We start from the raw sequence: 72,089 nt of genomic DNA, 5'->3' as shown, positions 1-72,089 counted from the left end.
ATGAAAATCTTGAGATAAATGATAATGACTTGAAAGAACATTGCTTGATGAGGTCATCTATGTTACTTGATTTATATGAATAGTTGGCGACTAACATGTTTGATGAAATGTATGTGATTAGGCCTTTTAGCCAAATGGATGGAAACATAACATTGTATGCCTAAATTTATTAAACAATATTGGTAAGTTTATTTTCTTTTATACGAACTTACTAAGCAAGTAGTGCTTACTCCTTTTATTTTTCCCTTGTTTTATAGTGCTCGGAAGCTCGTGAAGGTTAGAAGATTGCGGGAGGATCGTCACACTATCAACTAGCATTTTGGGTATATTTAGTGAAATCATTTTGATGTAATGGCATGTATAGGGAAACTTGGCCAATAGTGGCTTGAATTGTCATTTTGTAACCTAGCCATTGGAATGGCTAGTGATAGCTCATTTTGGATATAATTTAGTAAGCTATTATGGTATATACATATATTTCCACATGTGTTATGTTGAGTTCATGTGATCAAATGTTATTAATGCCTAAGTTAAGATAAGGTGAGTTGGTATCCATGTATGTATGAAATGGTATGCCTTGTTAAATGATGGAATTGCTTACTTAAATACTTGAATTGGTTGGAATTGGTTGAGTGTTTTATTTGCAAGTTTTTGGGTGAGAAATGAAGCTAGGAAATGGCTTCACTTTGTCTACATAGGCAAACACACGGGTATATGTCTAGACCGTTTGTAACACACGGCCTGGTGACACGAGCATGTGGTTAGGTCGTGTGTTCCCTGCACCTAAATTTTGAGAAATAAAATGCACAGAATTAGGCGCAAGGGCAGAGACACGGGCGTGTGTCTCAACCATGTGAGCCACACGGCCTAGAACATGGGCGTGTGTCTTGGCTGTGTGAAACCTGCACCTAATTCGAATTAAATTAATTAACTACACGGCCTAGCACACGGGCATGTGGCATGGCCGTGTGTGCAAGTCAGAGAGTTACACGGGGTCAAATATGGACTCTAGCACGGGCATGTCCCAGGGTCACACGAGCGTGTCCCTTGGACCACACAGGTGTGTGAGCCCTGCAACTTGGAAAAATTTTGTAATTTTGTGAAAAATTCTTAGAGGTCCTGGTTAAGTCCTGATTCGATTCTAAGGCTCGTATTGGATCTCGAGGGTCCAATTAAAGGATGTTATGAATAATCTTGGTTAATGAATAGTGACTTACATGAATTAATTGAAAAATGTTATGTATGTTTTGGTAATGCTCCGAAACCCTGTTCTGGTGACGGGTACGGGTTAGGGGTTTTACATTGAGAAAAAATTCAAAATTAGTGAAAGTTTCCTAAGTTATCGGTTTAGTCTCGAATAACTCCCAATGTATGTTTAGGGCCTCGTAGGCTCGTATTAGAGACAAATTGTTTGAGTTTGAATGATGATTGTGTGAAATGGTTAAATGTATGATAAAAGTATGTATAATTGTGTTGTAAGTTAGGTAACTCTCCGTAACCCTATTCTGACGTTGAATACGGGTGAAGGGTGCTACAATATGGCATGGTTTTCTCATATATGCATGACTTACTATGAAAATTTTATAATATTCACATTCATTTATTCATAAAAAAACAATAATTTTGATTCTTAACAATTTTATTTTAAGGGAAAAACTGTAGAAGTGAATGTGAATCGTGTACCAGGTAGGATCCCAAGAAAGGGAGGTGAGTCATATTTGACCACTTAAAATCCAAGCCTTTCTTAGCCAGATCCAATCCTAAACATTCACCTTCTCATTACCACAATTCTTATATTAAATCGATCAACCATCGATCGTCTAATACATATATATCACAATCATATCAATAATAATAATTGAACAAATATATAATGAGATGGTAAATAAATAAAGTTGCAAGCTACGGTTTCCATGGTTCTATTTCTAGAAAATAAATGAAAAAAAATAAAAATTACATAGTTTTTAGTTTTTCACCACAAAGCATTCCTTGCGTTTTCAACCACCGCCACTCTATCTTCTCCTCGTCATGGACTCCTTTTTGAAAAAATTACATTTTTATCCTATGTCTGTTTCTATAAAAAATAATCCTAGATAGAGATGATAGTGCATGGTCTATTTCCTATGAACCACAACCCTAGAAAATAATTATATAAAAAATATATAATATCACATACATTCCCCTACACATGCGAATAATTACAAGAATGTCACATCTTATCAAATATTAATCGAACAAGATGAAGAGAGAGGTTTAGTCTCGATTTGCACTATAAAAATAGTACAACATAGTTGTTGATACCAATTGTTGGAAAAAATCTGGTTTGAAAATGGTTTTCTTGTAGAGCAGAAAATTAAAATTTTGAAAACCGACCTGGTTTTTGATATTTTTAGCAATAAACCTTAGTCCAAAATTGTACTTCTATTTTCAAATAAGCAGATCCTTGATGTTTTCTAGCTTTCAACCAAATGATCTTCTCCACTATCTCGTACCACAAACTACTTCGAGTGTGGGCTTGAATCAAAACATAAAACTAGCAAATGTTCTCTTTTCTTTTTGGGGTGAAATTGAAAATGCTCTCTTCTTTAATAGAAATCGATAGACTTGTTATTCTGGAAAAATATATTTAATAGTTGAGAAAAAATTCTCTCTATTTTTTGACAGAGTAACAATCTATTTATAGGGAGTGAAGGTAGAAGCCTTGTTGAATTGTAGCAGTTTTTTCAAATAGAAAAACAACTTCCTAGTCTAACAATGAGAGAGAGATGGGCTAATAAGGTGTGCTTCCCCTCATATGTATTATGATGGGATTCAGACACCTCATTTATTGGGTCCAATTACGAGAAGTTCTTGGACTTTTTGACCTAATACTCTGTAATGTGATCCAAACCGATTCGATTTTTATATTTCCAAAAATAAATTTTAATATTTTATATTGAACAATTTATTCATCCCTATTTTACCCCTAGTAAAATTTTTATGATTTTACTCCCAATAAAAATTTTAACGATTTTAGCCTTTGTAAAATTTTGAGAAAATATGTTCAAAATGTCATAACTAAACATTTTCATTGTGACCAAATGGTTTATTTTCATTTTCTGGCTTGAAAACAGCTTAAAAACATAAACTTATTCTTTTGATCATTTTTAAGTAATCCATATAGAATTGCAATGGATCATTTCCATTTCCATTTCCATTTCCATTCATTTCCAAATGATTCCATTTTTCCATTTCGAAAAAAACCATAATCATTCTTGAATGTTTTCCATTTCTTTTTTCCTATTCATTATGCTCATTTCTATTCAAACTTGTAATTCTTTTTTGGTTTGAACGAGCTAGCAGAGGGAGTGATTGGCCATATGTAATTGAGGCCTGAATGATTTATAATTAAGTTGTGGCTTTTTTCTTATTAATTATAAAATCATTTATTGACTGAGCTCTCCCTAATGACATATCATTACGAAAGCAACTATTCAGTGCTTGTCCAATGACTTTGTCATAAGTGTGTTACCCTTATAGGATATCCTTGATCTCTTTGGGATAATATTCATTCTTCCAATATGATCCTATTTTATATCATGATAACCTATACATCTTCCTTCATGAAAAGTCAATCATTATCAACTAGTGATCAAGTCATCCATCACAAAGACAAATGACCCGTGGCCATGTTTACTTTTTATTAACCATTTAATGCCAATGAGAAGGTATCATTTACCTATGTTTTGGGCTATGAATTCCACTGTTGTGAATGATAGTACTTGACAACTTGGCTCAAGGAAAAGCTAGATTGCTCAGATGACTTTCTGATAGGGAAGGCACAAGAAAGCATAGAATAAGAAGTGCAAGGACATAGCAAATAGGTACATTACCCCTCTATACCTCCCTCGAGGAGGCTTACCATTAGGAACATTGATAAACCGTAATTTATACGTATTTTTACCCCATGCTTAACACATTTTATGAATGATTTTTCCTTAGAATTGGTGAATTCGATGCTCCTAATACCTTATTTCATGTTTTGTACTTAGGAGAGCATAGGAGAGCAAAATGAATGAGAAACGGGCCAAAAACAGAGAAAATGGGCCAAAGTATGAATTCAACACAGCCTGGACCTCCTCACATGGGCAGACCACATGGCCGTGCCTATTTAACAGGCTCGAGCACGGCCTGAAGTAATTGCACACGGGTGTGTCACACGGGCGTGTCCCTGTCAAGCTCAAGTTGAGTCCAATTTGGAAAAGCCTAATTTCGAGGGTTCTTAGGCATTCCAAAGCCTATAAATACACCCTAGAGGAGGAAGAAAAGGGGAGGCATAGAAAAGGAGGAAGGAATTACTCGAACACAAACCGATTGTTCTATCTCAGAAGCCGGATTCATCATCAAGACTGAAGATCTCCCCTCAATTTCCCTTCAGGATTTTTGGGTTTTCTTTATGTTTTGTATCCGTTATTCTTCTGAGATGTTTTCCTTTTTAGTTATGAGCTAAATCCACTAAATACCTAAGGGGAATGAAACCTAAGACAAATCTTATTATTATTTTCTGAATTGTATGATAAATATTTAACTTGTTCTTAATTATGTGTTCTTAATTCTTGTTTTGATATCCCAGGATACTGATTCAAGATAAGCTCTTATTCAGAGGAGGAATAGACCCTATTTAAGAGTACATTTGTCATAATTAAGCGGAGTTGATTGCGCGCCTAGAGATAGGGTGACAAGATTTTGCCGAATTAGGGTGAAACGTAATAAGGGGATCCATAAATCAAGTTAATGCAACCCTAGGGTGTTAATTAGTGAAAAGTCTCAATTATTCAATCTAGGGATTAGACGTTATTAGTCTTGAATAGGGATAATAACATAAGTTGGGGATCTCTAGGGAACAAGTTAGATGAATAAATCGTCTGATTCAGAGCCAGAATAACAAGTAAAGTCTAGGTGGATTTTTCCTTAGGTATTGTCTTAATTCAATCGTTTTCTAAAAGTAATCTCCCAATTCTACTTTCTGTGAATTCTTTGTTTAGATAATTAGTTAGTTAAAATAAAACCCCCTTATTCTTAGGCTAGATAATAAAAAGGCAGTCATTATTAGTACTTTTAGTTCCTTTGGGTTCGACAATCCAGTCTTGCTAAAACTATACTACTGTTCGATAGGTACACTTGCCTACATCGTGATAATAGTTAGTTTCAAGAACGATTCAGTATAAATATTTAAAACCTATCACACGAAAATCACGATCAAGTTTTTGGCACCGTTGCTGGGGAACTAAAATATTAGGAACGCTCAATTTTTATTACTTTAGCCATTATTTTTCTTGCAATTTAATTTAATTTAATTTTTTTATTATTTATTAATTTACTTTTTCTTTCTCTTGGCAGGTTTTTATAGTTTATGACTAGAAGAAACCCGTCAGGACCACTACTTTTTGACAAAGAAATCGATCGCAGAGTTCGCAGAAACCAAAGAGAAATAAGGCGAACCTTAAGATACACAGAGAATGAACAAGAGGATGATACTCAACCCCCACGATACACAGAGAATGAACAAGAGGACGATTCTCAACCCCCACCCGAAGAGATGGCTGAAAACCAAGACAATTAGCTACCTCATGTAATTGTAGTTAATCAAAATCCTGCTCTACACACTATGTATGATTATGCTAAACCTTCTTTAACAGGAACTGAATCAAGTATAGTTAGACCTACTGTAGCTACAAATACTTTTGAACTAAAACCTAACACTATTCAAATGATACAGCAATTTGTTCAGTTTGATGGCTTGCAGGATGAGGATCCCAACGCTCACTTAGCAAACTTTTTGGAACTATGCGATACATTTAAAATTAATGGTGTTTCTGATGATGTCATCGTCTTCAGTTATTCCCTTTTTCATTGAGGAGAAAAGCTAAACGGTGGTTGAACTCGTTACCACGAGGGTCAATCACTACTTGGGAAAAAATGACCAAAAAATTTCTATTAAAATATTTCCCACCGGCTAAAACGGCCAAATTACGTAATGATTTCTCTTCTTTTGTGCAGATGGATTTAGAAACATTCTACAATGCATGGGAGAGATACAAGGACCTTTTGAGAAGGTGCCCTCACCATGGGTTAAAGCTTTGGCTATAGGTTCAAACGTTCCATAATGGCCTGAATCCTTCGACTCGGCAAATGGTTGACGCAGTTGCTGGTGGAACCATCAATAATAAAACACCTGAAGATGCTTATGACTTTATAGAGGAGATGTCACTGAATAACTATCAGTGGCAAGTCATGAGGACAAAACCAACGAAAACTACCAGAGTTTATAATGTCATTCGGTCACCATGCTCTCTAATCAGGTAGAACTCTTGAATAAGAGAATTGATGGTGTTCTTAGTTCTTCACAGGCTCACCCGGTAATGCAGTGCGAAGCAAGTGGAGGTGGATCAAGCAATTCGGAATACCAACCTTATGGCCACAACATGGATAATGAGTAGTTAAATTACATAGGTAATAATCGTTGATCTCAAAACCATCCATATAGTAACACTTATAATGCAGGTTGGAGGAACCACCCAAATTTCTTATGGGGAGGTCAAGGAAATCAGAGAGCACCTCCAGGATACCAACAACCACCCTACCAACATGAGAAGAAGCCGAACCTTGAAGAGATGCTGTCTAAATTTATCTCGGTATCAGAAACCCATTTTCAGAACACCGAGACAGCACTTAAAAATCAACAAGCGTCGATCCAATGGCTCGAAACTCAGATAGGCCAGCTGTCCAAACTAATCTCCAAACGACCACAAGGTTGCTTGCCAAGTAATACTGAACCCAACCCAAGGGAACAGCTCAATGCAATTAATATTAAAGATGACGAAGGAGTCGTTGAGCTTGAGCCAGAACCGAGACAAGAAACTGTGATAGGCAGAGGTTAAGGTGAGGTAGGTCATAATAAAAACAAATTAGTGAATGTCGAATATAAACCTCGTGTGCAATACCCCAACGCAACAAGGAAAGACCGCTCAGATGAACAATTTGGTAAATTCCTTAAACTCTTAAAAAAATTACATATTAACTTGCTGTTTATTGAAGCTCTATCGCAGATGCCAAACGCAATGAAATTTTTAAAGGAGCTTTTAGCAAATAAGCGGAAGTTGGACGAGGCATCGCATGTGGAGCTAAACGCAGTTTGCTTAGCTATTCTACAGAATAAACTACCCAACAAACTAAAAGATCCAAGGATTTTTACGATTCCTTGCTTAATTGATAGTTTAGATGTTAATAATGCATTAGCCAATTTAGGGGCTAGTATTAACGTAATGCCCTACAACATGTTTAAACAATTAGGTCTTGGGAAACCTAAATAGACTAGGATGAGCATTCAATTAGCAGATAAAACTATAAGATTTCCTAGGGGTATTATTAAAGATGTGCTAGTTAAAATCGATAAATTTATATTTCCCATAGACTTCATTGTTCTAGACATAGAGGACGACAGCAACACTCCTTTGATTTTAAGACGGCCATTTTTAGCAACTGCTAAAACTATTATTAATGTTGGCACAGGTGAACTCACACTCCGTGTGGGAGACGAAACAATCACCCTTCAAGCTCACAATTTTGGCAACACATCGGAAATTGAAGGTCATCATCTAAACCATTCTACTAAAACTGATGATATGGTACAACCTACTTTGTAGGAAATGAGTCTGAAGGAAACACATGAGTCATTCTCAAGCAGTAGTAGAGGACCTAATCATGAGGATTGAAGGCTACAAATCGAGGAACTAGATGAATGGCGGACGCATAAACTGAGAACACATGATAAACCAAAACTACGCCAGAACGAGCTCAACACCTTCCCACATCAACTTAAGGTTGGAGATAAAGTCTTATTAGATGCCGCAGATCCTCACATTTTCACTACCACACCGAATGAAGAAATCTCTCTTACAGTACTTAGCATTTTCCTATTCGGTACAGTCGAGGTAAGTCATCCGAAGTTCGGTACTTTTAAGGCAAACAACACCCGTCTGAAACCTTATTTTGATGAGAATGATAGCAGGAATGAGGAGTATAAACTCCTCGAACCAACATGACCATTCAAGGGAGAGGTAAGTCGAGATTAGACTATAAGTAAGCGCTTCTCGTGAGGCAACCCAAGCACTAACAATATTAACTTCTTTAAATTTTAGTTTTTAACACCTAACTCACCAACAGAGATCTTGAATATAAGTTTTTCCACACAGACATGGCCAAGAACACGGGCGTGTTTAGGGCCGTGTGAGAACAGGGCAAAGATTTCCCCAACACGGGCTATGATAAATTGCGACAGCCGTGCGACATGACCATGGGCGAACCTACCAAAACAACACAGGCGTTCGACACGCCCGTGTCTAGAACTCGTGGCCGAAGCTATCAAATCAACATGGGCGTGCGACATGCCCGTGCCAAGCAACCATGGTCGAACCTGTTAAACTAACATGGGTGTGGGCCTACATACACGGGCGGGGGAGAAGGGAATAAAGCCAGGCACAGTCGTGCGACACGGCCGTGTGCACCCACACGCCCAAGGAATACGGGCGTGGACTAACTATTTAGATGCTCCCAAATTCAAAATTCGTGAGTCACACGGGCAAAAATTGGGGAACACAGGCGTGCTCCATGGTCGTGTGCCCAAAATCTATAAATAGGCTGCACTATTCATTGTCTTATTCACCCAAAAACCCTAACCCTGGCAGCTGCAAGTCCACACGCCCTCCCCGCCACGCCCGTGCGCCACTTCTAACTTCATTCCACACGCTTATTCTTCTTTTTTTTAGCGTTTGTTCACTCTTTTCCCTTTAACTCCTCTCATTTTCAATGCTATAATCTTCATGTATATCACACTATGCTATCATTCAAGTTTCATTTCTTTTAGATTAGTTATCATTCATTCCACATGACATATTTTTATGAAACTCTCATGCCTTATTGACTTATTCTAAATCAATATTCATAGTTTTCAATTGCTTCTTGTTATTTACCATTACAACTCATGCCATGTGCTAAATTTATGCTCTTTATATTTCCATTAAATTCTTTGCCATTTTTACTCATATCACCATGCTAGTGCCACAAAAGTATGTCATTGAACTTATTGTTTTAGTTAGTTTTAGTAGTTGTGGTTGAAATTATGATTTTTATTTAAAATTTGTCTTCGTTTTACTTTGACCACTCATCAAGATGACTTTATAATTCTAATTGCAGGTACCATGTCATCTTCACATGGTAAAAAGGCCGTTGTCCCTGCTTCGAAGAAAAGGAAAAGAGCGTCATCTTCTTCGGGTCCTACCACAAAAGTTCGTCACCCTTTCCTAAGGTTCCCCATCAGGCCCCAAGAAGAAATATTCCAAATACTCTGGGCCTAACCTTTAATTGTGGGCCGCTGTATTGACTGGGCTGTAGAACAAGTTCAGTTGGCTGAAGCGATTCAAGCCCTCCTAACCACTGACCCTTGAAATTTGTTCTTTGGGATCATTGAGCCAACATACCTCGAGATCACGATGGAACTATGCTCAACGTTCCATCTTCAGACCTTGATGATGAACTACGATGATTCCAGCATGGTGAAATTTCGCCTTGGCGGATTAGTCTGCCAGCTCAGCGTTTCAGAATTCGATATTGCACTAGGTTTATATAACGAGGAATTCAATGAGGAGAATGACTTACATGCTCTCAACCGCCACATCCATTGTTCTCATTCACGGTGCTGGGATGCACTAGTACCAGGTGGGGCCACCTACAATCCTAGGCGCTCCAAGGCATCGGCTCTCCCTCCATCTCTGAGGTACTTACACGCCATTTTGGCTCACACGATTACAGGATGGCAAGAGAGCACTAGCATCGTCAACACTCACGACGCCTACTTTCTATTGTGTATGTCGCATGGGCATGTCATCGACCTTGCATATTTCATTGCCCTCGCTATTCAACACCAGACGGAGCGGCATAGGAAAGGGGTCATCTCCATTAGCCCCTATGTTACTCGGTTGGCTCGACACTTTGAGATCCTCAGCACTGCTGCCCAAGAATCATCCTTAACCCTCATTGGCCAGATGTTTCCACAAGGCATCTCTAGCATGCTTAGCATAAGGATGATCGAAAAGCACCGAGAAACCTACCCTCCTCAATATCGTCTCGCCCAATCTACAAAGGAGGAGGTCTACGAGGACATTCTTGATAATGTCCCTCCACAGCATAAGGACCCATCGTCTCAGCCACCACCACCCTCTCGTCCAGTTCATGTAGCGGCTTCATATGCTGACATTTTTGAGTGCCTCACTCGATTCGAGTAGCAGTGTTTTCAACAATTTGACAACATTGATGCTACTCTACAGCAGATTTGTTAGCACCTCCACATCTCATCGCCAGTTCCACCTCGCGAACCATCTAGTGATGAAGATGTTTAAAAACATTTATTTATTATTTTATGTTTTTAATTTTTATTAAAACTTATTTTTTTATTTTTCTTAGATTTTAGAATTTTATTTTATATTTATTAATATCGGTTATTTCATTTAGAGTAATTATTCTTATTTATACCCCCTAAAAAGTTCCTGATTCTGTCATAGTTATATAGAGCTCCTAAGCTCATCATCACATAGGAACTAAAAATTCCACCGGAAAAGGTTCTCCACGACTGCCATGTCCTGCTCGCCCACGACCATAGCTACCACTAGATATAATATTCTTTTGGTGCAAGACCTATGGACTAATGAACCTCTACCACCGCCGGAGTATCCTCCTCCGCCCTCACGCTGATTATTCTCCGACATTCCAGTTTAAGGAAATTCATTCAGCATTCAAGAAGTTTCACTTCTCTCTTTATCTTATTTTGACATTCTTTTCTATACATCTATCTTTGTATATTGAGGGCAATGTACATCTTAAGTGTGGGGGGTATTTATTTCACTATCAGAAAAATCCCTGAATGACTGCCTTGTTCTCTTGAAAAGCTCTCATATCATATTTAGGATAAATATTGGTTGATTTATGATTTTGATTGATATATCCTGAATTAAAACATAGGCATTTATGCATTGATTGTTTAAACTTTAAGACATTAGGGAATCAAGCATGATAAGTTGACTTTTAGGAATTTAAAATTTTAGGTTTTTTCCCCAAAGTTTAGGTATTACTTTGAGTTGGAATTCACAAGTTTTAAACATCAAAAAGCCATAATTTTTGTGAGATTTTTGAGCCTTTTGAGCATCTATTAATTCTTTCATGCTAACTTTTATTATTGCTTTGAGTAAGTCAGTATTGAACTGTTATTCTAGAACTTGCTTGATTATGCATGTCAAGACCACACTTTTTGATTTGATATGCCAAAATGAGAAAGGCGCTTAGGATTAACCCACTCATGCCATGAAAAGCCTACCTCCACGATTAACCCTTACTAAACCCTGTTGAGCTAACAAGTCAGTTCTTTTATTACCCTTAATATTAACCCTTAACCCATTATTGTTGAAATCCCATAAATTAATTTGATCCCCATTTTTGTCGAGATTGGAATTGAAATAGTTGCTTAACTATGTTTTATTCTACTTTGTAATTTAACTTGTTCTTAATTTAAAAAAAAGTGTATACATCTTATTAGTAGTAATTTTCTGAGCTAAAGAAATTAAATTCCATATTCTGAGAAAAGCTTTATTGTACGCAATTGATGACTAGCTATTTTTTCTAGTTAGACAATTTTTCAATTCAATCTCAATTCTAACTTTTTCTTTCAGCTTGTGACCACACCCCCTAACCAAAGCCACGTTACAACCCTCTAAAGATCTTTTGATTGATGTATCACATCAATTTATAGTGGTTTAGGGTTTAGGGTTTTAAGGTTTAGGGTTTAGTGATTAGGGTTTAGGGTTTAGGGTTTAGGGTTTAGGGTTTAGGGTTTAGATCTTTTATTGTCCTTAAACACCTCGAGTGATTTGAGTGAATCTTTAGTGAGGATGTGAAACTCTGTGACATTTTGAATAAAAGGTAATTATTTAGACGAGGGGAGACACCTATATTTTCATGATAAAGTGCTCAACTTAGAATGATTGAAACTTTGATATTCTTTCAGTTGAATTTTCAATGTATGATTACCTATGGATTATTTTGAGATATTATCGATAGGAATTATAGGTTGAGAAGGATTTATTTTGATTATGAGTTGAGAATTTTGCTTGAGGACAAGCAAATGCTTAAGTGTGGGGGTATTTGATAAACCGTAATTTATATATATTTTTACCCCATGCTTAACACATTTTATGAATGATTTCTCCTTAGAATTGTTGAATTCGATGCCCCTAATACCTTAATTTCATGTTTTATACTTAGGAGAGCATAGGAGAGCGAAAGGAACGAAAAACGGGCCAAAAACAGAGAAAATGGGCCAAAGTACAAATTCAACACGGCCTGGACCTCCTCACACGGGCAGACCACACGGCCATGTCAATTTGGCAGAATCGAAGCATGACTCACACAGGTGGACCACACGGTCGTGCCTATTTAATAGGATCGAGCACGGCCTGAAGTAATCGCACACGGACGTGTCCCACGGGCGTGTCCTTGCCGAGCTCAAGTTGAGTCCAATTCGGAAAAAGGCTAATTTCGAGGGTTCTTAGGCATTCCAAAGCCTATAAATACACCCTATAGGAGGAAGAAAAGGGGAGGCACAGAAAAGGAGGAAGGAATTACTCGAACACAAACCGATTGTTCCATCTCAGAAGCCGGATTCATCATCAAGACTGAAGATCTCCCCTCAATTTCCCTTCAGGATTTTTGGGTTTTCTTTATGTTTTGTATCCGTTATTCTTCTGAGATGTTTTCCTTTTTAGTTATGAGCTAAATCCACTAAATACCTAAGGGGAATGAAACCTAAGACAAATCTTATTATTATTTTCTGAATTGTATGATAAATAATTAACTTGTTCTTAATTATGTGTTCTTAATTCTTGTTTTGATATCCCAGGATACTGATTCAAGATAAGCTCTTATTCAGAGGAGGAATAGACCCTATTTAAGAGTACATTTGTCATAATTAAGCGGAGTTGATTGCGCGCCTAGAGATAGGGTGACAAGATTTTGCCGAATTAGGGTGAAACCTAATAAGGGGATCCATAAATCAAGTTAATGCAACCCTAGGGTGTTAATTAGTGAAAAGTCTCAATTATTCAATCTAGGGATTAGACGTTATTAGTCTTGAATAGGGATAATAACATAAGTTGGGGATCTCTACGGAACAAGTTAGATGAATAAATCGTCCAATTCGGAGCCAGAATAACAAGTAAAGTCTAGGTGGATTTTTCCTTAGGTATTGTCTTAATTCAATCGTTTTCCAAAAGTAATCTCCCAATTCTATTTTATGTGAATTCTTAGTTTAGATAATTAGTTAGTTAAAACAGAACCCCCTTATTCTTAGGCTAGATAATAAAAAGGCAGTCGTTACTAGTACTTTTAGTTCCTTTAGGTTCGACAATTCGGTCTTGCTAAAACTATACTACTGTTCGATGGGTACACTTGCCTACATCGTGATAATAGTTAGTTTCAAGAACAATCAGTATAAATATTTAAAACCTGTCACACGAAAATCGCGATCAAACATTACCCCTCCACACCTCCCTCGAGGAGGCTTAACGCTACTAACTCAGTTGTTCATTATACAGTTAACTTTACTATAGAACAAGGAATATAAAATAAGAAAATGGGATAAATGGAAAGAATTTAGTGAAAACAGGAGCAATTGGAAGAGCTGTGATGAGTGTGACCAATAGGTAAAGCTAATGGTAAAATTTAAGGATTTTTCGGACAAGTCCGAAAGCACGACATATATTTTAACCATTGCATTTAATTAAGTTTTAAATAATGTATAATGTTTTGTTTTTTATTTGTTAGAATTAGGAATTAGATTTTTCATTTCACTTTAGAATTAGTAGAGAATAGGTTTTTAATGACAAAGCGAGAGTTAGACATTAGTAGAGTGCATGCGGGCCACAAAAAACCTTTTAGAAGTCTCAGAAAAGCCAAATCAAAGTCATTTAGTCACACAACAAGCCCATGGTGCAAATATGGTGCAACATGCATTTGAATTCAATAAAAACATAGGAAATATTGTTGTCGTGTCGTGCCAAGCATCCCTTGTAGAGGGATACACAAGCCATTTTTGGCAAATTTCCATTCTTGATTCAACATGATCTTCATAGCAACAAGTAAGGCCCTAGATGGCTTCTATATATTGTCTTTACCAACTGATATGCCCTTCAAACCATCATGCCCAATCAAATTCCAGTTAACAACTCTTTTCCTTTGGGATTCCACGAATACCTTATTTTTTCTCTGTCTTTTAACCCTAAACCCATGCTTAACAACCTTTTCGAAAATGAATTCATCGTAGGTAACTATGCAACAATTTGAGAAAGAAATCTGGATAATAATATTCAAACGATTAGTGAAGAATCTTAAGCAGATAATGAGATCAGATTTGCAGTAAATACAGTTGCTAATCCTCAATAAGGATGGAGGACAAAGATGAAGTTCAGGAATGGGTACTCAAATTCCCGATATTTTCAAATAGTAGAATTGGGGATGTCATTGGCTACCACAAGTGGGGTAAGTTCTACAGAACCCAGAAAGAGCCAGTGTAAGCTTCTACTATTCATGATTTTCATGAGCCTCTAAAAAAATTAGTTAGTAAGCGACTGTTAAGTTTGCATTAGTCACGGGTCAAAATCAAGGGTTACGACATAATTGTCTCAGCACGAGAAATATGTAACTATTACAAGGTTCCATACTGTACGAATGATTTCTTGCATGGAATAGATTCCAATATATTTCAAAACATTGATATGGACAATGTAATATAGTGTCTAACTGATGGAATAGGGGAATGGAAATGGCAATTAGGTACAAATCTTCAATTATCTTTTAAACAAAATCGTCTGACCCTTGAAGCTAAGGTGTGGTTTCAATTTCTTTGTAAATAGATATATCCATCCAAGAATGTCGCTAATGTTGATACCTTTTGAGCTATTATGCTTTACGCGATTTTGTAGAAAAAAAAACAAATTTGCATTAGCGCATGGATTTACAGAAGCATGATACGTTGTGTTCTTGAAACGAAGGTCAGACTATTTTTTCCACATCTAGTGGCAACTCTGTGAAAAAAGACAAGAATATTGATGGAAAAATCTTGCTTGCAGCTTAGACCATCAAAAAATCTCATTAACAATTCACTAGACAAGGATTTTTTGGAAGTTCAAGACTAATAGATAAAACAGCAAATTGATTAAGGCAAAGCACAGATAGAGAGTCAGAATTTGGAACCAACTAATTTTACACCTTAAATTTTTATCTTAGATTCCTAATTTTAAGACTTATTCAATTTTTTGTTGATTTTTATTTTTTAGTTAGATAGTTACTTGGGATTCTATTACATATAGATTGTGTATTGCTAATTTTTCTTTTTAGGAACCTCATAAATTTTTACGACACTACAATTGCAAGCCAAAACCAAAAGGAGTAGTCCCACCAATTGCGATGCGCTTACCACGCCAATTGGGTAACCTCTTTCCTTTATATTTTTAATTGCACATTAGGGACCATGTACCGAATAAAGTGTAGGGGTGGCTTAGGAAAATTTTTATTTTTTTTCTTTTCATTTATTTTCCTTGTTATTAGTTTTAAACTTTCTTTTTAATTGCATGTTTGTTCTTGAGCTTGTAGAAATATGAGTGATTGGTTAGGAGTGTATACCTAAGTTGTTTGTTTAAATTTTAAATTTAGCTTGAAATTAAATAATTTAGGTTGTTTATATTTAGACTAACCAATTCAGTTTATTACATTGTAAACAGGTAAAAGAGATTAAATATACCAAGTGATAAAGGTAGATATGAATAGGTAATTATATTTGTAGAAATATAGGAGGTTCGAATTAAATAAAAATTATTTGATAAAATCCATAGTTATTGAAACGGTGCGGTATGACTATTACAAGAAGTGCCTGAGAAAAATCGAGAGTATATTGGAATAAAAAAAATCATCATAAGTGTTATCGAGGAAATATTACTACATCAGAGTTCAAAGCATGGGTAAAAATCAACCGAGTAGGAAAAAAATTCGAGCTGACTCTACTCTACAAAAATAAGTACTCTATTCATATATACAATTTGATGGGGAAATATATTTAATTTTCTTTAACTTATTTACTTTGTAATTTATTGAACTAATCCATTTATGATGTGATTCCAGCCGCATCATGTTATGACTCAAATCGACGACAACGAGATTGGCCTAAACACGAGGGCCCCAAGTGCAAAATGAAGCTTAATTTCAGCTCAACGAGCTTAATATTAATTTCCCCATCTTATCTAGCTCGCTCCTAGCTCATTGAGCTCGATTCTATCTCATTTTTACTTTGTACATTTTTTTAATTGTAGGAATAAATAATTAATTTGGCCATGGTTAATTTAGTTTGTTTAGTTTAAGATAATTATTGTGTCATAATTTAGACCATTTTAATATGAGTTTAGTTATGTTTTAATCTGAACATTTTAATTAAGGTTTTAAATATGTCTTAGTTTAGTACATATTAAATAGGCGTTTTAATGTGTCTTAGCTTTAGCCATCTTAATGACATGTTTGAGTTCAGACCAATTAAATATGTTTAAGTTGTGTTTAATTTGTCTTGTAGGAGTATGAATGGATGGCATTAAGATGTTCACATTGGCTGCTGCTAGGAAGCTTCCTTTGGCTATTCGTATGCCACAATTATGAGTTGAACAGCATCTCCCAAGAGCCATTTCGGGATTCAGCAAGGCATCAAGTGTTTCACACTTATTCTTTTAGCTGAATAATCATGCTCACACCTTGAGACTATTCGGTTATAGCAAAGGTCAATTGAGCTTTTTTTTCCTCTTCCCAAGCTGCCTTTTCATGCATATCAGTAGCCCAAGTGTTTTCACACTTGTTCAAATTGACTGAAGGTTCTTTTCACACATATGACTAATCGGTTCTTAGCTTTCACACTCTATTTTCAGCTGATTCATTTACAAGTCTATTGAAGTGCCCAAGCTACCCATTAAAGCTCATCACTATTCGGCAACCCAAGGCAGCTTCTTAAAGGTTATTCACACATTTGTTTGGTTGTATTCAGCTAGGTGCAACTCCATTTCACCTCAATTAAAGCTAATCTGACCTTGGAGACTACATGGGACATTTTAGGAAGATGACAAAAAGTTTCAGCTCATTTAAGCTGATTAGAAGCTGTCCATTTAGTTTCAGTTATGTCCATTCAGCTAGCCAAGGCTTAGAGCCTATAAATAGTTGTTTTTGTAAACATTTAAAGGTTAGACAACTTTGACTCTTTTTATGAACATTATACCAATTGTGAGTTATTCAACTCACTTTGTTCTTTTGTGACTCAATTGACTTATCAAGTTATTTCAAACTTATCACTCTAACAAGTGTGGCATTCACCCTTATACCGATTGGTTCCTATCTCCATATAGATAGTGGGTCGTGGTTTATCTATCTTTCTATCCACCTTAAGTGTTGTTTTAAGTTTCGGGTCAATATTGTCCTATAGTATTGGTTCAATCTTCAACCTTAAGCCTAAACCATTCCATCTAAGTTACCAACTTCAAAATATTCGCATCTTTGTTATTAACCGTACATTAGTTTTTACTATCTTTAAAATACTCGAAATTATTTGTTTAAAACTTATATTTAGCCCATTTCAGCCTTAACTCCAAGTAGAACGATACTTCTCCATTTTAACGATCGGGCATATCAACAACTCGAATCACACACCGAGGCGAGATCGCATCATTTGGTATCAGAGCTAGCAAAAATCAAGGAGTACGGACGTTCATAGCATCCCGGAATAAGTATTTGAAAAAATTTTGAAAAATAATTCGAAAAAATAAAGAAAAAAATTTATCAAAAGTATTCTATTGTATCCAGCATATTGTAATTGAAAAAAAAAAGAAATTTCGAAGTTAAAAAAAAGTGTTTGGAAAGTGATTAATTTTATCTTTAAAAGAATTATTTTCTCCTATCATCAAACACCCAATATGCCACACTTTAGCACCAAATTTTTTTTCTTCTTTTTTTCAGCCTACCTTATACCAAGACGCCATCTACCCTTGTAAAACCTTTTTAAGTTGACCCACAAGTTTTTGATAAGACTAAGAGAGTCATTTACGAACTTAGAGAGGAGAATCGAGTGGAAAAAGGCACGATAAAGTGAGAGCATTACAGTGAAGAAAAAGCCAAATAAAGAATGCAAACACGAGTGAAGTGCCGTTTACTTTTTTTTTCTTTGTGAGTGAAAGTGAGGTTTGTGTTGGAAAGGTATTTATTTATTTTTAATTCTTTTCTTCTCCATCCATTAATCATGTTTCAAGAAGAGCCTACAGAATCGGAATTTCAATATGTGATGCAAGAGATGCGGAGAATCGTGAACTCTAAATTTGACAAATTGTACAAACGATTGGACTGATTGGAGGAAAGAGACCAACAGGAACGACTTTCTCCAAGTCAAAAGACGGAGTCAAGATCATCACGGAGGCAAACATCTAATGATTATTCGAGAAGAGATCCATACCGTGATTCCTACTCATCAAGGAATTCGAGTAGAAAGAAAGAAAGCTTCGAGAATAAGGTCTTTCAAGACGACACAGGAGAAGGAAGATATATCTCTTCAAGTGCATCAAGGCATTACATCCACGGAGGATCATTCACAAAGAGTTGATCATAACCCCTATGTAGATGCTTTCCCATCCTTTGAACAAAAAGTTTGTCATTCTTATTCATTTGTATCATCTTCATATTGTAATGAAAGAACGAGGCAAAAAGACAAAGAAAAGAGAAGAAAAGAGAGACAAGAAATGTTGATGCGAGAAAATGAGCGAATATGGAATGAAATCGAGAGACAAAAAAAATAAATGAAAGAAAAAGAAATCAAAAAAGAAAAAGAGAGTGAGAAACAATAAAAAGAGATTGAGACTGAAAAAGAATGTTATTAAGAAAAGAAAATTGAAAAAGAGAGTGAGTATGAAAAAAGAAGAGACAGTGAGCGAGAAACGAGTGTTATTGAAAAAGAAAACAGAATAATGAGTGAAAATAAGTGCATAACAACAAAAGATACTTTTGAAAAAGAAAATGTGTTAGAAAAAGAAACAAGTGAAAAACACAAGAGAGAACAAGAAAAAGTGAGGAATGTTTTAATTAACAAACGAGCGAGTTGTCCTCGTATTATTTCTTCTTTTTAGGTTTCTAAAGATTCATTTGACAAGCTTCAACTTCATTATCTTCATGACGAGATGCGGTTTAAGTTGTTCAGCAAAGATAAGATCGTAGATGACCTTAGTCCACCAGCGCTTAAAGGTAAGCGAGGTAAGGGTTCCATGTTAATCGAGTCTCGACCAATTTCACTTGCATGATAGTGGTGAATTCGCCAAAGAATTAGTTAATAAAAAAACTCCCTACCTTGATGTGTCTAAGTACTCATTTCTGGTTGATAATGACCTTGTTTGGGACAATGGTTTAAAGAGTTTCTCTATTAAAGAATGTTGCATTGACAAGTTTGTTGACGAAGTAAGATTAAACCAGTATATACAAAACTTGGTCACGTGTGACAAAGCATTTTTATGTGAAAATATCAATTTGTCTGATTGTGATGATTATGTGAATCATTTACTGCCTTATACGAAATCCTTGAGTTTGTGCAAATCTGATTGGATGAATGTTGAGAGGTTTGATTGTTTGAATCTTTGTATGCACAAATTCTTTTGGTTTGGCATGTTTGATTTAATGGCAAAAATGAAACCCTTGCTGCACTTTAGAACAAGTAGTCAAACTAGTGTGTTCAAACCTGGAGTTTATTCTTTTGAAATGTCATTGAGAGAAGGCAAGCATTCGCAATTTTGTGTGAATAAATACGTGAACCATTTTTACTTACCTGATGCTTTGACTTTAAATTTGAAAACAATACATGAGAATCTTATTAGCTTGCAAAGTCACAATCCACTTTTTGAATCCGGATGTTGTTCTATACATGTGTTGCATGATAATGACTTTAAATTGCCTTATGATCTTTCTATGATGTCGGTCAAGAAGTTTTCAAGTCAACTTGAATTGGTAAGAGAAAATTTTGTTTTTGATCCAGGAAAATATCATTCTCTATTATTGTTCAAAGGATTTGAGTCATGGACTTTTGTTGTCCAAAAGTATAACTTTCGATGCTCTATGATTCCAGTTTGTTTCTATCAAGGAACAAGGTAAAATCAACTTTTGTTTTTTATCCCGGTATTAATTCATATGTACAATTTGTGAATAAGACATCAGTAAGTTCTATTGAGCCTATATACCATAGTGTCACTAATCCATTTAAATTTCGTGTACGTGGCACTTTGGAAAGGTTCCCTCCAAAAGAGGGAGGGTGTGCAAACAATCTGTTTTGTGTTCAAGTTGCGTGTGAATTTCAGGTTATCGGGAGAAACTTTTCCAATTTCATCAACCAAGGGGGATATGACCTTGAAATATTTTTCGCGAGTAAATGGCCCGATTTAAGGACAAACCATCTTCAAGAGGGAGGGAATAATACGATCTCAGCCGTATCATGTTATGACTCAAATCAACGACACCAGGATTGGCCTAACACGAGGGCCACAAGTGCAAAATGAAGCTTAGTTTCAGCTCAACGAGCTTAATCTTAGTTTTCCCCAGCTTATCTAGCTCGCTCTTAGCTCATTGAGCTCGATTCTATCTCATTTTTACTTTGTGCATTTTTTTAATTGCTAGAATAAATAATTAATTTATCCATGGTTAATTTAGTTTGTTTAGTTTGAGATAATTATTGTGTCATAATTTAGACCACTTTAATATGAGTTTAATTATGTTTTAATCTAAACATTTTAATTAAGGTTTTAAATATGTCTTAGTTTAGTACATATTAAATAGGTGTTTTAATGTGTCTTAGCTTTAGACATCTTAATGACATGTTTGAGTTCAAACCAATTAAATATGTTTAACTTGTGTTTAATTTGTCTTGTAGGAGTATGAATGGACAGCATTAAGATGTTCACATTGGCTGCTGCTAGGAAGCTTCCTTTGGCTGTTCGTATGGCACAATTATGAGCTGAACAGCATCTCCTAAGAGCCATTTCAGGATTCAGGAAGGCATCAAGCGTTTCACACTTATTCTTTAGTTGAATAATCATGTTCACACCTTGAGACTATTCAGTTATAACAAAGGTCACTTGAGTTGTTGTTTTCTCTTCCCAAGCTGCCTTTTCGTGCATATCAACAGCCCAAGTGTTTTCACACTTGTTTAAATTGGCTAGAGGTTCTTTTCACACACATGACTAATTGGTTCTTAGCTTTCACACTCCATGGCTACTTATATTCAGCTGATTCATTTGCAAGTCCATTGAAGTGCCCAAGCTACCCATCAAAGCTCATGACTATTCGGCAACCCAAGGTAGCTTCTTAAAGGTTGTTCACTCCTTTGGCTAGTTGTATTCAATTGGTGCAGCTCCATTTCACCTCAGTTAAATCTAATCTAACCTTGGAGACTTCATGGGACATTTTAGGAAGATGCCAAAAAGTTTCAGCTCATTTAAGCTGATTAGAAGCTGTCCATTTAGTTCTACTTATGTCCATTCAGCTAGCCAAGGCTTAGAGCCTATAAATAGTTGTTTTTGTAAACATTTTAAGGTTAGACAACTTTGACTCTTTTTATGAACATTATACCAATTGTGATTTATTTAACTCCCTTTGTTCTTTTGTGACTCAATTGACTTATTAAGTTATTCTTGTGGCGTCAATCTAATTCATTCGAACTTATCACTCTAACGAGTGTGGCGTTCACCCTTATACCAATTGGTTTCTATCTCCATATAGATAGTGGGTCACGATTTATCTATCTTTCTATCCATCTTAAATGTTATTTTAAGTTTTGGGTCAATATTATCCTATAGTATTGGTTCAATCTTCAACCTTAAGCCTAAACCATTCCATCCTAGTTACCAACATCAAAATATTCCCATCTTTGTTATTAACCGTACATTAGCTTTTACTATCTTTAAAATACTCAAAATTATTTGTTTAAAACTTATATTTAGCCCATTTTAGCCTTAACTCCAAGTAGAACGATACTTCTCCATTTTAACGATTAGGCATATCTACGACTCGAATCACATCACCGAGGCGAGATCGCGTCAATTTGGTGTAAATAACTTTGAATTATTAAATTTCTAGCTAGAGTTATATATTTAGGCAAATCTTCCTAGAGTCGATGCTCCGATCCAGTCTCGTGTATTAAGCTGAATCAAGTAAATTTTCCTTTTTGTATGTTTATTTCTTGTTTTTCATTTATTTTTGGGGTTTCTATTTTGTTTTTAGGTAGTTTGCTTGAGGGCAATAAAAGACTTAAGTGTGGGGTTATTTGACCTGTAGTCAAATGCATTAGTCGATTCGAGTTAATTCCACACTTAAGGAGCTTGGTTTCTAAGAAATTTAGGATTTTATATTTTGGGTTTGGTAATTAGGCCTTAGAATAGTAAATAAAATAAGTAATTTTTAACACATTTTGTAGGTGTTGTGACCCAATAGACCAACACGGGCCTTTGGTTGCTAATGTGTGTAATTGAGTGTATAGGATGAAGATATAAAGGCCTAGTTGACGTGGAAGCAAGAGACAAGTGATGCATAGGCTTCTCGAATGTAATGAAGTCGTCCTAGACACCCTCAAAAACCCTCGTATTTTAGAATTAGTTTTAAATTATTTTCTTTTCGACTTTTACATACTTTCTTGTTTTTCTTCTTGAATCAGTTTTGATTCACAGACTTGTTTACTTAATTAAAGTATTTAGTTTATATTCTTCTTTAAAATTGTTTTATTTCGTTATTTCAATTGAGATATTTGTTACTCTGTCCCCTATTCGATACTCAATCATGAATTATTCAAATCTCATTTCTTCTCTGAATCAAACATGGTTCTTACATGGTTTATTCAATTGAAATGGATATTATGAATAACATGAGTGGATAAATTCCTTAGGGGAAACTAACAAGTGGATGGGAATGTGATTAATGGAGAACTTGAGATTTCTTGAGATAGAATTGGTTGGTATAAACTACGTGTTCTTAAACTATTAGGCTCGAAAACCTTAAAAAGCTACAAGAAGATAGACAAAATCAAAAGATGAAGTTAAACCGAGCAAATCATAATTAATCTTGGTTGAGAAAGTGATGTCGGGAGATAAGCAAGTATCAATTAATCGACTCAGTTAATTAGAGTCGTGAGGTACTAATAGTCTAAAATAATAACAAATCTACTCTAGACCCCAATTCGAAGTTAGTTGCAAACCCTGAAGCGAGTTAAGCTTCCTGATTGGTTTATCAATTTAATTCATTTGTTTATCTTTATATATTTATTTATTTTTTGGTAGTTATTTATTTTTAATATCTTAATCTAGTTTATGATCCATTGTGATATAGGAACTAACTATTACTACTTAGACTTAATATTGTAAAAATATTTTCATTATTTGTTTCATCCTCCCTTGGGTACGACCCTCAGAATACTTCTGGTATTTCATTGTACAACTATATTACAATTTGAACCATCCATTTTCGAAGGCCGCTATTCTCAATTCTTATATTTTTTGGTGTTATATTTATTCTATAAATGATAACTCGTTTATAGGCAGTAAAATGGAACACTAAAGTATCCCAATGATCAAACCTAAGAGAATCATGTATTAAACAATTTTCAAACAACGTGCGTGTGAAATAAAGAATGTAACCAACTATTGCAAAAACTTATATTATAGCAAATCATACAATCAAGAGAAATTAATCTACTTTACTATATAGCTACTAAGGACTAAATTCTAAAACATGCAAAGTTACGAAATTAACAATTAAATAAAAAATGATGGTTGGTTGACATTGATGTGGTTCACTAATCCTCGAATTAGGGATCCAAATCGCTTTAACTCTCAAAATGGCTCAATTTTACCTCTCAGTCTCCATTTTACTAGGATAAACAAATTAATCTGGACTATCTCTCGATCTCACCGATTAACTTGGATCTAATGAATTAGTGCCCAAAAATATCTTCTTTCAATCTCACATGCCTAGATGTTCCTTTAGGGTTGTCAATACTAAGTTTTTAAGTTCATTCAAATTAGTCCAATTTATTGCAATTTGGTTTTTTATCTAAAAATTAGCTCACCACATCTCCATCAATGAACCCCTTAAAGGTTTAGCTACTCATGCTGAAAATAAACATAACAAACATAAAAATAAAAAGTAAAGAAGCCATTAAAGTAAAGTTTAACAAAAAAGTTGAAATTTGGGATTTTTATGTAAGAAAACTTAAAAAGCATGAAAAGGAAAGCATTCAACAAGAAAATCTAAAGCAATAAACATAAAAGCAACAAATTTTAACAAATGAAAAGTAAAATAAACCGGAATACATTAAACTAAAGCTAAAAATGTCTTACAACCAATGTACATTGACTAAAAGTGGAAATAAACCTAAGAAACAGTGATAAATAACTTAACTAACACTAAGAATAACTAAAACAAGAAGAAAAGTTACTGGGAAATGTAAAATCTACAGCTAAGAAAATGAAAATAAGAAATCCTAGAAAAGGAAAAAGAAAAAGCTAAGAGAAAACCTAAAGAAAACTAAACCTAAACAAAGGTAATGTGACTTTTTTTTCTATAACATCTCGAAATATGGTCTAGTTGGAATAATGTTTCGAGACCATAAATCTGATGTTAAAATATTTAGATTTCAATCATTATGATATTTAAAATATAAGATTATGCATGTGGTAAAGTTTCATGAGAAAATTTTAAGAATAAAGTGTCCAATTACAAAATAAGGACTAAATTGAATAAGATGCAAAACTTGGGTTTTACGTGCAATTTGTGAGAAATTGTTTTGAAATATGAATTAGAAGGTCCTAAAGAGCAATTTGCCCAATTTCTAAATTTTTGGACAAATATGGACATCTATGGAAATTTTTGTAAGTTTAGTGAGTAAGGGCATTTTGGTCATTTGGATATTAAATGAATTAAAAAGGGAAAAAGATCTAAAAATCAGCTCATATTTCTCATGTTGCTACCGAAAATTCAAAGGTACCATAGCTAGGGTTTCTTCAACTTTCAAGCTTGATAGTAAGTCAATCCTAGCCCCGTTTTTAATGTTCTTTGTATTTTTGACATCCTTGCAACTTGCTCTCTTCATTTCTACCCATATTTCATGCTAGGGTTTATTTTTAGAAAATTACCCATGCATGAGTTAGATGTATTTTGGTGGCTTATGGAAGAATATGATAGTTTAAGGTATGGAGAACAACTTTTGTTAAGAGATTTTGCATGGAAACCCTAAAAAGGACTTATTTGTAAAAGTTATGAAAATGGGTAGAAAAGTGTGAAATGAAGAAAAGTATGGGCTGCTTTAAGTACAAGAGGTATTCGGCTAGCTTGGGTAACCGAAAAATCACTTGCATTTCTCTATACGAGCCTAAGGACTAATTTGTAAATAAGTGAAAGTTTAGGGGTAAAAAGGGTAATTTTATCAAAGCATGAATTTAGGGTAGATTTGAGTAATGTATGAAGTTAATGAGCTAAATTTGCTATGATAGACCAAGAAAGATGAGAACCGAGTCTTGATAAAGGCAAGAACAAAGTGTTCGAGGCATAGGCACTATTTCGAATATTTTGTACCGAGGTAAGTACATGTACAAATAAATACCTTAATTAATGTTATAAATGTTTAAATAACATATGGATAATTAATATATTATTTGGTTACCTTGTTGCTATAATATGTTTTGATGTTTTATTCTTATGTTACAAGTGTTGCCATGTTAGCATTTGTATACGATAAGGTCATATGTTATAAGGCCAACATTCCGAGAATGTTCGACAAAGAGACGTAAGTCCGAAAATCCCGTTTGACCTTAGGAATAGGTAAGGATACAAGTGACATGTCACTAGGATAGCTATGTATGTATGAGCTCGTTTGATGACATGATACATGCTAAGTCCGGGAGCTTGTGTAGCCCCATTGAGAGGCATGTAATTATGTGGTACACGCTAGGTCTGAGAGCTTATGTAGCCTACTGAGAGGCATGGTAATGTGATGCATGCTAGGTCTGGGTGCTCATATATAGCCCTGTTGAAAGGCGTGCTATGTCATGATTATGGCATTTCGGGGCGTTTATATCTGAGTATCCTATCCGTTATTCCAAATGTTTAGCGAGTAATGTATATGAGGTTCGAACGTAAACTAAGTAAAATGCATATGTGTACAAGGGAGCAAAGGTATGTATTTAATCTGTGTACTTCTAAGACTATGATCATCCATGGCAATATATGTTTTTATGTATTATGCTTATAAAGAAAATTTAGATCACATGTTTAATGAAAGGTATGAAAAAGTGACAAAGGTGTAAATAATATTCTATGGTTTAATTAAGATTTACTTTATTTGTATGTGTACTTACTAAGCTTCATAGCTTACTCCTCCCTTTTCTATTTCTTTTAGATTCGTCAAGCTACCTCAAAGGATTGAGAACGTCAGAGCTCGGGTCACACTATCAACTAAACTTTGGGTATAATACATTTGATTATTTTGAGTCATGGCATGTATAGGTGATTGTTATTTTGTATATGTGTCATGTCATGTGGCTAGCCCAAAGTAATGGTTCCCTAATTGGTATGATTATTTTGTATATGGCCAAGTGAATTGGTCCATATAGTTAATTGGAGTGTTTTCTTATAATTATCTCTTGATTGCATGCCAAATTATGTATGTGATTATGGTCTATGCTAGATAGTAGGATGTTAAGCATGTTGGAGTACATGAGGGTTCTTGGGTGACCAATGGCTTAGAAGATAGCCTCCAAATGTCTACATGAATAGACACATGAATAGGTGTCTAAATCGTGTGTGACACACGGACAACCTACACGGGCATGTCGTTTAGCCGTGTGTCCCCTGCACCCCAAAAATTCCATGTTGCATGCTTTGTAGTAACTACACGAGTTGGAGACACGGCCGTGTGTCTCATCCGTGTGTGACACACAGGCAGACCACACGGGTGTGTGCTTTGGCCGTGTATCCCTAAATGAATGATGACGTTATAAACAGAATGTCCAGGTTTTTGAGCACAGGCGACAACACGGGCGTGTCTAGGCCGTGTGAGGGACATGGGCCAAGGACACGGGTGTGTGTCTAGGCCGTGTGAAAACCACTTCACCTTGAACTGAATTAAATAAATTTCAGGATCCCACACGGGCTAGGGGCATGGGCGTGTGGTGTGCCTCTACACGGGCATGTGAGGCTAGAGCACAAAAATTTTCTTAAGTTTTTCATACGTTCTCGATTCAGTCTCGGACCACTTCAAATATATGTTTCGGGCCTCGCAAGCCCATATAAGGGACAAAATGATGGAATTGAAATTTTATAACCCGCATTTTAGTTGGATGTTTGTATGTTCATCCGGTAATGCCTCGTACCTTATCCCGGTCTCGGGTACGGGTAAGGGGTGTTACATTTTCTCTCTCAACTAAATTTTGGTTGATATATCAGCTATTTTGACCCAATTCTTGTGCCCAAAATACCCTTGAATTTCAATGATTGGTGCTATGGGTGGACAAAAACTATCCTTTTTGTCCGTTTTAGTCCCTTACGAAAAACAAAAAATATTTTTGGTATTTTTGAATTTTTTTTTGAAAAAAGGAAAAATATTGAAAATAAACACACAAAATAACATAAAAGTAAGAAAAACTAAAACACATAAAACTATCTGCATCCCAAAAAAGATAGGAGGTTACCAGACCTCACTAGAATGAAGCATCAGACTCGATCGGGGGTCCACCTCTTCATTAAGTCTCATGTAGACTATCAAGGTAATTCACTCCACAAAGAACAAACACACAAAAAACTAAAATAAAAATTCTAAAAACAGAAAATATGTTCCAAAAGTAGTATAATTTAAGAGTTTGCATGCCGCACAAAGAAATAAAAATAAAATATGAAAACATGTAACTTTAGCAAATCTCCTCATGGACCCTCGCTCGATCCGGCTACTCCTTTGTCTTTCCCCTTAATGACCGACTTCTTGTATGACATTGCAGGTTGGTCGCTCAGGTCACGGATGACGAGGCCCCCAGTAAATGATTGCTTGGAAGCAAACAAATCCTCGAAGTCGTCATGGTACGATGTCATGTCATCATCTTCTGTCACCTCGTCGTTGTCAATTTCTTCCTCCTTGCTCCCCTTCTCGTTAGAGTCCTTACAAGGTCAAGTTAAAAGAGCCGAAAATTTAAATGGATGACGAAAATGATTTTTTTTTAAGTTGGAGGGGAAAAAAATCATTATGCCAATAAGTATATTATTTTTATACTTCTTGGCCATAACTTTTCATAAATAAATATATTATAACACTTTTATAAAAATATATTTTTTTCATAATTTTAGACCTTTTTTAGGATTTAAATAATATTTTTTTGTTATAACTTTAAAAATACACATTATTTTTATAATATAAGAAAATTTTGGTCATTATCATCCCAAACTCTCATACATGTTCATGTTTTTTTATAACTTGTATAAAAATAATTTTTAAAAATTAGATTATGGTGTAATTATCTGTGTAATTATTTCCATTCTCACCCTCCCTAAAAATCAAAAAGTGTAATCGCGGTGCTTTAGTTACACTTAATTTAGTAAGATTCATTTTGACGATTGCTAGTTTTTTTTTTCTTTTAAGAAATGAAGTAATTTTAATTGTATATAGAATATTTACCATCACAATTATAATTTATAATGCAATATAGAATATTTCATATTATACTCTTAACTTCTCATAAAATGTAATTAAATAAATTAATCTTCCCATATAACAAATTTCTATTATTGTTAATATACCAAGACAATTTTTAGATTAAAAATGCATTGGGAAGAATTAATGGCAAGTCAATCTTGGCATATAACATAATATTCCCAACTATTTTATTTTATCATTACAAACCATTTTTTATGTATTTTATTATTTTTAAATATAAATAATATATTTATAAGTTACTTTGTAGTAAGTTGTAATGGCAATTTTTATATGTTTAATATTTACTTTATATTTTAATATCTATTAAAATTATGATAAAAAATTTAAAAGTGTTATGAATATCTTATTAAATGGATGTCTATCATGATCAAGATAAAGTTTCAATGTACTTTAAATTATAATAGTTATTAGAATTAGATCTCTAGTTCTTTTATACTTCTTATGCTTATAAATAGGAAGTCTGATGAAGCATTGTAATCATTCATTTTGATCAATAAAGTACATTCTCTATTGCTTTCATATTTTTTTGTTCTTTATTCTCTCCATCTCTCTTTATTTTATAACATGTTATCAGCACGATGATTCTCTATTTTTCCAAAATCTTTCGAAGTCGTCCCACAGATCATATTCTTTTTCACCGTAAACTTTCATCCTTACAACTTCATCTTTGGGAGGTTGACAGATCCAATCTCAAAATGGATTATGGTTTTTATTCCCGATCTTTGATTTATAATTGTACAAGAATGGGTAAAGAATAGATTTGTGCTCGTGATAATAGTCAAGGTGATGGTGATTATGTTAAAGATCTTCAGGTATAATTTACTATGTTTTATTTATTATATCATATTTATTATAATTGGAGAATAATCATAACAACATGAATGAATGATTTTGATTTAAAATCCACATATGTTTACGATAGTGATTATGAAATAAAAAATAACAGAGGTGTTTAGAAGTCCGCTTTACCAGATTTGTTACATTCCCTGAAGTGAATGCAAATATAAAGAAAATAAAATATATAATCATAGATAAATAAAAGTGGGAACATAGTAATAAATAAGAGAACAATGAGAGTCCTCAAGTTAGCTCTTTAAAGGGTAAATATAACTTGTGTTATCAATGTGATATGAAATATTATTGGCAACATGTGGCATATGCCCAAATATTTTGTTTCTGCTAATATTTTTTGAGAAATGATATGTTAATGTAGTAATAAATTCTATCATTATAGATAGAAAATATTTATCTTATTTGATACTAAAACAAATAAATATTATTCCAATATTTGATAGTACAAAATTAGTTGAAAGCTCTAGAAGAGCTAATATATTAATATCTTATGATGGTTAATCCATTGGTTTTTAAAGATATTTATAATGGACAATATATTGAGATTGTGAATGAGGAAAATATTATATTTATATGAATCACTATTGTTATAAATATCTATTTTGAAAGAATGAAAAAGAAATGATTGGGTTATTAATTTATATTTATTTTATAATCTTTATGATCTTTTTTTGTCATCATCCCCATTAAGGGGTTGGAAGCAAAATATTTAACTGTGAAAGATCTATTTATGAAAAATAAAATTTGATAATTCTATCTAAAGCTCGTTACGGTTGGATGCACTTAAAGTTGCAATTTTTTTTTTTAGATATTTGAAGATTTTGGCATATTCCTTGAAGCGAATATTGCATATAATTGTTTGGAAATTATATTTATTTTGTTGACTTAGTAACATTATAATCTTCACATTGATTTAGACATTTCTAATAGTAAAAGTCACAATAGCACTTATATGTGGATATAAAGTAAAAGGAATGATAGTAAAATTATTAATTTATTACAATTTAGTAAAAATTGAAATACATGTTAAAGTAAACCAAAATTTTACTAATACAAATACATTTACTATTTTGTGTGACTAATTAGACCATCCTGGATCATATATGATGTAAAAATTAATTGAGAATTTATATGGACATTTATTAAAGAACCAGAAGATTCTTTCATTTAAAAATATTCTCATTTATTGTTTCTCAATGAAAATTGATTCTTAGAAACTCACTAGCTAAAGTTGAGATTTAATGTCTTGATTTCTGAAATGAATATGTGCTCATTCATCCATAATGTGGATGATTTTAATATTATATAATTTTAGTAGATGCATCTACAAAATAATCACATATGTGTTATCAATTTGACCTGTCATTTGAAAGATTACTTGTTTAAATAATTAATTTTAGATCATGCAATTAAGACAATTTATCTTGCTAATACTGATGAGTTTATATCTCAATCTTTTATTGATTGAATTTGAAAAATTTTTGTAAAAGTTTGCGCATAATTGTTTAGAGAAATTATTGATTGAATACCTCTAAATAATGTCTAAACCATTACTTATGAGAACTAAACTTCCTATTTCAACATGAGATTATTTTGATTTACGTGTTGTACGCATGAAGCCAATAAGTTATAAATATTTCCCATTACAAAATTCAAATTTTTTCTTATATAAAGGGGTCACACACCTGTGTAAGTAGGCTGTGTGGGTACCACGGCCATGTATGAATTCAATGTGAGGCACACGACCGTGTCCTAGCTCGTGTCCTTACCCGTGTAACTCTCTAACTTGGGTCACCAGCCAGCCACACACGCTAGGCAATGTGGTCAATTTAATTTTTTAAAATTAGGTGCAGGATTCACACGGATGAGACACACGCTCGTGTCTCTGCCCGTGTGTCTAATTCTAAGTATTATGTTTCTCAATTTTAAGATGCAGGGACACGGACACACGACCAAACCACATGCCCATGTATCTGGCCGTGTGTCACGCACGGTCTAGACACACGCCCATGTGTCTACTCGTGTGGACAAAATAAAGTCGTTTCCTAGCTTTATTTCTTACCCAAATTTGCCATTAACCTACAACAACACTTATACATATATAGCAACCAATTTAATACATATTATCCAAGCCAATTGCGAGAATTATGTGGGATATATTATCATATACATTCATGTATTTCCAAACTTACCTTATTATCAAAACTTTTATATTTACTTTAATTTACTCAGCCATATTAAGCTTTTATATATTGTTTATGATATAACATTATGATGTATATATATACCAAAACATATCATCACTAACCATTTTAATGTCTAGATTACAAACATCCATTTACATGCCAACATTGGAAAAATTAGCTTATACATGCCATTATACCAAAAAAAGTTTACTATTTATACCAAAATGAGCTAGTGGATAGTGTGAGATGCACCGACCGATCTCCAACCTTTGCGAGCTTCCGAACACTATAAAACAGAGAAAAGAAAACCTAGTAAGCATTTAATGCTTAGTAAGGTCATATAACAGGAATTAAATTTACCAATCATATTCATTTAAGTAAGCATAAAAATAACATGCTTCCCAACAAATTGGCAAGTTTGCCTAATCACATACACTCAATTAAGCAAGTTAGTCACATATTTCACATATACATCAAATAAACATGGATGAGCTCATCATATTACAAACTTTTGAGTATTTCAGAAGTATTCGAGACATAATTCTTTTAATCTCATAATTTCTCATGTCAGGAGTTTTATCCATTGAATTATTGAAATATCAATGGATACTCAAGTAGTATACACAAGGTATACAAATCAGTGATCCGTCAATTCATATTCAAGGGTACTCGTTAGGGCACATAATTAAGGAGCACATTCTCAACCCACATATCAGGATGCTCAAATGAGCTATGTAACAGGACGCTTATCCAGGCTAAACATGAAACTCCTAAGAGTTTAGAACAGGAAGCTCATTGAGCTTAATAGGTAACTTCGAAGAGTTATTAATAAGGAGCTCAGATAGCATAACAGGGAGTTCAAGTGAGTCATATCAGGAAGCTCATAAGAGCCTAAATCAGACGCTCGCGTAGAGATGCGTTTGTGCCCGCAATAAATGCTGGACCCCAACCGATCGAATCATGTAACAGGACGCTCACAAAGAGCTGCGGTAGTGCGCAACACATGCAGAATCACTACCGATCAAGATGCTCACAGGAACTATATAACAGGATGCTCAAGAAGGCTTTTAACAGGTTGCTTTTCTGATCTATAATGTCCGCAACATATTCAGGACTATAATCAGTACGGGAAAATACTGTATCCATCGCATTTCATTATTCAAACGAAATTTATTATTTATCGAAAAATTTTGGGCATGTGACTATTTTCATACATTAATCATTTATACAATTCTCATAAGTACAACATGCAATTCAAACATATAAATATACATAATTAAGTTACACGAACTTACCTCGACACTTGTTCGTATTTAAAAGTCTACTAATCTGTCACCTTTTATTTTCCTCGATCTAGCTTCAAATTTGAGTTATCCGGATCTATATAAATAAATTTAACATCAATTTAATCCATTTCATACTCATTTACATTCAATTCATATCCTAGGAAAAATTATCATTTTACCTCTATACTTTTTATTAATTCTAATTTCGTCCTTAGACTCGGAAAATAAAATTCAGGCAATTTAATCCTTATTCCAAGCCTAACCGAAAATTTCATATAACATTTACAGCACATATATTTCACAAAATTTAGAATTTTTCCATAACTTTTACATCTTTACAATTTAGTCCATAAATCATAATTTCATCAAAATTCTCTTTGTAAAAGTTGTTTATCTATCAACAACCTTTCATTTTCTACCATAAATTTCAAATTTTCAGCATATTCATCCATGGAAAAACTTTGATACTTTGATAACTTTACAAATTAATCCCCAAAATAGATAGTAGACTTTTAACGCTTGTTACTAAAAACTATTTCGATCACAAGAATATAAAAATTACTAAAAAGGAGACAAGAATTCATACCTAATTAAGCTTGATTAGTTTCCTTTTTCTCTCCTAGGGTTTCCATATAAATTTTGGGGAAGAAGATGATATAAAATGATGTTATTTGATATTTATTTTATTTATCCTCTTTAATTTTTCAAACTTTCCAATTTCATCATTTTCTTTTTCTAATTTTTCATGGATGAATCACCAAAAATATCTACTAACTTTTATTTAATGGTCTAATTGCCATATAAGGACCTCTTATTTTGAAATCCATAGCTATTTGATCCTTTTAGCTACTATATCTCAACTTTTACATTTTATGCAATTCGGTCCTTTCCCTAATTAAACACATAATCTATAAAAAAATTTATCAGAATTTTCATATAGCATTCCTATCATAATGCGGACCATGCAATAATATTAAAATAAATTTTCTTTTTAACTCAGATTTGTGGTCCCGAAACCACTAATTTGATTTCACTAAAAACGGGTTGTTATAGTTTTCATGAGGGGAGTAAATACGTGTTGCACTATTTTTCCCTTAACCGAGATTTTGTCCTATTGGGTTTTCCTGGTAAAGTTTTTAATGAGGCAACAGATTATACGTATTATAGATTGTGTACTATTTTTCCTTCATTGGGTTTTTATTCCACAGGGTTTTTTCCTAATAAGGTTTTAATGAGGCATATTATCTTCTATCAATGGACATCTAAGGGGGAGTGTTATGAATATCTTATTAAATGGATGTCCATCATGATGAAGATAAAGTTTCAAGGTACTTTAAATTATAATAGTTAGAATTAGATCTCTAATTCTTTTATACTTCTTATACATATAAATAAAGACTCTAAATAAACATTGTAATCATCCATTTTGATTAATAAAATACATTCTCTATTGCTTTCATATTTTATTTGTTATTTATTCTCTCTATCTCTCTTTATTTTATAACAAAAAATTGATTATTAAGCTAACTTTTTACAAAAATATATTTTACAAACGCGGTTGAATTTGTTGATCTTAAAAACAAATGACTGATGAAACTAAAAAAAATTATTTGAAATAGGATTTGTATGATTTATATAATATTATTTATTTATGAAATTTGCGTCCTTATATTTAGAAAATAAATCCTATATTTTATTTCATATTTGAGAATCTATTTTAATTTTCCCTCAATATTATTCTTAAAAATATTAAAAATAGAAATAATTTAATAAAGTTTAATTTATTTAATATTATAAATCCAATGCATCACATTAAGCATAGTTTTTTTTATGAAATATGTTTATGTTATACTCATATATTATATTAGGCAGAATGATATTATTGTTTTATTAGTTATATATTGATAAATTTTTTAATTTAAATTAATACTATATATAGAAATTTTATATAAAATCAGCATTATGTTCTTTGTTGTGGTGAACTATAATGGTCAAATTCATGATATAGATATCAATGTAATATTTGAGTCTGATTAATATGATGTTCTTAAAAGATATCATATTAGTGAAGATGAAGTGTAAAATCAATTAAAAATCGAAGCTTCGATTAAATTGTAGAGATATGAATTTATTATATATGACAATTCAATAATACATTCTACTATTCATATAATGTATGATGATGATGTACAGATAATGATTGTGGAAGGGTCGAGCTCGACAGCATTGAAGAAGAATATGGATCGGCGATATTCTAAAACCGAAAAATCTATATTGTGATGCTGTGCAAAACAGTAGGGGTGAGCAAAATTCGATTCGATTAAAAAAAATCAAATTTTAAGCTAATTGAATCGAGTCATTCAAATTATTCAAGTAAACTCGAATAAGTAATTCGAGTTTTGAGTTCGAATCGAGTTAAATTTTACAATTCAAATAACTCGAATAATTCGAATAACATATTGGTATAAATACTTTTTTGGTCTCTGCCAAGTTTGAAAATGAGCAACTTGACCTCTCTCTCAATAAAAAATATAAAATAATTCAAAATAAATTTAAAATTTCAAAATATTTATAAAATTCCAAATTTATATTTTTAAAAATTATAAAAATTTCAAAAAAATTCTAAAAAAGATATAAAGAAATTTAAAAAATTAAAAATTTTCTAAAATAATAATGTTGGGACCTAAATAAGTTAATTAATGATTCAAGTTTATCATACTAAAGTAAATTTTTTTTATTTTTGCTTTGAAATTTTTTTCAAATATATATGGTTTCAAAATTATGTGCTATAATATGGATTTAATTATAGTATAACAAGATTTTAATTTAACTCAACTAATTTCATTCGAATCGACTAGAATTTCATTTTACTCAATTCAATTTGAAAAAAATTCAAATCGAATTAGAATGATAAAATAAGACTCGTTAACTCGATTAACTCAATTTTTTTATTCGATTCAATTAAATACTCTCTCAATAATATACCGAGAGAGGCCAAAGGGTGTAGGTGAAATAATTACACAACTATTTTGCAAAACTTCTTTTAAAACTCTAATATATAGATGATAAAAAAAAACACAAAAAAGGGCCTCAGCCACTTTACAATTTTTAACGAAAAGAGAAAAGGTTAGGGTGTTTAAGTATAATACACGTCACGTTATTCCAGACAAGTTTTGCTTGCAGAGATACAGTTTCTTGCCGGTGAGTCGATGACCCATCTCAAAATATCACCGGTAACAGCTTTACCCAGTTACGTGGCCGCCTCCTATTGGTTTGTCTCTTTGCCCAGCAATACCCCACTATCCCCTACCTCCAGCTGTCTCACTACTTCATTCAATTAGTTATTGTAGGTTTAATTTTTTTCAACCCCTGTACTCTTTCAGCTTTTAAATTTTAATCTATCACCTTTTAATTCCATATCTCTCCTGCTTAATTTAAAAATTAAAATTTAATTAATAACATTTCCATTCAATTTAAATATATATTATTATTTTTAGATCAATTCTTCGAATATTAAAATGATCTATATTCAAATTTAACCAAGTTTTCATGAATTGGAATTTAACTTTTAAATAAAAACAAAGAGAAACTAAAATTTTAAAATCAAAAGTAGGAAGGCTAAATTTCAAAACCCCAAAGAGTATAGGGGTTGGGGATAGAATTAAACATTTATTATAATATTAAGTAGGATAAACTACACCTAAGGTGACTTAACTTTGAAAAGTTACAACATGGTCACTGAATTATTCGAAAGTATTTATTTAAGTCATTGGATTGTTAAGTATTTTTTTCTAAAGTTCGGTTAGCGAGCTCCAAGTGATGATTCGACGATTGGTACAATAGATTAGTACCTATAGGCGAGTAGAAGAACATACCTCAGATCTAGGTCAATGTAAGAGATCGGAGAAGAAAACTATTTGGATTTTGATTCGTAAATTCATAATATTCAAAGTTATTTCATGAAAATAATTAAATTGTTGAAGAGAAGGAGAATGAGATCCTTTGATTGGTGCAGACCGTGTGAATAAAAAAAAGTCATACAACAGCGATTTAATAGTCCAATGAATTAAATAAAAACTTCTGAATGATTTAATAATTATTTTGTAACTTTTTAAAGTTAAATGACTGAAATGTAAATTTATTAATAGTTCAATGACCTTTGGTGTAGTTTACCCTAATCAGGTAATTTAACAGCAAATTACATGGTCCACGTGTGTGGGCCCCCAATCCAGACTGTGTCGAGTCTTGATCGCCACATTACAATGTGTCTTTGTTTGATAGTTTGATGCCGGTGGGCCCCGCAATAGCTTCTCATCCAACGGCTATTTCTGATCCAAACACGTTCCTAACTTTTTCTTCTTTTCTTTTTATAATCATCATTTTTTCTGATTTTCTCTCCCTCATTTATTTATATATTTATTGAGAGTCTGTTGTCTCCTTGTCATTAGTTTCTGTTACTACTTCACTCTCCCTCTGTCTTCAAGAAATGGATCGTAGAAGTGCATTTGCAGTTGTTTTGATTTGTTTTGTGGTGACCGCTGTCGGTGGTCAATCTCCGGCAGCCTCACCTACTAAAGCTCCGCCGGCCGCGACTACTCCTGCTACTGCTACTGCTCCCGCTACTGCCCCTGTTAGCAAACCTAAATCACCGGCTCCAACTGCTGCCCCTACCACTTCCCCACCAACTTCTTCACCACCGGTTGCGGCTCCGGAGAAGTCTGCGGCGGTTCCAGCCCCATCTAAATCTGCTCCGTCTTCTCCTCCGGCTGCTGCGCCGGTGAGTTCTCCACCGGCTCCAGTACCTGTGAGCTCTCCTCCAGCCAGATCGCCTCCCGTTGCTGCACCGACGACTCCACCAGAGAGCTCGGCCTCTCCTCCGGCTCCTGTTGCGGCACCAACTACTGCTGAGGTTCCGGCCCCAGCTCCAAGCAAGAGCAAGAGCAAAAGCAAGAAATCCAAGAAACACCATGCTCCGGCTCCTTCACCTGATATGCTTGGACCTCCCGCTCCACCAACTGGAGCTCCTGGACCGAGCCTCGATGCTTCCTCTCCCGGTCCATCTGTCGCTGCCGACGAGGTACATTCTCTTCTCTTTACTAACGTTTCAGTAGCTTACATCATATAACAATGCGCTTTCAGATCTGAACTTTTACACTGCATAAATGTAGAGAGATCTTGTTTTTCGTTTAATCGCGTCTAAAGGATGCACCGTTGAGCTAGTTCATTTAATTTTCTGAAAAAGGACAGACCAACGGATCTTTTTTTTCATCTTAAAACTATATTTATCTGTAAAATTTAAAGAGTTATTGTAAACAAATGCAGAGTGGAGCAGAGGCAATGAAGAACATGAAGAAGATAATTGGAGGGTTGGCGTTGGGATGGGCAGCCATTGCTTTGAGCTTCTAGATTGGTTTTGATCACATTCCACATTTTGCGTTGTAATTCTTTGGCTGGTGTACTGAGAGGCGGAAACTCTAGTTTTTTTTTTTTTCCTCTGTAATTTCCACTATTCTTGTTTTTTCCCCTTCATTTACCCATTTTCTGTCTTTAATTTTTCGATTATATAATAAAATCACAATTTATTTTACTAATACCAATGCTAATGAATCTCAAGATCGTTTGTGCAGGTTAAACATTGTCAAAGTAACAAAACTGAAACGAGTTGTTTGGTTAGACAATGTTCCAATGAAAGTACAGAAAAGCTTAAAATGGCAGCAAATGCATATCTTACAAATCAATCTGATTATTTAGTTTAATCTGAAAGAACAGTTTCGAGCGAAAAATAATTAGGCACATGGGATAAACCAGGACAGACGTTATTCATTGGTTCCTATCGTCTTCTCCCCCGGCTGCAAACACCAGACGGACTCACATGTAGGAAACTTCTTACATTTCACAATTGCCACGTATCAGAAGCACTTCACAAGAGGACTCTACAAATAAAATTTCTCTTTTTCTCTACAACAAAACCCTGTATAAAATGTAAGCCCAAGCAGCAAACCTTCAAAATGCATTATTTGAAGCATCAAATGTATACAAACTGTATTTAGACCCAATGCCTACTTTCAGCCTCTTCCAGCACTACCATGTCGTTGGTTCCTGAAGTAGCTCAGAAGTGCCTGTGCCTGCGATCAACTCATGCTTAAATAACGGTAAAGAAGAAAGGTTTAGTGAGAAATAAAAGAAAAAGAACAGCATAACTATTACCTTCTCTTTACCTCTTGGGGTGCCGGTCTGGGACAATGCCACTAGTGGTGGAACAGCTCCTTCTTGGAGAACCATATTGCAAAATCTACCACTGGTTGTGCAGAGTTGTAAAAGGGCAGCAGCAGCATTTTCCTTTCCTCTCGCTGAGCCCAACTCAACAACCTCGACCAGCACAGGAATCCCACCCTCCTGCCCAATAGCATTCCTCCCTTCAGGAATTGTAGCAAGATTAGCCAAAACAGCAACTGCCTTATCAACCATTCCAGCTGCTGGGTCCATCAAGTCCACAAGGTGTCTTACAGCACCGGCTTGCACAATTCGAGCCTTGTTTTCATGAAATATTGACAGATTAAACAAAGCGGTAGCTGCATCTTTCTTTCCCCTAGGAGTACCATTCCCCAGTAAATCAACAAGAGGCTTGATTGCCCCAGACCTTCCAATCTTGACTTTGTTATCCTCAATGACTGAAAGGCTGAAGAGAGTGGCAGCTGAGTTTTCTTTAGCTTCAGGGCTTCCTGTCTCAAGGACATGAATCAGAGGCTCAATTGCATCGGCATCAGCGATTGCTGTTTTGTTGTTATCATTAATTGACAAGTTAAGAAGTGCTGTAACAGCATTTTCCTGAGTCTTCGTATCCGGTGAATGAAGCAAATCAACTAACAAGACAATGGCCCCACTGTTTGCTATTATAATCCGATTATCCATATTGTGCTTAGCAAGTAACCTGAGTTGAGCTGTGGCCTCTCTTTGAGTATCAACTGAAGTGCACTTCAAGTCCTCCACTAACTTCTTCACCTGGGCTTCAATGCCAGAAAGGTCAGCCCTGTTCTCAACACCAGGAGAAGAAACTATTCTTGGAATGAATCTTTCCGATGGCCGGCGCCAGATTGTTTGGCTTCGTGATCGTGTATCCATCAACCGAGGAGGAAACTGAGGTTCTCTTTGTGGAATGGCTGAGCTAACTGTAGGCTGTGCATCAGATTTCACCTCTCCAGAAGCATCACTATTGTAGGCTGCGAGATGAGTTGAACCATCAGAAGTCTCATTGGCATCTCCAACAGCTCCTAGAGGAGAATCTGGATTAGGAAGTGCACTAGAGGCTGAGACAGATCTTGTGCGGTTCTGAGATGACTGACCAATATTGTTAGAAGGTGACACAGGGGGTTCACCAACAGAATCGCTATACCTTCGTTCCAACTTTGACCTGTCTTCCACACTCTTTAGTGATATTCTTGCAACATCCAAACCCCCTCCATTTCCAGCTATAGCTGGCAAGGAACTTTCTGAGGTAGAACGAGGATGTAGTGGGGAGGTTCCCTTGTGATGAAGTCCACTGGATGTGACTAGGTTCTTACCAGCTTGACCTCTAGACCGTGACTCAGGTGACAATGGTTGGCTGATTCTAGGGGGAGGAAAACTATTTGAATCCCTTGGCAAGCCAGACTCTGCGTGCACAAGAAGGGGGTGGGATTGGTCTAAATTGATGGACTTCGTGGGATTAGGCAACTTCACATTGTTTGACTCGCACCAATTTGCAATTAGTGCCTTTACTGTGTAATTAGGTATAAGAGTGGTATGAGCCAAAGTTTGCCGTGTCTTGGGGCACACAGTGAACCCAAGACTAATCCAGTTCTTGATGAAAGCCCGCTCATAGGTTTGGCCAGATGCCACAATCACTGGATCAGTCATTAGCTCTAGGGAAAGGGGGCAGCAGAAATCAGCAGGTATTGGAACTGGGCTACAGGTCTCAGATTGTTTCATTAATACAAGACGATCATGCATGCGATTTACAAGAGCAATAATTTGATCAATAAACTCAGCTTCTGCAGTTTTTTCAGCTTGTTCAGCATTCTCCTTCAACTTTTCAAGGGCCACGGCCTCTATCAGAATCTCCTGGTTTGACCTCAAACTCAAGTTCTCTGCAATTTTCACTATTATGTCCAAGGATGGTCCAACACTATCCACTTGATCCCGTATGGCTTCCCTGATGACAGATGATGCTTGCTCATATGCTACAAGCTTAATTTTCTGCAAGCAGTGCTGCAATCAATTGCCAATAGTTAAACATCCTGAAATGTGGAATCCCCTTTAGCATTCTTTGAACTCAGAAATTAAATCAAAATGAAAGCTGCATATTTTTTCACATCTCACAACTGTATACTTAGATGCCATTCACGCTCCAATACATGACAGTTTTTTGGTAATCATTGTGAGAATACAATAATTATGCTGTATTTATAAAACTTAAATACAAGATGAAGAGTACAATCTTCAAATAAAAGTAAAAGCTTCAATTAACTTGGGTTTTAAATTACCTCAAGAGATGCTGAATTCAATTCATCAGGCAGATGCTGATGGGAAGACTTCAAGAACTGGAATACATCAAGGCTAAAATTCCGAATCTTCGAAATTAATGACTCAACTTGCAGAACCTAAAGGTCAAGTGAAAGAGAAGATAGTTATCCAAGTGCATTTAACTAAAGGACAACACTAATTGACTGATAGTACCTTAAAAGAAAATTATATTCTTCTATAACATTATTTCCTAAAAGGGCACCCATATATAGCAACTTTCTACCTAAATATGAGCGAACATTCAAGAATCAGCACTTAGGGGCTAAACTTATTCCAAAAGCCATATATTCCAACAATCTCTTAGGACAAACATGATGATGTTCTAATAACCATAAGAAATTAGAAGAAAATGTGTTCATAGACCATAGTGGCAGAAAACATCCACAAGAATTAACTGTAAAATGACAGCAATAATCTACAACATGCATCTCATGTGAAAATATTAATGTTCAGACGGGTAATTGATCAAAGCTTCACAATATCAGGTGAATGCCAATGCCTAGATGTTTAACTTAGGTACTTCTTTTCCAGTCATAAGTGGACTAAAATTGCTAAGTGAAGATGTGAACTCAAGTAACTAGTAACTTACAAAGTAAACTTTACTCAAAAGGGGTTGCCAGCTCTCGAATTGCTCTCTCAATTCTTCTATAGAGAGACTCAATCCTTCAAATGCCTTACTAAGCACTTCATCAGAAGTAATTTCTGAATCAATGATTGCGCTAAGAATTGGCTTCAACAACTGTAGTATCTCTTCTGCTCTCTGGTAAAACTTCTGAACTGGTTCTGAGTTAATGTTCTCAAAAGATGACAAATTTAAAAATGAGGAAATGTTACCCAGAAGTGCTTTTAACAAAGAAATCTCCATATGATCTGGGTAACAAAAAAAGTCAGAAAGATCGCGCGTAAGAAAGAGTAGAAGGAGAAAAACTTTAAGAATAATAATAAGCAAACAAAAGATGCAAGTATCTTTGTCGTGAAACAACAGGGAGAAAACTTTGGGCCTAATTACTTTAGTTTAACAACATAATTCCTTTCTCGGAATTCAATTTAACCTAAAGCAAAATATCAATGAACTAGAGCTTATGCTGCCAACATAACAGTTTTTTCATAACCGAACTGATACAGGACAAAATGCATGAACTCATTTGCAGAAGTTTGGAGGGCAAAAAAAGTGAAGCCTGAAAGACACATACAACAAGGACATAGTACATACCGTGTTTCATAAATTCTAACAGCAAAATCCTTTCTCAATAATGGATGACGAATACTTTGGAAACCATATTATTCCATAAAACTCAAGAAAACCCTTTTGAACATCAGCACCATAGCCCATGTAGCACACTATCTTGATAACAAGAACCAGACAGGTTCTTGAAATCTCACTTTTGCCAACTAGTAATCCCACTGTAGAATCAAAATTTTAGATCAAGCTTGATTGAAACTTAAAATATTAAGAGCACGAACAAAATAAAAAAAAATATTTAAACCATCAAATATAATATTTACCTCCAAAACACTCACAGCAATTACAGCAAAGTTTCCTTAAAAAGTTCATTATGCTGATAATTTTCCTAGCATCCATGAAATGTAACAAACGCAAACCTAAAAGAAATAATCAAGAGCAGCGACCTCTCCACATTAAACATAACACAATCCCCACTCACCCACTACCAAAGAGAGTTACTTGACTAAAAACAAGCCAAACCCTTCTCTAAAGATTAGATAAAATGAATTTGCCTTAACTCCAATACTTTGTAAGCTTCTGTACTACCTGCAGTCCCTCTTCACTACTGCCCTAATTTCTAGGAAATCAACAATTAGTTATTTGGATATATTTCGCCTACTGCACATCAGACACACCTTTTAGAATAGAAAAAAGACACTATTAGAACAAAATAACCGGATAAGACTACTGGGATAAAGAGCCATCCTATACAAATCAATCAGTTGATGCTTCAAATCAAGGACATAAAGGTCTCAACAAGAATTACAAAAACAAACATAAAATGTCGTGGGAACCATGGTCAAGTTCCACATGCTACTAGATGAAAACAAGCGCGCTGTAATGAAGCTACAAATTTACCTAAACCATTACTTCCAAAACCTATCAGAAATGGTTTCTAATATCATTTATATTTCTTAGTTTATAATTTACTTGCTTTCCAACTTCCCAATAACAGAATAGTAAAGTCACAACCTAATCAAATCGTTTTAGAACTTACTGATTTTGGCACTCCTGCATATCAGTGTCATACTCATTAAAAAATTAATTTGTTCATTGAACAAACATAAGCTGTTTTTCGCACTTCCCCAGCAGCAAGGCACATAAATAAATGAATAAAAATTAACCCTAAAACCCCATCAGTGGTCCTTCAAATATAATTTATCCAAAACACCCACTTAGCCTTTCAAAATCATACCATGAAACAATATGATCATAAAGGAAGTAATTAGATCAAATGGGTTTACCTATTATTTCAAAAAAATACCCAACTCCAAATAAGTAAACAACAACACAAATGCATATACAAAAACCAAAAAGATAATTGAACTCAACAATATAAAGAGAGATTTCCAAAGCCAAAGAAAAAATACCTTAATGCAGCTTTGAATTTTGGGTTTTTTTTTCCTTCTTGTTTATTGATATCACTAATCTTTCCAAAAAGAAAAAATAATTAAGTCCCAGATTTCGCTATCCTGTTGCTGGGTCTTTAGGCCATTCTTTTTCCTTTTTCAAGCTCTTTTTTTTTTAATTTTTGGGAATTAGTTACTTTTTTTAATTTATTTAATCGTTTTGCTGGCGTTGCTTAGTTGGAGATTGGCAGATTCTCGTCGTTTTGGAATTTCTTTATGGGTATTTTGACTGGAATTTTAGAATTTATTTTCTTTTATACTTTTATGATTGGCCAAAAGTAGTAATCCTACTTCATGTAATAAATAACTAAATATCCTTACATCATTTTTATCGGATAAAATAAAAAAATTTCATTAAAAATACCCGTATATATAAATTTTACGCATTTTATTCATCACTAATTTTAATCTAATTGCTATAATTATTAATCTTATCATCGCGGCTGATTTTAGTTTTATTGGAATCAATCTGATCATCCATCTAAATGAAATCTATTAAAATATAGGCATAATGACTTGACTCTCTAATTTTATAAAAAAATTTATTTTAACAATTTATTTAATTTTTTGTCTTTTTTATTAAATTTCCTCAAAATAGAAGAAAAAGCTAAATGTTTTTTAACTTTATTTACGTGACATACATATAGATTACCATGTGAATGACACGTCGCAATGTTAACTTTTTATTTATTTTGGATAATTTGACAAGAAATATAAATTTAAAAGTTAAAAGAGGCGAAAAATTATATGGGGTTAAATATTTATTTTTTAAAAATTGAAGGGTCAAAAAAATCATTATACTTAAAATATTTTAACTTATTTAATACTTTAAATATTAAAAAATTTTAAAAATATTTAAATTTTAATTAAATCAATTTTACCGTATTCAATATACAAGATGTAATCAATACAAAACATCATTATACAAAATAATAATTAACATAGAAATTATTTTAATAATTCAAATAAAATGCTAATGAAAAAATTTTAATCATTATTAAACCATTTGTAAAAACTATGAAAAAATTCAAAATTTTAACATTTTACTTTCTGAGTAATATATATTTTATTTAGAATAGATTATTCAAGTACAAGCAATACGAAATGTTGGTGTTTCAATCTTTTGAAAGCGGTCACAATATAAATAGATATTTTAGAATAAAAGAATATGAAGAAAAAAAAAAGCAATTTGTTAAAAGCAATCCTAATATTAGTAGAAATTTCTATAATAATAATAAAATAAAATAAAATAAAACCAAATGCATCAGTAAATTGAAATACATGTTTTGTTGAAAAGCTGGTTCACGTATTATCCAGCTTGGACAAAGTTTAAGGTAGATTTTCAAAACTACAGTGTTTGGTTCCTTGAAATGTTTGAAAAGAATGTTTTTGTTTAGAGTCTCACTCACTCCAATCCTCTATATCCAGCAAGATATGATAAATATATTGTTTACAACACTGTTGTTTCAAACAGTAATCCCACTAGGAGGCTTTCATCAATATTGGCATTTGGTAGTAGGTGTAAGGTGTTTCGAGCTTTCTGATATCATGCCTTGACAAGGGTGTCTAAGATCGACTTCTTTGATTCGATATGCCGGTTTAGGGAGTATCAAACGTCGAAAAGCCTCGAGAAACAAGGTAAACTAAAAATGCAAGATATGCGCCTGTAAAGGCAGACACTATGCTTGTGAACATTAGGCCACTCACTTCGGAGGAGAAGAAATTGAGTAAAAGAAACCCGGTGATCACGATCACCAGCGCTGCCACAATCCATGCCACTGTCTGCAGAAGAGAGGGGAAAACGTAAACAAGGCGAATTCTTCTTTGACAGGATCTACATGCAGTAACCACATTATTTTAGTGTTGATAAGGCAATCATCACTCACTGACATTTCCTTTCCTATGCTTAATAGGGAAAATATTGATGAACTGAAGCATGTATGAAGATGTTGATCACCAAATAAGTGGAACTTATAAAATAGCATGAGTCGATAGTTTGCGTGATGGAACGGTACAAGCATTTAGTTCATGACTGGGTGTAGAAAAAGAGCTAGGTTATATCAATGGCGTCAAGGAATTCCAGTATAACAGTGTCTATGAATGGAAAATGTACTGAAACTCGAACTCTCAAGAGGTAGCTTTTAGACAACAAAAGTTGTACATTGTCCCCTGCTAAAAGATGGAATGTAAGAAGTTCTAACTGCTATCAGGGTCGCTACATCGTTTTCAATGAACCAATTTCGCATTTTATATAGCTCATGCCAGTCAGTGGCAGGAGAGACGGGTTAATGTATTAACAAGTCGCAACACAAGGCGATTAGCAGCATACCTTGAGTACATGGCCAATTCTGAAGGCACCATGATTTGTTCCTTGGATACTAGACAAAGAAGTGGGATAAGAGCAAAAGGGATCTGAATTGACTGAAGCACATTAAGCCATTTGTTCAATGTATCGAGGGCTGCTTCAGACGAATCGAAAACAAGAGCAACTATAATAGTAGGAATAATTGCACAACTCCTTGTGATCAAAGCTCTTACCCATTTTTTCAACTTCAGCTTCAAGAAGCCTCCCATGATAAACTGCCCTGCATAAGTGCCTGTAATAGTGCTACTTTGTCCAGCTGCTAACAACCCAATAGCCCAAAAATACAAAATGGGGAGTAACCCGCCTCCATATTTTTCTTCAAGATACTGGCCTGCAAAATGCTTTAGCAAAGACAGTGGTAACAAACAGGTTGATTATAAATTAAATTATAAGTGCAGCAGTCGACTCGATCGAGTAATAATTGAGAGCTTCTTGCACCTGGCCTTTCTTGTTACGATCGATTTCGCGTGATTGCACTAAAGCAGAGTGCAAGAATACATTGTGAGGCATAATAATACAGCCCACAACTCCCACAGCCTGCTTGATGGTTTTGGAGCTGAGTTTTGGAACCAAAACACATGTGAAAATATGAAACCATTTGAGCATCAATGAACTGCAATACTAAATGAAATTTATTGAGATATATGAAGCATGGAATTTGCTACAATGGAGCCGAGTTTGTCACCGTGAAGAAGCTCGGTGCCACTTGGTTTTGTTTCACCGAACATCCAAGCAAATGAGACGGCCATTGTTGCAATAAGGACAGCAAAAAATGCTTCCAGCTTCCTCACTCCATAGTTTTCAAGAAACAAGAAGATAAAACTGTACCAAGGCAAAGAAAACGAAGAACCAGGTGAGCATACAAAATAAACCGAAAACCTTGAAAATTCAGACATCATATATCATAAAGAAGCAACCTTTAATGCACACAAATACTTCTAACTACAATAATAATAACTCAAAATATCAACAAGAACACTAACCAATCACTAGCTGTAATAAGAACTCCAGCCCACAAAGGCAAAGCACCATTACTCAAAATCTTAATAGCAATAGCACTTTCAATGACTTCCTGTATATCAGCTCCGCCATCACCCACAAAACCCTCCTAGCCCAAGTCGGGTACTCTTCGCTACAAAGCTCAGCCAAGTGTTTCCCTGTCGCCACACCAAGCCTTGCAGCCAACAACTGAACCAACAACCCCATAGCCGTAGCCCACATCAACAGCCACAGTAAAGAGTAACAGGCTATAGCTCCGGTTTGGAGATCGCCTTCTAAATTCCCAGGGTCCAAAAACGCTATTGAGATTAAAAAACCGGCTCCGGCGAAAAGCCAAAGCTTTTTCCAGGAAAAAGGTGGGACGACACCCAGTGAAGCTTCATCGTCCGGTTCGTTGATTCCAACGATGTGGACCTTTTAACCGGAGTCGTAGGCTACATCCTCGTCCGAGTCTTGATCGGATAGTAACGGAACCTTATTTTCTTCCGGTTGCATGTTGGGGTGTAGGCAGCGTCTAGTGGATGGTGCTTTTGGCTTTTGGACTTGGCTTGAACAAAACTAAAAGGAAAAGGACAACTAACGTTCCTTCCCACCATTGTTCGTGGCCTTTTCTTTTTCGGCTTTAGTGCCTTGGCTTTTTTTTTTTTTTTACCATATACCATATAGAGAATGGAAGAGGGTATAAAACTACGATTCCATATATTTTTTATATTTTTTAATAGGAGAATAATAAATTAGAATTTTACTTTTAATTTTTAATATTTTAATTAAATTTAAATTTTTTCAAAAAAAGTTAAAAATTTAGAAAAAAATTGATTTATTATTCTAAAATAACGTGAAAGTTTTATGTTATTTTTGACAATTTGCCACCTACATAGATGCAATGGCTAGCAAATCAAGCATTTGCTCGCAATTTACTTTAGTTTAGTTTGAAAAGTTAAATTTAACTTCATTATTATTATCGAGTTAAATTATTTATAGAATTGAATTTAATATGCTGACCAATCATTTATAAATTTAATCAATTATTTTTTATTTTACTTTGTTGTTATTCAATATTATAAAATTAATTCCAACTTGATTTTAACCTCAAACAAAAATGATTGAATTTAAACTTCAGCATAAAAATTATCAAATTTCTTTAAAGTAGAAAGGTTCAATTTTAAATCCAATCTTACATTTGAGTTTTAATCTATTTATCATGAAATACGTCAAAATTATTCTATTAAATTCATTAATGTAATATCTTGAAATAAAAAATTTACTCACTTGTAATCATTTAAAAAATTTGTAATGAATTTAAATTTAACATAAGAATTAATAATATTAATAATTGAACCTATAATTTTAAATCTTAAAAATAGAGAAACTAAAATTTTAAAAATAAAAATATGAGGACTAAATCATAAATATACGAAGAATATAACAACTTTGAGCATATTTTAACAAATTTCTTTTATGTTAAATTCAACTCGATTTCATGTCATGACTGTGCTTACTCTATGAGCTTTTTCGATTTAAATATAATTTTTTTAAATCCACTAAATTTACAACCAATTGAGCTTTAGTTTTTATATTTGACTATGTTACCATTAAAATTAATTGACAGGCCAATAAAATAGTTACACGTGTTAATTTATAATTTAATCTTATATTTGTTCATAAAAAATATTAAAAATCATAAAAATTATAAAAAAAATTAGAGTAAACTATCAAAATAGTCACTTTTGTTTGCCTAAGGTTACATTTTAGTCACTTACGTTATCATGTTATAACATTTTAGTTACTAAGCCATTAACAGAGTAACAGTAAGCTAAGGTAGCAGGTTAAATCATCATTTTAAATGAAAATTTTAGGTGAAATTCTACAATTGATTCTTATATTTTCTCATTTTGAGCAATTTAGTTTTTTTTCTTTTATGTTCTTTTAACTTTTCTTTTTTTCTTTTTAATTTCTCATTCTCTTCTGCTTCTCCTTCTGTTTCCCTCATTTTTTTCATTTATTTTAACGTAGTTTTTCTATATTTTTCATTTGTTAAAACTAGTCCACAAGCTTACCTTACTCGAAAAAATTAAATTGTTAAAAAAAATAAAAATATAAGGACTAGTTTTAATAAATAGAAAATATAGAAAAACTACGTTAAAAGAAATGGAAAAGGGAGAAAAACAAAGGAAGAAGCAGAAGAGAATGGAAAAAAAAAGAAAGTTAAAAAAATAAAAGAAAAAAATTAAATTGCTCAAAACGAAAAAATATGGGGACCGATTGCATAAGTTAACCTAAAATTTTTATTTGAAATGATAATTTAACATGCCACGTCAGCTTACTGTTACATCGTTAACGAAAATTAACGGCTCAGTGACTAAAATGTTACAACGCAATAACATAAGTGACTAAAACATAACATTTCAAACATAAGTGACTAAATATAACCTAAAGTAAACAAAAGTGACTAAATATAACATGAGGTAAACAAAAGTGACTATTTTGATAGTTTACCTAAAAATTTATAAAAATTATAAAAAATTATAAAATTAATAAAGCATATTTAAAATATTGAAATATTATAAAAACTTATAAATAATAAAAAAGCTAATAAATTATAATATTATTAAAAATTAGAAAAATTAGAGATTATAAAAAAAAGTTATTTAAATCCTTAAAAGCATAATGAACACATGACATTAGACCAATATTTAGATAATGAGAATAGTCATCAAATTATTAGGATCATTTTCATGTTGAATAAAATATTCTCAATCCTATGCAAATAAAACAATAATTGCGGGACCCTTTCATTTTTTTCAATAAATTATTTTTGTAAATTTTTTATCTCTAATTTTCTAAGTATAGTCCAGTAGTTTGGATTTATTAAGTTGAAAATTGTATGCTAAGAATGATATAAGGTAGTTTGGATTTATTAAGTTGAAAATTGTATGCTAACTATTGTATTGTAACACCCCGAACCCGAGACCGTCACCGGAGTCGAATACGAGGTGCTGACAGACTTTTTTTTTTTTTTTTAAAAAAAATTTTCCTGACACTGCCCAGTCTGAGTACTAGTCGCTTCAAAATCATATCTTGAGTTTCACAACTCGAAAATTAGTTTTGTGATTTTTCCCTGAAACTAGACTCATGTCCCCACCTATGTATTTTTTTCTAGAATTTTTGGTCGGGCCAATTAGTACAGTTTATTAGTCAAAGTCTCCCATGTTACAGGGGTCGACTACACTGACCTTTTCCCATTACGACTGGGATATCTCTCTGCACAGAGCTTCAATACTAATGCCGTTTGTTTCTATGGAAACTAGACTCAGAGAGGAATCCATACATATATGGTATGACCCCTAATTATCTCTGGTCAATTTATAGTGAATTTCCAAAGGCGGAACAGTGAATCCAGAAACTGTTCTGGCCCTGTTCCACAAGAACCCGAATATCTCTTTCTGTACTGTTCCTATAATTGTTTCGTTACTTCCATATGAAAGTAGATTCATCAAGGTTCGATTACATAATTTATTCACTATTTAATTCCACTCCTACGAATTTATGTGATTTTTCAATTCTACACCACTGTTGCTGTCAAAATCTGTTTTCAAGATAAACTTTACCTATTTTGTGGTTACCATGGACCAACTAGGGTTTTGCCATACATAGGTCCACATGTGATCATATTTAGCCATTCCAATGGCTGATCATTAGCCCAACACTTCCATTTCAAACCATAGTCACATCGTGAAACCATATATATACATACATAAACACAAATGGTCTAATGCCATACTCCACTTTTACAAGCCATTTTCGCATGGCTTTACACACATACATCACAAAAGAACTTAAACAACAGGGGGTAGTCCTATACATGCCATATCCAGAGTTCAACTAAAAGAGTACCAAAAGAGCTTGATAGTGTAGATGACTTCGACTTCGCTGATCCCGAATCCGATAGCTAACGAACAAAATCTATAAAACAGAGAGCCAAAGCAACCGGGTAAGCATTTTAAGCTTAGTAAGTCTCAAGTAATGAAATCGGCTTTGACTACAGTATTACATTCACATAGCTAACTAAATCACTTTATTAACACACATTCTCATAATCATACTTACTTCACACTTCATCAACATAGATACACAAGGTATCAACCTTTCTAAAAGCCGAAAATTCGTTAGCCGATCGCACGAATACTATTTAAAACGAACCGACTTTTCCAATGCACATGCAAACATACCTTATCATTCGGGTTGGTCAAACATAATTATTAAATTAGTTACAGCACAAAACGCTCACATTCAAACCCAAGTTTCTTCGGTATTTAACCGAATACAGCCGCAAACACATTTGCCTTCGGGTCTTAACCCGGACATATCAACTCGCATAATTGCCTTCGGGTCTTAGCCCGGATATATCATCTCGCATAATTGCCTTCGGGTCACAGCCCGGTTATATCAACTCGCATAATTGCCTTCGGGTCTTAGCCCGGATATATCAACTCGCATAATTGCCTTCGGGTCTTAGCCCGGATATATCATCTCGCATAATTGCCTTCGGGTCTTAGCCCGGATATAATCCAATGCTCATGCACACATATATCAATAATCATAACACATCCATATCATTTCTTCGTTACTAAGGCTCAAACACAAAACATTTATTAAACCTTTCAATTTTCGGCTCAGTAGCCACACACAAAGAGCATGATTTCAATTGGCTTTATAAGATAGTCTCTAAGCACATTCGACAATCCGTCATAGTATGACTATTCATTTCAATATAATTCAAGTAGGGTCATTACTCGAAGACTTACCTCAAATGTCGTCGAACGACTTCAACGGCTATTCAATTACTTTTTCCTTCCCTTTATCGGATCTAGTTCCCCTTTGCTCTTGAGCTTAAGTTCAACAAAATTTAAAATAGTCATTAATCGACTATTCAAGTATTACTTTCAGAATAATATATATATATTGATCCGACTTTCACACACATATATTTTATTAAATAACTTATCAATTTAGCTATTCGATTTAATACATGTATACCATACAATTAAGTACAAATGATGTTATTAACTAGATATTAAACATCATACATATGCTCTACTCATGTTCCAACGAACATAATTCTAGCTTAATACCATGCATAATCGAATTTATTTAACATCATTTAGTTTCATATAAATACACATATCGTCCCAAATCGACACAAGAGTCAAATTCATCACTCAAACATTCACACCAATTTATTTTAATATTTTGGCCGAAACCCTCAATTGGCTATCATAGCCTTAATAATTCAATATAAATATGTATACATATATATACAATCTAAATCCCTCACTTAACACATAATCTACTAACTTGGAAATTTTTTTCTAACAAATTTTAACTTACACTAAAGCCGAGTGTTACTCAAGCTTTAAGCTTATGTTCTTTCATTATTAAGCAAGTGTTATAACACAAGGATTCATGGCCGAAACCTATGCATAACATTATTCAAGATTTAAACTCTTAAATTCATTTACAAAGCCGAACCTTTTGATTTATATATATAAAATAATCTCTAATTATTTTATTCAAGCACCCAATGGCATTTTCTTTAATTTAACCCTAAGATAAACAAAAGATTTATTCATGCAACTTAATAAGTTCAAGTTCATCTCTTTCACATATAAATACCAACAATTAAGTATTTACTAGTTCAAACTCCATTAAACCGTTAGAACATCAATCTATCCCTTACCATATCTCCCAAAAAAACGAATGCACAAATATATATAAATGAAAAATAATGTTAAATGTCATTAACAAATAAAGCCATACACACACAACTTATAAGTAAATTCCATCCTTGCAAAGCCTATAGTTCACTCGGCCACTCAACCCACAACCTATCGAAACTTCAATTCAAACTCATTAGCCGAATATACATATACTTATAATAAGCACATATGACATCTTCTTCAAGACACATTCGGCTATGGCATAATTTCCTTATAAAACCCAATTAATCAATCCACCATCACATGTATCATTACAAAGCTTCACACTTAGCATGCTAATGACATCAAAACAATCCACCTTAACCGAAACTTAACTCATACAAAACCTATCTTCAAACCATAAAATAGGTAGAAGTTAAACTAATCATCCAAATGGTGCATAAGTTTTCCAAGAATGACATTGAACTTACCTTACTTTAGGTATCCACCTTAGCCGAATTTTCTTCCCCAAAGACTTTTCTTCCTCTTCTTTCTCTAGTTACGGCAATGGAGGAGAAAACATAGGCTAACTTTGGTTTCTCCTCCCACTAACTTGTATTTTATTAACCTCATTCATTATTTCATTTTGTAACATAAACTATTAGCATAAAATAGTTATAATATTCTTTAATCCATAACATGGCCGGCCACTATCTAAAATTTGGCTAATTTGACATGCAAGTACATTTTTTTTGACATCATGCACTATTAGATCACTTTTACCTTTGTCTAGCACATTTCTAAATTTTCTCATATAAGTCCTATTTAATAAAATTCACTTACAATTAACAAAATTCAAACATGAAATTTTCACACATGCATATATACATATAATAAGCATCAAATATGACGGTTAATTATTTTTACGACTCGGTTTTTGTGGTCCCGAAACCACTTTCCGACTAGGGTCAACTTTGGGCCGTCACATGTATGATATAAGGTATTTTTGGTACAGTTAGAAACTATCAACTAAAATTTCGTTATCCAATAATTGCAAATATTAGTATATTAATATAAAATATTCTGACCAAGATTTTTAGAATTAGATCGATAATCGAACCAATCAGGCTATTAATTCTACTAGTTCAATTGATCCATATAGTTTAATTAAATAAATCATTAAAAAATTTTAAAAATAAAAAAGTATTTAAAAAAGCCCAGTTACTTAAAAATTTGGTAAAAATGTTTTTGACAATTTTTGAAAATAAGTATGATTTTAAATGCTTAGTTGTTTTCATAGTCCAATTAGTAAGATATGATACTTTGTATCCGGATTCTTCGATCGGGTGAGGTATAAGGTGTTATAATAATAGTAATTTATTTACTTAGAATAAATTTTAATTTTTGGAAATTACGATATTTATTGATTTTTTATTGAGAGAATTACTTTCATATTGAAAGTAAGTTTCATATTCTGTGTTTGATTTTTTCATATTCTATGTTTGGTTCGTATTACTTGAGCCCACACTCGACGGATTTTGTAGTACAAGAATAGTAGAGAATGTCATCAGTTGAAAGTCAGGATCGACTTGAATCCATCTTGCACAAAACACAATTATTTTTTAATAAAAGTTTATTACTATAAAAATCACAAATCAAGTCGATTTTGAAAATTTTTAAACTTTCACTATAAATATAAATTGTTTTTTTAACCAGATTTTTTCAACAATTCTTGAATTTCCAAATAGCTTGTAGACATCTGAGACTCCTACGATGCGAAGGACTCATGGCTAATGTTTCCTGTGAGATATTGGTGCAATTGAAGGCTTTTCCCATAATTTGCTAGCAATTATAAGGGCTTACGAACTCTTCGGATTGCTTTCTTGAACTTGCAAGAAGGGAATTGTAAAACTTTCATCTCACACCTTGATGCTCAAGTTAAACATATTGAAGAAAGAAAAGAGATAAACCATATGATTTGGGGACTTACGAGATGGTTATAAATGGTGAAGGTGCTTGCCATTTATAAGTTGATTGGTGACAACTAGAGAGCCAAATGTTACGCTCTTATTAAGGGCTTAATAGGTGGTAGGTGTCAATTTCGTGTTGGAAGCTTAGGGTGCACGAGATTCTTTGTTGAGCATTGAAATAGGGGATTTCTCTCCAACATTCCAGCGTGGGCCTTCTTAACTTTGTGGTCTTCTTCTTTGGGCCACCTTATGTGATGTTGATAATGTAGTCTCAAATATGGGGACTCAAAGATCTGGAGTCTGAGTTGTACAACTACCAATTATTTGGTATGGATTATGATTTGGTCATATATTCTTAAATTGTGTTTATAAAATTAAAAAATTTAAAAAAAAAATAGGATCCAAATAATTATCTTTTGCTTGTTATCCGTTCAGTCTTCAAATAATCAAATGTTATGTATTCGATAATTTGAAATCGTAAGATTAAAATTTCAAATTAAAATATAAAATTAGATGCAAACATAATCTGAACTTGTTAGGTACTTCTGTTCCACTCGACTCAAGTTTGTTTAAAATCTATGTTGGATAAGGTAAAAGTACAAAGCAAGCAAATCTATGAGTATACTCTGTAAATCAAAATGCTTATCAAAAGCTTGTGAGTGCCTGAATTGTTGAGACTTTGCTTCATTCAAGCATGTCCTCAGCCCTGCTTTTCACTTCTCCTCCACCGCCAGCACTCTCCATAAACCGTAGCACTCTCTCATTCGCCGCCGTCACCAACTTTCCACCATCACCAGACAAGCTAGCTCTTCTTTTAGATAAATCCAGCTCCATCCATCACTTGCTCCAAATCCACGCAGCTCTTCTCCGCCACGGCCTTCATCAACACCCCATCCTAAATTTCAAGCTTCAACGCTCTTACTCTTCTCGAGGCCGTCTCGACTATTCACTTGCTCTCTTCAATCGAACTCTCAACCCCAACATCTTTTTCTACACTTCTATCATTAACGCCCACGCCCTCCATGGTCTCTCCCAAGAAGCTTTATTTATCTATACGCAAATGTTATTTGAAGGTGTGCAGCCTAACGAGTTCACTTTCTCTTCCATATTGAAATCTTGTTCTCTTGAACATGGAAAAGTGCTTCATTCTCAAGTTATCAAACTTGGGTTTGATTCAGATTTGTATGTAAAGACAGGTCTAGTCGATGTTTACGCGAGAGGGGGTGACGTTGGGTCCGCCCGTCTCGTGTTCGAGAGAATGCCCGAGAAGAGTTTAGTTTCTTTGACCACGATGCTAACTTGTTACGCGAAACACGGGGAGCTTAAGGAGGCAAGGTTGCTGTTTGATGGAATGGTGAAGAAGGATGTGGTATGTTGGAATGTGATGATCGATGGGTATACTCAACATGGAATGCCTAAGGAAGCTTTGGTGCTTTTCAGGCAAATGTTGGCAGCGAAATCTAGGCCTAATGAAATCACTATACTGACTGTTTTATCAGCTTGTGGTCAGCTTGGAGCTTTAGAGTCAGGCAGATGGCTTCATTCCTATATGCAAAATAATGATATTCAAGTGAGTGTTCGTGTTGCTACTGCTTTGATTGACATGTATAGCAAATGTGGGAGCCTGGAGGATGCGAGATTAGTGTTCGATAGGATTCATTATAAGGATGTTGTTGCATGGAATTCGATGATTATAGGGTATGCCTTGCACGGGTTCAGCCAAGATGCATTGGAGTTGTTTCATGAAATGTGCAGGATTGGTTTGCGCCCTACTGATATTACTTTCATTGGTGTTTTGGGTGCATGTAGTCACGCTGGTTTGGTCAAAGAGGGATGGAGTTTTTTCAATGCAATGAGAGAGGAGTATGAGATCGAACCCAAGATCGAACATTATGGATGCATGGTAAACCTTCTTGGTCGTGCTGGTCGATTAGAAGAGGCATATGAGCTTGTGAAGAACATGAAGGTAGAGCCCGATCCCATCTTGTGGGGAGCTTTGCTTGGGGCATGTAGGTTACATGGTAATCTTGAATTGGGAGAGAAAATAGCAGAGTATCTTGTCAGCCACAATCTTGCTAATTCAGGGACTTATATTCTTCTTTCCAACATGTATGCTGCGAAAGGCGATTGGGAAGAGGTGGCGAGGATAAGGACCTTGATGAAAGACAGTGGGGTGCAGAAGGAGCCTGGTTGTAGCTCAATTGAAGTCCGCAATAGGGTTCATGAGTTCCTTGCTGGGGATTTGAAACATCCAAAAACCAAAGAAATATATGAGATGTTAGAGGAAATAAATGGTTGGCTCAAAGCTCATGGTTACACCCCACAAACAGAGATTGTACTACATGACATAGGGGATGAACAAAAAGAGCAGTCACTTGAAGTTCACAGTGAGAAGCTGGCGCTTGCATATGGTCTTATCAGCACTCAACCGGGGACCCCTATCAAGATTGTAAAAAACCTCCGGGTGTGTTCGGATTGCCATGCTGTGACCAAGTTGATTTCTAAGATCACCGGCCGTAAAATTGTAATGAGGGATCGGAATAGGTTCCACCATTTTGTGAATGGTTCATGTTCTTGCGGGGACTACTGGTGATCAATAAAAAAGTTAGACCAACATTCTAGTTTTGTTGAAATACAGAAGCTAGAATTGAATTAGACGCTAAGACGAACTTGCCGTAGAATGGGATTAGACCACCTTATTTTATGCTTCTTCTTGAGGTCATTGATTCAGTGTTTTAAATGCGAAAGGGTGGGCGAGAAGGAAATTTACATGACTGAACCATCGAGGATGAATCCAACGAGTATATTAATTTTTATTTTTAAAGATTTTAATATGTGTATAACCATTTTTAATATTGTAATAGCTCAATTTTGTCCAGCTCAATAAAGATAAATAAACCCAAACAAAGACAAAACAAAAATAAAATAAATACAGCCCAATTTACCTTAACCCAAATTACAAACTGAAACTCAATGTTACACAAGCCCAAACCCACAACCTAAATTTTTTTTCAAAAAAAAAAAAAAATCTAGATCCCCTATGCGCCGCTGCTCTTGGCCACGTCAGTTGATGCGTTGCCTGAGGACTGCCTCCCCTGCCATCGTTTCACCGAAATGGCAAGGGTGTGATTCCCATTTGTTGGAATGCTGGTGCCCCCAAGGCGCAGCTGAAAAATAAAATTCCGGCAATCCTAACCATGGATCCATGTGTGAAGAACAAATCAAGAAAAAAAATTATAATAATGGTTTCGAAATTATCAAAACTTCAATCTGAGTAGATAGCGACGCCTCGGCAACAAGAATTCAGAACTACTATCGAACCAAGTCGCAACTTTTTCATATGCCGACCTCTATGTAATCTACCCAATTGACAATGAACGGAAGAAGTCCCCAAAACTGTTTTGGAGATTTCTTTGCTTGATGGCCGCTAGACCACTCAAGCTAGGTTTTCGGGTTTTATTTATATATAACTCCCCTTTTTAATTGGTATATTTATAACGAATCCTAAGTCAAAAAAATTTAAAATAAATAAATATAATAATGTTTTAACCAAAAATTATAATTACATTAATTATAACAAAGATTTCGGTAAACTATATTTATTTAAATTTATATACGAACCAAATTCATATATTAATAGAATTATGTTCTCATTATGTATACAACATCCTTGTACATATAATATGTTCGATATTTGATTGCCCAATTAAATTAATTCTATAATTAATTTAATTCATGTGACAACCAAACACAATACCAACTATGTTTTATTCCGATCATCTCAATCATATGGTGTGACCCAGTAGGCCCTTATAACGTTAGCAGTAATACTAGAACAATTCTAATGTTACATACAATGAGTGGCATCTAGTAATGCATCATTGCTACCTAAGTTACAGGAAGTCATGATTCGACATAACCTTTTGTGATTTACCTTTCATGCATTAATCCTTAAGTCCTTTATCTTTGGAATGAACACAAGTCATGGAATAATCACACTTGCATAGTCCATCTCATGTTTCTTGATATCTTGAGTAGACTATGATATACAAATAAGTATGACATCTCATATAAACTTATTTGAGCATGGCCATGCATTTCTAGTTTCACTCAATCAAGTGGCCTAAGATATTACTCCCATTATGTAGGAGGGACTTATTCTATATTGATCAACCATATCCCTCTACATAGATTGTGGTATATCCAACATCAGCCTTTATAGAACAATCAGTTACGGTGTACATTTGACTGTATCAAAATATACAACTCACGATGTTGGGATAATGATGATCTCAAGTCTGAGGATCAGATACATATTAATCACTATGAGTAATGTTGTGACAATTACATAATAATCCAAGAAACATACTCATAGTGGGTCAGTCCAATATGTTGTTCTCTAACACACATATTCATGCATTGATTTTGACACTCCATATCAATGACAACTCTTTATCATCAATCAACTACATGTTAGACTTAATGCATTATTGTTGTCCTAGTCAACAATAATACTTGACTAAGGATCTTTTAAGAACAATCATATTATTCTCAGGACATTATTATAAAACAATTTATTTATACACACAGAAAAGAAACTGAAATAATAATGGAAACGCATTATATTAATAAACATGGTAAATCAAGTATGTTATTACAACCATCTCATGATTAATCTTTGGGCATACTCTTACACCATCATCGTTGACTAACATCTCGACCTGCAAAGAAGAAAGAAAAAAAAAATAGAAGCAGAAGCAGAAAAGCAAAAGAAAATACAAATATTTGTAATCAATCGGCTATAAAAGCCGAATAAACAGATTGTAATAAGAGAAGGAGAAGAGCAAAAAGATATAAAAACTTCCTGTTCTTAAAAAAGGTTTTTTTATATCGTATACATATAAAAAATAATAAATAAAATACGAAACATTTTTTCACCTTTGTCACCGTTGTCGATGTCCCCTCTGGCTTGAAAAGCTGTCGAATCCTTGGGGATTCACCGAAAGACTGCGTCGGAGGAGGACCGCGAACCAAAAGGTCCCTTTTGCGTTTTTGGATTTTGACCGGATTTTAAGGATTTCGGCCTTAGATTTGGGTTCCCCGTAAAATGGAGATAAAAAAGCCTTTCTTTTTACAACTTCAGCCACCGGAGGTGACAACTGCCGTCGCTGATGACCGATGGCCACAGCGGAGCACCGACGGCCCTGTGGCCGGACACAGGAAGAGCTTCAAAGAAAAAAGAGAAAGGAAATTTTTGTCTTGAAAACTGTTTAAAAATAATTTTTTTAATATTTTTTACGTAAATAGGGTTGCCTAAACAACGTCGTTTCATCGTGGCCCTAAACGCCCCAAAACGATGTCATTTTGAGGCCGACCTGAATTTCCTTAGGATCTGCGTGTTTTTAAAGGGAAGGGTATAATTGCTGCTTTGCCCCTTCCGCTTCATTGCTATTTTTCAATTTCGTCCCACAGCTTATTATTTTTACTTCTATTTTGGCCCTTTTATTTTACTCTTTTGCTATTTGGTCCTCTTAACCCATTGATGATCCTTCTGGGAATGACACATGTAAATAGCGTTGGGATAATTCCCCCTGAATCCCTGTATTTTCCATTTTCTTTTAATTTAATCCTTTATGTTCTATTTTCTTGTAATTTAGACTTTAAATTTTATTATGTTCTCAATTTAATCCATCGCTTCCCTTTTCTTTGTTTATTTCACAATTCATGTTTTAAGTTTTGTTTAAGTTTCAATTTGATCCCTCATTTATTTAATTTTGCCTCTTCATTTACTATATCTTTTATTTTAACATTTAAAATTTATGTTATTTATATTCCCTTTTTTATGTACTTTTTTATTTTATCATTATTATTATTATTATGATAATGGTCGTGACATGATTATCGCTATTATTACTATAAATTGATGTATTATTATTATAGTTGCATTATTATTATTCACTAGCATGGCATTTTTATTTTACCTTTTTATTTGTTTTTCTCTTTATTTACTTATTTATTATTCTAATATCATTTTATTTTACCTTCACTATTTTGCTTTATTTTGTTAATTACCATGCCATCATGTTAAAATATATTTATTCATTTTTTTACACTATGCCTAAATAAATTAATTGTCTATCATTTTAAAAGTTACCTTCGTCTTATCTAACGTATAGAAAATACTTAAAACCGATGCTATGTTCATTATTTTTGGAATTCGAGGAGTTATGCTCCTAACTTACAGAGCATCACATCTTCCTAAAATCGAAGTAATCGAATATCCTATTTAAAATAACGAAAAGCAAGATTTAGGAACCGATCAAATGGCGATTATTCTGGTTTTTGAGAATTCGAGGCATCGTTTCCTAACTCACGGGGCATGGTCTTTCTTCTCGATTAACTCACGATAAGGCCTTTTCCATTAAATTTAATTTAGTTAAGTAATATCTTAATCAAATAACATTATGCAAAGAGGGATCGTGTTTTAAATTCTTTTCAAATTTTCAGTTTTCGACATTAAGATATCAAGTAATCTATTAGGTACTAATTTTGGGCGTTATGAGGGTACTAATCCTTCCTCATATGTAACCAACTCCCGAACCTATATCCTGGATTTTGTAAGACCGAAAATAATTTTATTAAATCTAACATTTTATTAAAATAATAAAGTTTTGAGCTAATCCAATCACACCTAATTAAAAAGGATTGGTGGCGACTCTATTTTCATTTTTAAAATAAAAGTCAATTTAAAAAAAAAAGGTTTCGATAGCTTGGCGACTCTATTGGGGATAAATAAGTGAGTCAAGCCACGAGTTAATTTTTGGTCTTTTTGTCAAAAATTGATAAGTCGGTTTAAATTGACGATCCTCTCATTGTATTTCATTCTTTATATTTTATTTTGGTGGTAAATAATGTCTTTATTATCTTGGGTTACATAATGATTTAATATGTTTGCTTTATTGGTTCGAGTTTCTCTTAGTATATTTTCGCACATTACATGGCATAATTGTTCCATTTTGCCCTTCTTAGGTGGGAGTGAGAAGCTATTCATTCTTGAGGTCTTCACCTCCATATAAGATAGTGGATCGCTTTCGGGATACATCCGTACCTATGTCTTTGTGAGGTCTTCACCTCCGTATAGCCATAGGAAAATGTATTCCTCTGAACTGAACTTGGTCCGTATGAGCCTATAATAGGTGAAGATTGAGAAATTTGCTCGTTCAGGTACTTTAGAACCGAACCGCATGTAATGAGTCCTAAAGAACCCACTTTGGGTAGGACCATATCAAACCTTCAGTGGTCACCCGAATATATGTTCTATTTACTATTTCTTGTTTTGTATTCTAGCTTTGTATGAAATGTACTGACTTCTTTCGTTTTGGCTATGATTGCATTGCATTTTCATCATAGAAAAGGGTGTTGATTTGCGTTCAGTTGCTAAATAGAAGGCTTGTCATGGAAAAAAGTTTTCTTGATAAAGTGGAAGACAATGCGGCCATATGAATATGGTCCAAGAAAATACAACAAGAGAAGGGTGACAGTCTGACGGATAGGTACATGCCGGAATTATGGGATTTCACCCGCATTAGTGTGACTCAGAATAATCTTCAAAAGTTGAAAGAAATATGGGACCAATAGGATGACGAAATCAAGCAGTTATTCTACCGTGGATATAGTGATTTACCTTATTTACTCGATGTCAAAGTGGATAAGCACTTATTCTGAGCTCTTGCCCAGTATTGAAATCCCGCCTATAGCTACTTCACTTTTGGGAAGGTAGACTTGGTGCCCACCGTAGAAGAGTACACAACTCTGTTACGTTGTAACATCCCGAATTAGAGCCAAGTCAGAACAGTGGTTTCGGGACCACAAATTTAACACAGTAAAATTTGTTTTTATTATATTTTTATGGTCTAAAATTTCACGGGATGATTTCATTAAAATTTCGTTCGAAAATTTTTACGTTTGGGCATTCAATTTGGTCAAAAGGACTAAATTGTAAAAAGTGAAAAAGTTGAGTTTTACATGTTAGAGGTGTCTAATTATTATGAAATTTTAAATTGGAGGCCCTTAAATGGTAATTAGACCATTTTATAATTTTTTGGACAAAAATGGACATGAAATGGGTGAAATAGAATATTTTTAAGTTAGGGGCATTTTGGTAATCTAGTAATTAAAATGAATTTAAAACAAAATTAAAAGCCAATTTTTGTCCATCTTCTACCCCATGGCTGAAACTTGCATGGAGAAGACATATCTAGGTTTTTTCAAGTTTCCAAGCTTGATTATAAGTCCGTTCTAGACCAGTTTTTTATGATTTTTACGTTTTTGAAATCCTTGTAACAAGATCTACTCATTTCTACCCATATTTTGAGCTAGGGTTTGTGTTTAAAAATTTAAACATAGATGACATGCATGTGTTTTGATGTCTAATGGTATAAAATGAATGCTCGGTGTGTAATAAACGACTTTTACTAAGTGATTTTTGGTGAAATTGTCAAAAAGTACTGTTTTGCAAAAGTTGTAAAATTTGTCATAAAAGTGTGATTTAGTGGAAATTCGGGGCTGCTATAGTTATGAAAAATGATTCGAATAGGCTTAAAATGCAAGGAAATTGGATAAAAATCATATTACGAGCCTTGGGTTAAAAGTGAAAATATGTGAAAGTTTAGGGGTCAAAATATAAATTTGTAAAAATATAATTTTTGGACCCATATGAATAATGTGACTAATTATTAAGCTAAATGTGATATTATAGATCAAGGAAAATGAGATTCGGGCATAGATTGGGAATGAATGAGATTGTGGACTAAATCGGAATAAATAGCCGTGCTCACATTCGAGGTAAGTTTGTATGTAAATAATAAATCGATTCTTTTTATGTTATTATATTTTGTTATTATATGAGATGTGGCTGCCTATAGAATGATCATTTGATGTAAATTACGAATTGAAATAGACTATGAATGAGTTTGTTAAATGTTGAAAAGTGAGGAATTTCCTAGTTGAACCTTCGGAATAGAAATGATACAAATGATCTATTGTGAGAACACATGTGTAGTACTATGTGCAGGCTACTATGTGTTTAAGATGGTTTTAGGCCACGTGTGTAGTACTAAGTGCAGACTACTACGTGTACTAGATAATTAGGTCGAATGTGTAGTACTAAGTGCAGGCTACTATGCGTACCCGACAACTTCAATCACGTGTGTAGTACTAAGTGCAGGCTACAACGTGGACCAGATTTTTGGTCGCATGTGTAGTACTAAGTGCAAGCTACTATGAGTACTAGATAGCTTCGGTTACAAGGGTGGTAATATGTGCAGGCAACCATGTATCAGTTATTATTCCGATGAGTTCAACGGGAAATCGACTAAGTGAAAATACATGTGAACATGACCATGTGATGAATAAATAAAGGTATATGTTTGTGGAAATTTATGAGCAATTTGCTCGATTTTTGAGCTAACTTTCGGTAAGATGGAATGAAGTAAGTGAAATTATGTAAGAGTGAAATTTGTAATAAAATAGTTTTGGACAGCAGCAGTTGTGTAACTTTGAAAAATCACAAAAAATCATGGAAATCAAATTTAGGTTGAATAAGATATGAAATTAAATCTTTTTGAGTCTATTTTCATATAAAGGAAACGATGTAAGCAAAAGAATTTCATATTATGAGATATTTGAATTTTTATGAGACAGGGTCAGAATGATTTTGGAATCCCCTGTTTTGACTTGGAAATATCATTAAAAATTTTACAAAAATAATTATGAGTTATAATTTATATGATTAAAATCCTTAATAAGTCTATTTTCAAGATAAATAGACAAGAACATTAATAGAAACCCGTACTATGAGATAATAGATTTTTAGTAAAGAAAGGTTGAAGTTGTCAAGTAGCAGAATAGGTTTAACTTTAAAGAATAAACTGTACTTATTGGCTAAACTAAAAATTCTGGAAATTTTTTGGTGAAAATATATATGAGTCTAGTTTCAAGTAAAATTTACGAATCTTAAGTTTGAGTTTCGTAGCTCTAGATATAAATAATTTAGTAACTATGACTTGAGAAAACAACATGACTAGAAAATAAGTAAAAGTGTAATTATGATTATATTTCCATGGAATCATGTTGATAATTTGCTTATTATTTTCATATGGACTTACTAAGCTTTAAGCTTACTCCCTCCTTTCCATTTCTTTTAGTGTTGTCAGGTCAGCTCGGGGTTGGAGATCATTGGAGGCAGCATCACACTATCAAGCCAATACCTTTGGAATATTGTTACATATGTTAGAATTATCAAGTGAGTGACATGTATAGGGGCCTAGTTCTATGACATGTGTTATTATGATTTGGCCAAATGTATTGGCCTATTTTGTGCTACTATATATGGTCATGAGATGTGGCTCATATTGATTATGGCTTGTAAGTATAGTTAATCAATTTATGATTTATTGTTTATGATGTGAAGATATGATTATGTTTGTTTGTCATGCATGGTTGGCAATATGTCATGTGTGTTGAATGCATGTTTTATGACCATGAATTAAATGTGTAATATGGAGATAAATAATAATGCTTTGAACATGGAAGTTTGATGATAAGTTGAAATAAATTGGCACAAAGATAACTATGGTATGGCTAGTCTTAGCTTAATGTGGGAATGTGTAACACATACATGTTGATAGGTAAATGATATATTTGTATCATAATTGAGGATTTTGAATGCCACTGGATCCATGTAAATGTGTGTGCATGTAAGGGTAACAAAAAGGCTTGGAAAATAGCCTAAGATTTAACTACACAGGATGAGACACAGTCGTGTGTCTCAACCATGTGAGGGACACGGCCTGGTGACACGGGCGTGCGGCCTGACCGTGTGGTTCAATTTATTTACTGACGTCATAAATAGAGAGTTACACGGCTTGAAGACATGGGCGTGTTGATGGCACACAGGTGTATGACCTTGTTTCATAAGAAAAATTTCTAACTTTTTCCTAGAGCTTTCCAAAGTTCTCGGTTTAGTCCCAAACCCTTTTAAAGTATGTTTTGGGCTTTGTAACTCAAATAAGGGACCATGTGTATGTGATTGAATTTTTTAAAATATGAATGAAATTTTATGGCCTGCTTTGCATGATTGTTTGTGTTTAAGTCCGTTAATGCCTCATATCCTGTCCCGACGTTAGACATTGGTAAGGGGTGTTACATCTGTTGCCCGAGGATCCAAGTTGACAAAGCTTATTCTAGAGCTGCCAACGTCCTAACTTTCTTAAAGAAACTAATGAACATAACTGGGATGAGCGAGCAATGGGTCACGGCCTAGATCAAACAAAAAGAGGATAATAAATGCATCTCTTGGAAAAGTCTGCGAGATTTGATCTTGGTACATCTAGATGCGAGGAAAAGAGTCGTTGTTTTTGCCTTGAGTGTTTATGGGTTAGTTATCTTCCCCAAAACACTAAGGCACGTTGATGATGCAGTTTCAGATCTATTTGACCGGCTTGACAAAAAGGTCATATCCGTCCCGACAATTTTGGCTGAAACTTTCAAATCTTTAAGTGCATACCGAAAAACTGGTGAAGGAAGATTTATCGGGTGTGCATAAATCTTGTTAGCTTGATTCCATAACTACTTTTGGAAGGTAGAAAAAGTCTCTTATCGAGTGTTTTTTGAGGACTACTCTCTATTGAAAGAATTCGTAGCTATCCCAAGACGAGACAACATTTTTGAAAAAAAGTGGATGACAATTCTCCAGAGTCTTCATGATGAAGACATTGAATGGAGGGTCTCTTGGATGATCCCTGATGAAATTTTGTACAGATGTGGAGACTTTGACTGGGTCCTTTTACTCGGGATATGAGGAGTTGACAGATATACCCTTCTACTTTTATTGTGATAGTATAGGTTGAGGCAGTTTATACTAGCAACGCAAGGGTTGGGTCAATGTGAGTTTGCATACAAAGCTGACAAGTACACAAAGAAGGTTCATGAAATTTCGAACATGAGGAACCAAACTCACAAAATGAATAGATTTTTCGCAAATCTCATCACGACCCCAGAATATGATTGGTGGTAGGGTAAAAGAATCAATGACAATGTCCCTTCACAAGCCAAGAAAGTACCTAGCCGATAGAAGAACACTTGCAAGTGATCCCGTCTAAATTAGAGATTGTAAAGCAAGACTTCAAAAAGAAGAGTTCGGAGCTAAGGAAAAGGATAGAAAAGTTGGAAGAGGAAAAGGTTTAGCTATGATTAGACGTCGACGTCTAGAAGTTAGAAGATGAAAAAATGAGAAAAAGGAAAGAACAAGGCTGAGGAAGACTTAGGCAGTCTAAAAATAGATTATAAGAAGCTGCATTTGTCGATAAGGACTGTTGGGTTGGGTAAAACATCAGAATAGTGGTAGTAAGAAATCTAAGAAGAAAATATTCAAGTTGATCAGTGGGAAAAGAAATTTCAAGAGGCTCAAGCTCGAGAAGATGCTCTAAAAAGGGATTTGTTAGAAAGCCAAAATGAAAACGTTGGATTGAGAGCCCAGGTAGCGGAATTAGAAAGGTCACTGCATCAACATCATAGTCGCAACTCTGTGATCGAGTTGAAAGCAAGCCTGACTAAATTGAAGAGTTGAAGGGAAAAATAGAAGAATAGATTGAAGGGTTGAAGGGAAAAATAGAAGGGCTCGAGACCACACTGCAAAATTGTGAACTTCGAATTGAGCTTCTTGAAACGAACAATGAACATTGGAAAGAGCAATTTTAACACTCTCAAGGTTAGATCGGGGATAAAGATCAGATCATAGGCGAAGCTTTAACTCAAGTACGAGAAGTAGCTGACCATTTGCAAACCCTAGCAGTTCAAGCTGACATGTTATGCTTGAGATATGAATCAAAAACAAGTCAAGGCCGAGAATTAGCTTGGCTTCTTAGGAAAGTCAAGGCTTTAAGTATTAGGGAAAGACTGTATATGTAAAATATATCCGTTTTATGTAAAGAAATTTGTTTTCTAATAAAGTTGTTCTAATAGAATTAAATCAGAATCAATGCCTCTTTTTGCATTCATTTTTCATTCATTAGCATTACATTTCATCGTATACATTAAATTTCATAAATAAACCCTAATTAATCAAAATTATGACAGTTACCCTGGAAACCAACAAGAATCTGCCAACCGAATATCGTTATAGTTCCCGTGGTAAAACCAAAGCCATGGATCAAAGGTTAGAGACACTAGAACAAATTCAAAAAGACATGCAAGATCAATTGCAAGCGCAGCTGCATGACCAATTAGCTAAAGTATATGTAACGCCCCAAAATTTTAAGAGTTTAATTGTGAGATTTTGTAGTAATTAATTTTTGTATCTCTAGTTCTGTGTTCTGCTTCTATGTTTAAGGTCTGGAGTTCAAGTGCCATCATTAAAAGTTTTATTTTTTTAGATTAATCTGTATCCATGTGGTATATGGGTAAAGGTAGTTCTATAAGAACTTATGACAAGAATAAGCCTACTGGTTCACTAGTTAAGCATCTATCTGGTCCCGAATTCGAACCCTATCATATGCGTTAAGAGAAATTCTTTTTCTAGTTGTTAAAGGTACGCTGGTGGTTAAGACAAAATTTATTAGAATTTAGTTAACATCTATATTTTTTTTCTTCTTTTTATTTTTTATATATGTTTATTGTCCTTTTCTTTCTTTGGTTTACTTCTTTGAATTCTTCTCGTCGAGTGTGTTCTACACGTGATCATCGGGAATTAGTGAATTCTTTACATTACTGAAAGACTTCTGTGTAAGTTCTGTTGAAATCTTTTGACTTCTACGAGTTTTTGGATAGATTTTGTTACGATGTTAAATTGAGAATTGTTGAATTGCTTTACTTAAACTCTCTGTTAACTAGTCATTTTTTCCCTTAGGCGTGAGTGTAACAATCTGGTTTTGACCTTAGTCAGAAAAGTGGTTTTGGGACCACAAATCCAGGTTAGAAAAATATTTTTAATATTAATTTCTGTGTCTATGATATGTAAATTGATTTGTGTAAAAGTTTCGTGCGAAAATTTAACTGTTTGTGTACTTAATTTGCAAAAAGGACCTAATCGCATAAAATGTAAAAGCTGTGTGCTAGATGTTTAAGTGCTTATTTAAGTTGGCTTTCTAAAGTAAAGGTCCTTATGTGGTTATTTGACCATTGGAGATTTGAATGGACAAAAAAGGGCATGTGTTAGGTGAATTTTTAATGGTTGAATGAAAGGGCAAATGGTCATTTAGATTTTATGTTAATAATAATAAAACAAATGCATGTAAATGGATCATTTTATGTCCATTCTTAACCGAAAATACAAAGAAAATAAAAGAAAAAGAACACCTAGGATTCGGCCATTGTATTCCTTGATTGAGGTATGTTTTTGCTTCGATTTTTGATAATTTCTACGTTTTTGTGATCGTTGCTAAGTGTACTATAAAGGCCATGCCTCAATTTCTGATTTTGTGATGATTTAAAAATGTGTCATGGATGAATTCATGAGTTTTGCGTTGTTAAATGGTGAAATATGAAAGCTTGATGTTGAGTTTACATGTTTTGTCTTTGGATTTTAGTTGGATTTGAGCAAATTTGGGCTAATTTGTGAAAATGTTATTTTGAGGGACTAAAATGTGAAATAAATGAAATGTGTGGACTAGTATGAGTACTAGTAGAATTCGACCAAGCATAAGTATATACAAATTATGTGTATTTTGTGATTTTGTGAAATAGGGACTAAAGTGTCAAAATGTGAAAATGCAAGGGCTATTTTGCAAATTGCCCTAAATATGTGTTTATAGATTGAATTGAATTAATTGGTGAATAAAAGGGTTAATTTTGAAAACCTATAGATCAAGAAAAGAGGAATTCGGACTTAGATTGAGGAAAGTCGAAGGTTATCAAGTAGATAGTCCGAGTCGACAAATTCCGAGTACGAGGTAAGTTCGTACTTAAAATATGATGTTAAGTAAGTTTTGATGTCTTTATTATGCATAGGTTGTATATAATTGAATTGGATAATATGGTGATGAAACGGAAGTTTTGGCACTAAGTGTGCTATTTAGACTAGCTTTGGCACTAAGTGTGCGATTTAACTAGCTTCGGCTACTTGAGGCACTTAGTGTGCGATACCAACTTAGTCTCGATTATTTGAGATGGCACTAAGTGTGCGGAAATATTTAGCTTCAACTAACCTTATAGCACTAAGTGTGCTGATGTATAAAATATGAATAACTTATGGAAAGTCTCATAACATTCAACATGAGGTAAGTACAAAAGTGAATAAGTATGGGAAGCTTCAGGTATGTATAATGCCTAAGTGGTAGATGATGTTATGTATATGAATCTCATTGAGTTGATATAGTTATATGGATTGAAATTGTACAAATACTCATAGGTTATCATTTTATGTTCATATACTATGAATGTTTTTAGTACGAGCTTACTAAGCTTTTGAAAGCTTACTCTGTGTGTTTACTATCTGTTTTACAAATATCGTAGCTACTGAAGGCTCGGGGATAGTTTAGGATCGTCACCACACTATCGATCTCATTTTGGTACTATTGAAAATGTAAATATTTGAAGTATGGCATGTATAGGCTAGTAGTTGTGAATTATGTTTTGTGATGTATATAGTTAGCCATAAGATTTGGCTAATTTGTGTTTGAACTCATATTTGATAATGGCTTATGATATGTGATGTTAATTTGCAACTATGGCATGAATGATGTATGTTTTAGCTTAAAGAATGGTTGATTGGGTTGTACATATATATGTTTGTTTCCTTGTTGTAGGTTGACTCATAATGGGTGGCAAGTTGGCTTAAACCAAGCCTTCATTGTGCTACACGGTCAGGGGACATAAGAAAAATAGTATTCTCTTAAAAATTACACGGCCTTGACACACGGGCGTGTCATATGGCCGTAGGCTAAAGTTAGTAGCTAGCTAAGTATCACACGGCCATAGCACACGGGCGTGTTTATTGGCCGTGGGGAAAAGTTAGTATGCATGCTCTGTTTTGGCACGGCTGGATTACATGGGTGTGTCTGGTGCCCGTGTAAGGCACACGGCCTGGTCACACGGGCGTGTGACCTCAATAGAATTGAAAAAAATTTCTATGTTCTGAAATTTACGAGTGTGTTTAGTTTAGTCCCGACCTCTTTTTAATGCTTGTTTATGGTCTCATTGACCTAAGTAGGGACTTTATGCTTATTTTTGACTTTTGATTGTAAAGTGATTACGAAATGTTCTAATATTTTCGGTAATGCCCCGTAACCCTAGTCCGACGATGGATACGGGTTAGGGGTGTTACAGTGAGTGTAGAGAGAAGCAACCCTTTGAATGTTGTGCCAACTTAACACGGTTGAATTGTTTGTAAGCGTTAGTAGTTGAAGTTTCCTCCTGTCGAATTATTCGACATAGTTGATTGTGTATTAATGTTGTGTTAATTAGTCGATTTAGTCAAATGATTGATTGCTGAATAGTTAATTAGGTTCCGAGTAATCTCCGTATTGTCTCTTAATCAACACGAAACTAGGTGCGTACCAGAGACCTTAATTTTGCAAGTTTCAGTAGCCGGAAATGCTGGCTTTCGACGTCACACGTCCAGGCACACGGGCATGTGTCTAGGCCGTGTAGGTGGTTG

General features: G+C 34.1%; 3 protein-coding genes, 1 non-coding gene and 1 pseudogene across 7 annotated transcripts; 2 read left to right on the top strand and 3 right to left on the bottom strand.

The window, feature by feature from the left end:
• Positions 1 to 6,006: 6,006 nt before the first annotated feature.
• Positions 6,007 to 6,113, bottom strand: LOC121212016 (small nucleolar RNA R71). The gene has a single exon (XR_005907228.1). It is a non-coding gene; the product is annotated as a small nucleolar RNA R71 (small nucleolar RNA).
• Positions 6,114 to 37,569: 31,456 nt separating this feature from the next.
• LOC107948563 (lysine-rich arabinogalactan protein 18) lies at positions 37,570 to 38,800 on the top strand. The gene is made up of 2 exons (XM_016883150.2): positions 37,570 to 38,286; positions 38,532 to 38,800. Exons 1-2 carry the CDS (start codon positions 37,696 to 37,698, stop codon positions 38,613 to 38,615), a joined length of 675 nt encoding a protein of 224 aa, XP_016738639.1. The 5' UTR covers positions 37,570 to 37,695; the 3' UTR covers positions 38,616 to 38,800.
• A 134-nt stretch (positions 38,801 to 38,934) lies between these two features.
• On the bottom strand, positions 38,935 to 44,599 carry LOC107948562 (U-box domain-containing protein 4). Of its 4 annotated transcripts, none has more exons than XM_016883149.2 (6): positions 44,367 to 44,599; positions 42,985 to 43,175; positions 42,361 to 42,641; positions 41,732 to 41,848; positions 39,428 to 41,456; positions 38,935 to 39,334 (listed from the first exon to the last, which is right to left on the bottom strand). In XM_016883149.2, exons 2-6 carry the CDS (start codon positions 42,992 to 42,994, stop codon positions 39,291 to 39,293), a joined length of 2,481 nt encoding a protein of 826 aa, XP_016738638.1. In that variant the 5' UTR covers positions 42,995 to 43,175; positions 44,367 to 44,599; the 3' UTR covers positions 38,935 to 39,290. The 4 variants fall into 4 exon arrangements, with proteins under 4 accessions (XP_016738638.1, XP_016738634.1, XP_016738636.1 ...); XM_016883145.2 differs by having other exon boundaries at positions 39,417 to 41,456; positions 44,367 to 44,594; XM_016883147.2 differs by lacking the exon at positions 44,367 to 44,599 and adding an exon at positions 43,278 to 44,331 and having other exon boundaries at positions 39,417 to 41,456.
• A 1,056-nt stretch (positions 44,600 to 45,655) lies between these two features.
• LOC107948564 (metal transporter Nramp3-like) lies at positions 45,656 to 48,405 on the bottom strand (annotated as a pseudogene).
• Positions 48,406 to 55,994: 7,589 nt separating this feature from the next.
• Positions 55,995 to 58,139, top strand: LOC107948565 (pentatricopeptide repeat-containing protein ELI1, chloroplastic). Its single transcript, XM_016883151.2, has one exon. The coding sequence runs from the start codon at positions 56,130 to 56,132 to the stop codon at positions 58,026 to 58,028; it is 1,899 nt and encodes a 632-aa protein (XP_016738640.1). The 5' UTR covers positions 55,995 to 56,129; the 3' UTR covers positions 58,029 to 58,139.
• Positions 58,140 to 72,089: the final 13,950 nt, after the last annotated feature.

Source organism: Gossypium hirsutum, chromosome A12 (genome assembly GCF_007990345.1).
Source record: "Gossypium hirsutum isolate 1008001.06 chromosome A12, Gossypium_hirsutum_v2.1, whole genome shotgun sequence".
NCBI classification, from domain to species: Eukaryota; Viridiplantae; Streptophyta; class Magnoliopsida; order Malvales; family Malvaceae; genus Gossypium; species Gossypium hirsutum.
Note: the sequence above shows the minus strand (reverse complement) of the source record. Positions and strands in the feature narration are given on the sequence as shown.

Excerpts from the sequence above, each read along its gene's own strand:
- LOC107948563 (XM_016883150.2), top strand. The coding sequence starts at position 37,696 with ATGGATCGTAGAAGTGCATTTGCAGTTGTTTTGATTTGTTTTGTGGTG. Across the intron at positions 38,287-38,531 it reads CATCTGTCGCTGCCGACGAG|AGTGGAGCAGAGGCAATGAA; the intron begins GTACATTCTCTT and ends AAACAAATGCAG.
- LOC107948562 (XM_016883145.2), bottom strand. Across the intron at positions 41,849-42,360 it reads TTTTGAGTAAAGTTTACTTT|GTTCTGCAAGTTGAGTCATT; the intron begins GTAAGTTACTAG and ends CTTGACCTTTAG. Across the intron at positions 41,457-41,731 it reads TGAATTCAGCATCTCTTGAG|CACTGCTTGCAGAAAATTAA; the intron begins GTAATTTAAAAC and ends AATTGATTGCAG.
- LOC107948565 (XM_016883151.2), top strand. The coding sequence starts at position 56,130 with ATGTCCTCAGCCCTGCTTTTCACTTCTCCTCCACCGCCAGCACTCTCC.